Raw genomic sequence first — 72,089 nt, 5'->3', positions numbered from 1 at the left:
TTAAACTCGTAGGATTGGTCATCCCTAGCTTGCATAAAGAAAGGATTCGGAGCAAAGTTTCAAATGGTGCAAGCTCCCTAAAAATTGAACCTATCGATGAGACATCCTTATTATATGACTGGCACGAGCAGTTTTTATGTGAAGTTCAAGCTCGTTAAAAATTAAACCTAAGTAATGAGCAAACGTTCCCCCCAGAGTTTAAGCTCATTAAAAAATGAACCAACCTCCGGTAAATAACCATTGTGAATGCATTATCATCAGCTTTTTGAGCCCTGGTCGTGTTCTTACCATCACCTCCACTCTATTTTAGCCAATCATTCGCCTCCATTTGATTGTTTACCCTTTTGAGGAACAGCTGCGAAGAGTGATTCTGTTAGCCATCCTTGTGACACTGCCATGATTGGAAAATTCCAAACCTTACCTGGAATCAGCTGCTACCCGAAAATATCACTTGTTCCTCAAGAAACGAGTCTCCTTTAAGCTCTTTTCGTCTGACTCGTAAAATATGAAAAGATTGCCGAGCAGTTGGCCTCTCCAGCTCGTTAAAGCTACAGGGAGTGATATCCCTCCTCTAGATTTTAATCTTTTTGGACCTGAGGGATTATTACACAAAAAGATCGAGCGCTTGTCTTGTTCGGCTCGTTAAAACTATCAAAAATTCATCCCTTTCGTATTATTTTATACTTTTTCGGATTTAAGGGATTACATGACGAAAAAAGGATCACTGGAGTTTCCTTTCCGTCCCTTTTCAGACTCTCTAAAATTGAAAGAGGACCGAGTTGTCCTTGTCGTTAAACTCGTTAAAACCAATAGCAACAAACTTTTCCATGCAAACAAGAACGAGTTTCATTGTCACTAGGCTCGTTAAAACATAGCGACGGGTTTGCCCAAAGGGCAAATTATAGAACAAGCATATGTTATCCTCCTCAAGCTTGATAAAAATAAAGAGGTACTGGTCAGCAATGACTGGGGAAAAATTGGGAAGAAAACTTGAAGAAACTTTATTGGTAGCGAGTCGCTCTTGAACATGACACTTTCACTCCGTCACCATGATTGAGTTGGGTTGGGTTATTCCGTTCACCGGTCATATTACCATTGGTCCACCATACCATCCATCTTTGGGGTTAACGCTACCAATCCATTTCAATGTCGCCGACATGTTCAAGAGAAGTCGATCAGAGAATTCACCAACCCATCTTGTGTCTCATCCGCTGCAATACCTTTACGCTTCATTCCTTCATGGCCACCCTGAACCTTGTATCATCAGATCGTTTTCACCTCCAAAATTCATTTGCTCCGTTCCGTGTCGTAGGTGTGGGATTCATTAAGGCCCTCCTATGACGGGTCACTTCTTGTCGATATCATCTCATTATCCAAGAAGTCGACCTAGGAACACCCCTTTCAATACTTTGAAGTTTGCATGCCTCAATGGCAAGTTTCTCACTTTCGGCAACAGGTTTACATCAATGGCCTTCGACCGAGAGATTTTGTGTGGTGTTCAACGCCAAGTCCCATTTTCACACCACGCGAATTGTATTGTCATACCTTGAGGGTCATCATCATTATCGGTGATTCCTCTTGCGCCTGTTAACAGCTTACATCATTCGTTGGTAATCAGGCGATGTCTTTCCATGTTCGACTCCAGAACATTTTTTCACATGGATCGACTTGTACTTCGGGTGAAGATTGGACAAGTTTGAAGACCCCGGATCTAGTTTCATCCATCCGTGCTGCGATATATTCAGGAAAATAAAGACATCATTGTTGCACAGATGATCATCTGAATCAAAGTATGATGGCTCTATCAGAATCATCAGTCTGCCACATAGACAGTTGTCTGTCCTATGTACATGAAAATGAATTTATAAAGCTGAGCATGGGAATGCCCACCTCAGCTAGATCATGAAAATGTTATGAAGATAATGTATTGTATTGCATCTTATTACAGGTCGCCTTCCAGTTCGAAAAACCTCGGATCCTCATGATAAAGCATTTCACCTGACATCAAAAGATTAACGACCTCATGCTTTAGGGGGCAACTGTTATAGACATTTTTGGGCACTGCAACCCAATCATATATGTCCATAAACCAAGGGCTTATGAGTCCCTAAAAGTGTTGTTTCATGCCCTAAAGGAACAAGGTCAGCTGATTACATCATCTCCCATAAGTTCTCCACAGAAAACTGCTCAAAACTGGTCAAAACTAGACCATACAGGTTGCTCAGTGCTAAGGGTGCGATGCATCTCACCTACCCAGTGTAAAAGGTGCGATGCATACTGGAAAGCCCTTCTATAAGGTGCGATGGGCGAGAATGGACAAATGGCAAAGATAGTTTGCAAGGTGGATGATCATGGAATCTTCCAGAAACTTCTCCTGTGACACTTGCCTCTCTGAATTCACCCAGGGATGAGTAAGAGATCATCAATCTCTAAGTGGAATCAAGAACTATCAGAGAGAAGACACTAATTAAAATCCGAGAAGCTGACTCACCTCCCTGCAATCATCTATATATGGATCCCTCATCCCAGAGATCCAGGGGCTGGAATTTTGTATCTTGTAAGGAAGTGTTGTTGGTTTCCTAGTGGAATATCATAGTGTTGGGTGATCTAAGCTTTTCATGAGGTGAAGAAGGGCTTTCATGCTGGGAGGATGACGCTGGGTCAGATCAATGGGTTGTAATCCTCTCTTCTAATCTTCACATTAATAAAGATATTCAAGTTTTCCTCCACATTCTTGTATGTCTGATAGTATATGCATTTGTGTGGTCAATACATATCTGGTCCTATATTGCTTATGATTGTAGATCTTTGCACTTTGAAGATATTATGTTGCTTTGACTTTACAGGTACTCTTTGAAGCGGAGTGGTCAAGGGAGAAGCGGAAAAGACCTGTCGGTGAGGAGAAGGAACAAGCAAGGAACCGAGCGAAAAATCGAGGTTGGTATTCTTTGATGCTCTCCTATATACTTCTCATAAAGGAAAACGAAAGTAACTTTAATCTGTTTGTTTCTAAGATAGCTACCCGTCTTAGTGGGACTAGCAGCTCTGCATAGACACTAGATTTCCCGATAACACTCAGTTATTTCCTTAAGGTTGCAGATGCCCTAGTTACTAATCTTGGTATAAAGTCTGAATTTGATTTATTGTTTTTGTCTTAGTACAGAGACTGAGTAAAATTAATGAGCTAATATGTGTTTGTGCATGTAGAAATTTTGGTTTTAGAAATATTTTGTTGAGATGTTTATGTATTGGGTTTTGAGACATATGAATAATACGTAAAGTGAGACATATGTGAATTTGCAGTAGCGTGCTTGGCACATCAGTGAAAGGTAACTAGTATATTCTTTATATCTATTAATACACTAATAGTTGAGTGTATGTGGTAGCACATAGCGAGACTCAATGGTAACCCAAGGAAACATGTATTGTGGCATGGTGCAACAGGATATGGACCAATTCCATCGAGAATGAGAAAGATGCATATGCCTTCAAAGGAAGAGAACCTTTAAGAATTTGGAGGTTGAGCTCAAAGACTTGAAAGATGAGCTAAATATTTACAGGGCAGAACTTAGAAAAATCACCAGGATACAACAAGAACTAGTTGAGTGGAATGTTGTGTTGTAAAAGTAGTTGTGAGAGATGACATATCAAGTTGAATCCTCTAAAAGGAAAAATAGCATTGTTAGGAAGATTCCTTGTGAGGCTAAAATGGATAAGAGGATAATCTCATGTTGGTGTTATGGAGAAGAACATTGGAAAATGGATCGTCCCCACAAGAAGAAGAAGAAATGTAATAGACCATATTGGCCACAGGAAAACGAATAAACAATGCAGGACAACAAGAAGGAGGGGGAATTCCCTCAAGCTCCTTGACATACAGATATATGTGTGTGTTGGAAATATACCTTGTGAGTTTTTGGGGAATGCAATACTTCAAGGTTGTTGTGAGCAGTTTTAAGAAGTCTTAAATTTATTTTGATACATGAATAATGCATATGTACCTATGTGCATTGTATGATCGTTGAAAGTGCAATGAACGTTGAACTCAAGGGGATAAAATTTAATTCTAAAGATTTTTTTATGTTAATGACTATAAGTGGAGGTTTAATTTATCGTTTTCATGACTGACATCATTTTAATTTTATATTTGAACATGGCCATGTTGTAATGTGTGTGGTTTCCTCTATGATTGCAATCATGGATTTTATTATTTTGTGGTCTTACCTCCCATTTTGCCTCTTACTTTTCCTATCGATATTGTGACAGACCTTTGATTTGCATGCTCAATGATTAGGGTCTAAGTAAAATCGATTGAAGGTGGTAGGGAGGTCATGCATCTTGGAAAAAGAGAGCTAAATAGGGTTGCATGCAATGGACCTGAATAACGACCAACTAAGCAAGTTCCAGGAAATTAGGAGCTTCAAACTAGGGAGAGGGGTTGGAAGAAGGCAAATGTTGAAGCACAATGGGGAATTTCTCCTGGACATGACAACAATAGGATGGCCAAGTTGCTGGTTAGTCCATGGGAATAATGGACAATGGTATGGTATCCATGAAAATGGCACAAGGGAAGTTCTCCGACCTTAAATCGATATACATATAAATATGTGATATGCCCATGATAATGCCAATTTTTTTATGAAAATATGAACATGTTTTTTCTAACAAATTTTGGTCAGGGGCCTTTATTGTGGAAGAGTGGTTGGTTAAACTCATTTAATGTAGACGTGAATGACATGAAAAGGTTGTTGGTTAATGGGGAATCAAGTGGGAAAAGTAGCCCTGACTGATTTATAATTTTAATATCCTACGAACATGATCTATAAATGATGCTCATGTTGTATTATGGAAAGGTAATGTTAAAGGATATAACAGAAAAATGGAAGCAATATGAGCTGCAAGATCCAGAGGAAGACACTAGAGGCAGTGTTTCCTAGTGTTGTGGATGGAAACAGTGTAGTCTCTAGATCTATCAACAATGTTGTGTACATATTGTATTGTGTTATGTGTGTTTTGGATGTGTTGTGTTGAGTTGTGTTGTATCATGTGTATGCATGTGTTGTGGCACATCGTGTATACGTGCATGTGTTGTACAATGTTTTGGGGCAAGCAGGTATGTGATTGTCTGGGCCCTCAAGTTGCATAATGTGTATGGAACATGTCAGTATGGGACTGTCTGGGCCCTTGTGTTGTGTAATGTGTATGGAATAGGAAAATATGGGACTGCATGGACCTACAAAGGTGGGGATACACCTATATTCTTTTCAATAGAAGACTACTTGGTTTGGTAGTTCCCATAATCGTGGGATAGCGATTGGAATTATATATATTGATTTGTTACTAAGTGCTCACCTTGGGGCTGATATGCACTTAGTAAATTTGAAATTAAAGAGAAGAAGGGAGAAGGCACTAGGTTCGTTCTGAGAATGGAAAATAATATAGTTTGTGTACATGGTAAAGAGAAGAGAAGGCACTAGGTGCTTGTCAGGCTTGGCAACCAATCTAGTGCGTGTACATGGTCAAAGAAAAGAGAGGGCACTAGGTGTTTGTAAGGCTTGGAAACCAATATAGTGTGTGTGCATGGCCAAAGAGAAGAGAAGACACTAGGTGCTCGTTGGGCGTGGCAACCAATCTAGTGTGCATACATGGTCAAAGAGAAGAGATGGCACTAGATTCTTGTTGGGCGGGTAATCAATCCAGTGTGTATATGGGAAAAGGAAAGGGTTCTTGGATGCTTGTCGAGATAGGTAACTGATCCAACAAATGTAAGGAAAGTAGCAAGGAGAAAATTAACGCAAGTACCAATATTTAATCGATCTTGAACTTTAAATTATGAATCTAAATTTAGTATTTTGATTTATGATGGTGTGGATTATGAGCTAACCTGGTTTGCTATGATAGGAATTGAAGGAGAATTATGAGTTCACCTCATGAATACACTTTATGAGGTATGATTTAAATTTATTGCATTTCCTCATGATGAGTCTCATGAAATCCGTGTGCCCATGGTGTAGGAAATGATATGGGAATTCCATCAAAATAAATAAAATCAGCTGCAAGGTGGAATGACAATAGTATGTTAAAGTCATGAATTCATGTTCAAAGTCATTGTGGGACACCAATAATGAATGCTTCCCATTGATCACCATGAAGCATGCTATGACTTGTATGATATTTTTGGAGGAAGGGATGTGCCTTATATTTGAACTCCTTCCAATGCAATGAAGCCTTGAAAAGGGATGGATTACCCGAGGGACTGAGAAATAGAAAAGGGGATGCTTGAACTTGGGAGGTGAGTGACTACACATAGAGGAAGTAACTAGATGGATTGAGGGACTAAGAAGTAGAGAAGGGTAGATGGAAAATATTTGGGTTCTTAGTCTTAAGCATAACTGATTGGGGTTAGAAGCACATTGGGGGTGTGCCTAGAAACAATGAGCTCCAAATTATTCACTGAGAGAGGAAATGGCTCAACATGGTAACACTGGAGAAAGGAAGAATCCAACTTTGTCTAAACACATTTAAAGAATTCAAAAACCACAGGGAGAAAAATTGAAAGGTGACTGAATTCTAATATTAGGTTTATCATATTTTATTATTCGTGAAGCAAATGCATGTAACAAAGTAAATGTTGTAAAGAGATTAGTCTATAAAGCTCCCCGAAACAACATGTCTATTTTTTTAGTATTTTGATTGTATATGTGTCATTGATCACCAAGGATGGTGTTTCCCTAAGGGGGAGGGGTTTGTAACACCCCAATTGGTTATCCTTATGTATGCAATGCAAATACTTCTATAAATAAATAAAAAATACTAAGAGAGGGACACAAATTCTATCTCTTGAGGTAGGAGATTGCTTGAGGGAATTATTGTTTTAAATATTAGTCCTTGGTTGGCTAGGTAGTTTTAAATGGGGTTGACTATGCCATAAATGAACTGAAAAAGAAAGGACAAAGGTAGGTGTTCTTTATCTCCCATGACAAGCAAGAGAAGGTAAAAACATTAAGACGACATGGGATGTGTTATCCACGAGGAGGTTGCAACGAAACCGTGGAGAAGAAGAATAAATTATTCAAGGATGTATACATGTGCTCTAGAAGGGGATCAACAAAAGACAAAAGTAGAATATTCAGAGGCTAGAGTAGAGGCAGAGAAAGAATGATTTGGAGCTATGTTCTGAACTCTGAGGAGAGCACTAAAGCAACTAAAGGCCCTATTGAAATTTATACAGTGTAAGGGTTACAATGAGGGTTGTGGGATCCTTGGGAATGAAGGCAGGGCATATTTGTGTATTTTTTCAGTGATATATTTGTTGAATTATTCTCTCTGAAAGAAATCCACCTTAAACTTTGAATCTGGCTCAGGGTTGGCAGCTACAACTAATAGTGGCCATATCTTATCTATGGTTGGGTGGAGAGTTAGAGTCCCACTCTCAGTTGGAACATTCCTAAATTGCTTAAGATAAGTTCTCTTATGTTTTTTATTCATAATAAAACATGTTTTCATTCCTAGTTTAGATGATGTTATTGTTGCAAGAGGCATGTCTATATTATTATTATTATTATTTGTAGGAGTGAAAAATGTGTTGTGTTAATGCTTGAAGGTGTTGGAATAACATGTAAAGGAATATTGACTATTACAACAATGTTTAGCATGATTATTTTTATTTATTGTAATATGATGACTACAAGGTTTCAATCATTGGATGAAAATTTCTTATGTTGCAATGTGGTGAAATTGAGGATTCCTTCTCTTTTCTCCTCATTTACCTATTAACTTTCTCATTTCTATACGCATGTTTCTCTTGGTTTTTCCAATAGTGTTGACCCTCAATTTGCGTTAGTGTCTTCACTCTTTCCAAATCATAGAGTTGAGAGAGTCAAACTTAGTTTCCCCAACTCCAGTTTTCAATTTAATATAAGTCTCTGCACATGTAATTTGTGCCATTGAATGTATCTATATAAGTTCAATTTGTTAAATTAAATCTGCAGTAATCATTTGAACAGTGCATGGTTTGTTGTTGTGAACTGAAAGAGTGAGATTCTATTAGTAGTCCTTGTGACAGTGTTTTTACTCTAATGTCTTATATGCAGAGAGGCTTATATTTATCTTGGTGTCGTAGGCACTAAGGGTATATACTTATGCAGTTAATGCGAGTAACGATTGGTAAAGGCATCATAACCTTTGTTGTTTATTAAAACACTTAACTTCATCGTTGAGCTGAAATACTGAAGATTATGAGATCAATGGGTTCATGGAGGAGAAACTAGTATTAAACATGCTAAACTAGTCCTTGTGTAATTGTCATATATATATATATATATATATATATATATATATATATATATATATATATATATGTATATGTATATATGTATATATATATGTATATATATATATATCTATATGTATATATATATATATGTATATATATGTATATGTATATGTATATGTATATGTATATACATATACATATACATATATACATATATATATATATATATATATATATATATATATATATATCAATGGGTTCATGGAGGAGAAACTAGTATTAAACATGCTAAACTAGTCCTTGTGTAATTGTCACTCTACTCAAGAGCATATATGTATATGTATATGTATATGTATATGTATATAGATATATATATAGATATATATACATATATATATATATATATATATATATATATATATATATATATATATATATATATATATATATGTTACAGTGACGGGGTCGGGATGAGATTTCTCAGAGGTTTGCACCCAGAATCCCAAGAGGTATAAGCTAGAAGAGCATTGGGGTGATAGGACTAGGATGGCGTGTTTCAAAGTTCCCCACCCTGGACGTGCAAGAGGAGTGGAATATGAGATTGGTTGGGGTGAACAGACCAGTATGACATGTCCCAGAGGTCCCACCTCGAAGGTACAAAGGAGAGAAGGTGTGGGAAGCACCAGGATGACATGGTGGTCTGGTACCCGGGGTGGGGGGTCAGATGAATGCCCCATGTTGTCATCATGCACACATCAACATAACCCATAGGGGATTTTGGAAAACCCAATACCACCTTCTCCGACACCACCTATAGTGGTTTAGAGAAGGTGATGGAGGGTGTTAGAATGAATGTGGTTCGTCGATACGGAAATTGATGGTTTCTTCTTTCACCCCATTCCAAGGGGTGACCTCTTGGTAAAAATCATGCACTTTACCCTGTCAGAGTTGCTTTTGATAACTTCATTGTCCAAACGTGTGGGGATCTACCCACAAACAACATGTCTTTTATGTGTCGATGGGAACTGCCATAGAGGGGAGGCATGGTGAATTATTAGTAGTCCCAGGGATTAATATATGTTTAGGTGAGACCCATCGAATATGGGTGCGTGGCATATATATAATGTTCGTGTATTTTTATTATGTCCACTAATAAATATGTATATAATTATATATAAATATTAAAAAGGCTTGGTTCGCATATGGTTATATATATATATATATATATATATATGTATGTATGTATGTTTCAGAACTATTTATAAATAAATAAAATGAAGCTATTAAAATATGAGTCATTTGCTTAAGTGTGAAAAGGAGAATGTATATAAGAGACAAAATAAAATTTCAATCCCATTCTTCTAATAGTACAAGAGCAATTGGATTTGTTAGTGACCACCTCAATGTGTGAAGTGGTGGGGTGTGTTATAATTGTACAAGTTGGAGATTGGTTTGTAATTGAAGATTGGAGTCTTCATCTAGTGTTGAATCCCTAGAAGAGTTATAAGTTTTTATTGTAGAAATTGGAAATTGAGTTCTTATCAGAGAATTGGAGCCCTCATCACTTTATTAATAGAATTTTCTTTTGTCGTACATCTTGTGTTCTGGTTTAATGATCTCAATTGTTATAATTTAACAATTGAAAATGAATATCGATTCACCCCCTCTCTCAATATTTGTAACATGATTGTGACCCTTCGAGCTTTAGAACTATGTAGAAACAATGTACCAATGAGGCTTCAACATTGTATATTAATGGTGACCCCTTCAGGCTTTGGCCATCACTATGAGCTCTCTCGGGCTCTCAATATGTACCATGACTATGAGCTTTTTGGGCTCTCAATCTATACCATCACTGTGAGCTCTCGGGATCTCAATCTATACCATCACTATGAGCTCTTGAGATGTTGACACCTAATCATGGGGATTGGGTGAACATTTGTAAATAATGCAAATAATAAATAATGGAAAAGGAAGATTCATCGGGAGGTGAAACCCAAGAGTCACTCCCTCATGTATATAATTATGGACAATATAAATGAATAAACACAATTCATTTGAGGAGTTACCTCTTGGCCTGACATGGTATTAGAGCCAGGTCCATTTTTGGCTTCCCTCTCTACCCTTGTAACTCCCTCTTGCCTATGTTCTTCCTATTTTGCAGAACTTACACCTCTGTCATACTCCTGAGACCTCTGCCATACTCTTGATGTCTGAACCCACCTTACCCGCATTATCATATGTGTTTTCTATTCCATTATTGGGTGTCGAAGGTCCGCGAAGACCACAAATCCGAAGTTGTGATCAGTCCCATTTTTTCGATCACGCATTATCACACTATCCACGACCTTGTCATAGCGCTTGAAGTAGTCCAAAAGGGTGTACTCCGTCATCCAACTCCACGCACAGTTCTTAGCCTCCAGCAGGCCTCCATACCATGGTGGAGGGTGGCACATCGAAATGGTATCGGAATGGTATTGCAGTGGAATGACCTGGCTTTGTTCAATAGAACACGATGTATTCCATTGGAGTGGCATGGGAAAGACGATAATATGTTGCGTTAAATATTTGTGAAGACTGTGTTTTTTTTATATATAAATTGTGGTAATGGTAATAGCGCTCTGCGTTAACACCATACCATTTTCACTCTTAAAAGCCGACCACCATACATTAAATGTTTTCATATCCATATAAGTAATGTTGTCTCATGTGATTTTAATATGTAACCTACCCCATATACACCCTCCCACAAATAACACCTCCCCTCCCATACTAAGTACCCCATATCCACCCTCCCTATATACACCCTCCCCCAAATAACACCTCCCTCAAATATACCTCTGCCATATATATATCAGAATTAGATTTTTACCATAAGGAGTGAAATTTTACAGCAAAAGTATTTTTTTTACAATACACAAATTTTACAATGCAATCATTGATATCTACTATGGGAGTGGTTCTCACCATGAAAGAGAACTATCCAAAATGGTTGCGGAATATCAAACACACTCTCATTTTTAATGAGATGTGGAAAGGAGTTTGTGTTGGAGAAGGAGACAATGAACCATCAAAGCCTGCCTCAGGCAAGGAATTCACCATTTGGGAAAACAAGAACAACAAGGCCTATGCCTTGATTGCAACATCTATAAATGAAGAGGTGAGTCGCCATATTTCACCATTTTTGAATGCTTTTGAAGCCTTACAAAAATTGAAGGAACTCTATGACTCACACTCTACGCTTGAATTTGTCCAACTCGTGATTAAATTGTTCAGCCTTGAATTACAAAATGATGATCCTTTTGCTCTTGCATCAGAAGTAAAATCTTTTATGCATGATATCAAATTCACTAATGTTAAACTAGACATTCCTCTGATAGCCTTTGTCAAGGCACTTTATCCCACTTATTGAAATTATCTTGAGTCATTGCAAGCAAATGGAAACCTCAAAGAAATTACATTTGACTCCCTTATGAATAAATTTGCTGAGAGAATTTGCTGAGAGAGAGAAAGCTTTTGGGAAGAAAACAACTCCTCGATCTTCTAAAGAGGTTGTGTGTCTTGCACATAGAGAGAAGAATCTTTCTCAAGATTCTTCCAGAGGAAGAGGTGGTCGAAGAGGAAGAGGAAGAAGAAATTTCAAAGGCAGGGGGCAAACACTCTCAAGGAGAAAAGTCTGATTTTCATTTCATACATTTCAATAGAGATGGATCACATGATGCATCCACATGCAAGTTGCCTTGGGACAGAATTGAGCAGGAAATAAATCAACCCAAAGGTAAAACCAATGACAAAGAGAATGGTAAAGCACTTGAATCTGCTCACTATGTTGTGGAACATTGTAATATTGGAGTAAATGAAGACTTGTTTAATGCTTCACTTGCTTCTTGGAAAAATGATTGGTTGCTTGATTCAAGAGCAACTTGCCACATGACTTTCAGAAGAGATTTTTTTGAAGAATTTACTGACAATGTTGATGGAGACGTATACTTTGCAGAAAAATCAAAACTCAAGCCATTAGTGCTTGGCACAATCAGGCTCAAATTGCCTGGTCTTCCAGACTTTCTTCTGCATGATGTTTTATATCTCTCAAAGCTGAGGAGAAACTTGTTTTCCTTTGTCCACATCCGCCAGCAATGACACTCCATTCATATGTTTGATGGTAAGGTTGAGGTGAGAAAAGCATCAGATCACTCACTTGTCATGACAGGGATAGAAGAAGAAAGGCTTCTCAAGCTGTAAGGTACCTCTGCTTGTGCACAAAATTTCTCATACAATTCTCATTATGATGAATGTACATTCCCATCAAGTCTATTATGGCATGCTAGATTTGGAAACTTGAACTATGACAGCCTTCGCTTGTTGAAGAAAAACTGTGTTACTGGTTTGCCTACAATTCCTAGGAAACTTAAGCAATGTGATGCTTGCATTCTAGGAAAGCATAGCAAACAGTATTTTCGTGATAAACATTCCAGAGCACAGAGAAAACTTGAACTCATTCATTCAGATTTATGCAGTCCAGTGATTGTTCCTTCTGTAAATGGAAATAAATATATGATGACATTTATTGATGACTACACTAGAATGTGTTGGGTTTATTTATTGAAGAACAAATCTGATGCTTTTCAAACATTCAAGAACTTTCATACATGGATTGAAAATTATGCACAATCTCATATTGGCTCTATTCGCACTGATAATGGAAAAGAATAAACTTCAAATAAATTTGAAAACTATCTTCACCAGCATCGGATCAAACATCAAACGATTGTGCCTTATAATCCCCAACAAAACAGAGTAACTGAAAGAATGAATAGGACAATCTTAAATATGGTACTTTCCATGATGTTTTTCAAGAATGTAAAATTGATGTTTTGGGCTGATGCAGTTTCATGTGATGTATATGTAAAGAATAGATGTCCATATAATGCTATTATAAACAAGACTCCTTAATAAATGTGTAATGGCCACATTCCTTCGGTAAAGCATCTCAGGGTATTTGGTTCCACCTGCTATGACTTGATACCAAAAGTACATAAAAACAAACTTGGTGCAAGGAGTCGTATGTGTATCTTCTTTGGGTATTCAAACACATCCAAAGCATATCGTCTCTATGATGAAGTTAATAAAAAGTTTTTTGTATCTAGAGATGTAATCTTTCTTGAATCTTCCAAAGCTGACAATGTTGTTGAGCGGAAAGTTGATCACTTGGATAGATTCGCAAATGCAAAATAATTTCAAGAATTTGATAATGAGAGTCCACATCTTGAAGAGGGGATTCCTATACTAGATCAATATGTGGAATCTTCTTCTGAAGCACTCTCTCGCCACATGAAACTCCGAGCAATGATGATACTTTGAGTGATGTGATTGACAGAATTGGGAGAATCAATCTTGATTCAGTGCCAAATCAATCGAATGAGTAGCTTGGACCATCTCAAAAAGGTCCCCCAAAGTGGTTGATAAAGACACTTGAAAGTGTTCATCTTGATGAAGTTGGAAAGATAGGAACAAGAAATTCAACTAGGAAAAATGGAGGTGATGTAGATGATTGTGATTCACCTGTTGATATGGATGTTTCTTATGATTGTGAGCTATTTGCCTATAGATTTTGAACCAACTTCCTTCAAAGAATCTTCTTCTCATGATGAATGCAAAGAAGCAATGCAAAAGAAGTATGATGCCTTGATAAAGAATGGAACTTGGAAGCTGGTTGATTCTCCATTGGGAACTGAACTAATTGGCTGCAAGTGGGTCTACAAAAACAAGTATAAAGTTGATGGCTCACTTGACAAGCACAAAGCCAGGCTTGTGGAAAAAGGTTTTGCACAGAAGGAAGGAGTCGGTTATGAGGAACTTTTGCCCCCACAACAAAATGGGCTACCATCCAGACACTCTTTGCCCTAGCAGCTCAGAATGGTTGGAAAGTACATCAAATGGATCTAAAAACTAATTTCTTGAATGGAGATCTGAAAGAGAATGTTTTTATGTCCCAGCCAAAAGGATTTGTTGTGAAGGGACATGAACATAAAGTATGCAAACTTATGAAATCTGTATATGGCCTCAAGCAAGCACCGCGAGCCTGGTATGAAAAATTAACTGAGCATCTTCTGAAATTCCATTTCAAACATTATGATCTTGATGATACAACTTTGTTTGTCAAGAAAGTTTGGGAAAACGGTTGTATAGCTTGTGGTATATGTAGATGATATTTTGATGATAGGGAGCAATGAAAGCTACATTGCATCCATAAAGAAGGAATTGAGGAAATGTTTTGAAATCACTGATTCGGGCTATGTTCATTACTATCTTGGTATTGAAGTAACTCAGCGTCTGAAGTCTATATTCCTTTCTCAAAAGAAGTACATTGGATATCTGTTGAACATGTTTGGCATGGCTGAGTACAATCCTCTAACTACTCCAATGGAAAAAAATTTAAAGCTCACATCGCTGAAGGAAAAGAATTTGAGGATGTAACAAAGTATAGACATCTTGTAGGAAGTCTCATTTACTTGACTATTACCAGACCAGACATTTTGTTTGTTGTTGGAATCCTCTCCAGGTTTATGCAAAAGCCTTGTGAGGGACATTGGTCTCCTGCAAAAAGAGTTCTAAAGTACTTGAAGGGAACTCAAGACTTTGGACTCAAGTATACACAGGTGAGCAACTTTAGCTTGATTGGATACTCTGATTCAAATTTCGATGGAGACAAAGAAACTAGGGTATCTACTTCTGCTTATGCTATGAGTCTTGGATCAGAAGTTGTCTCCTGGAGATCACGCAAACAATCAATTCCAGCAAATTCCACAACAGAGGCAGAATATGTGGCAGCAGCTAAGGCAACAAAAGAAATTGTGTGGCTCAGGAAAATTTTGGAAGATTTGCAGGTTAAACAAGTACATTCAACTCCACTCATGATTGACAACACCTCTGTAATAAAGTTGTCCAAGAACCCAAAGTTCCATGATTGAACGAAGAACATCAATACAAAATACCATCTAATTTGACATCATGATGAGGCCAAGACAATCCATCTATGACATTGTTCCACTAATGAGTATATTGCAGACATCTTCACCAAAGTGCTTGGAAGAGAAAAGCTTGAAAGAATCATAACGATGCTTGAATTCACCAACATCCCTTAAGATTAAGGGGGGGAATGTTGACACCTAATCATGGGGATTGGGTGAACATTTGTAAATAATGTAAGTAATAAATAATGGAAAAGGAAGAATCATCGGGAGGTGAAAGCCAAGAGTGACTCCCTCATGTATATAAATATGACAATCTAAATGAATAAACACAGTTGAGTTGAGGAGTACCTCTTGGCCTGACACTATGAGCTCTCAATAAATCATTGTAATAACACACAATTATGTTATTGTGTCTGAAAACGAATCTCAAGCGAAATCAAACTAGAAAAGATGAATCAAACTCAATTTCAGAACTCCATATGCATTCTCGAACCAACTCCTTTATATCTTTGCTTTTGATTCTTGATTGTTTCAAGTTTTGAGCTCATGCATATCTGTAGTTGGTTATGTGGACCCATATCATTAGATCCAACCATAGGTTGATGGGTTTGTAGTGTTAAATCTCATGCCATGTAAGCTGACCAAGGGTTAATGGATTTTGATGTGTTAAAGATCATGCCATGTGGTGTTCCCATGATCATGCACACCTTTTAATAAGACTTTGACCATGCTCGAATCATATGTGATGGTTCCACAATACCATAACTTGGCCCATCACATGATGGTTCCATGTGTTGGTTCCATAAGCCCATAACCATGCATGTAATTTGAAATGCCTCCTCCCACAATTACCTAAATTCACAAGATCGCCAGGGTAAACATGAGATGAGTGTCATTGTGACATGACTCAACCTCCAAGTTCCAGTTATGGAAGTGGGGTCGACACACGAAGAACTTACAAACATCCTACAAGGACTACAAGTCACTCAGGAGCTTGACAACCACCCCACGTGATCAATCCTTGAGTTGGAACCCTTTTTCTCTGACCTAACATCCCAACCAGATGCACAACAAGGAAAGAATATGGTTATATGCTTTAAACCACACACATATGATTTCTTCCATGCCGTTATGGCCTAAGTCCTTTAGTTATGAGCATGCAGTTTTGGGATCTGTGCCACCTTTTCACGCCAGCTTCTAGACCATTGCCCAGAATTTCCTATAAATTTCCAGAATCATAATTTACCTAACAAAAATTCCAAACATTCAAAATTGAAGCAAGAAATTAACCTAGACTACCTAATCCATAACATACATTTCATCAAACATATGGAAAACATGTAAGCTACATGTCATGAATTCTTATCTAATCATAAATTGATAGTCTTCATCTAAAAATTAACAATAAGGCTCTAAGCCCTCTCTACCTAGTTACAATAGCACTTGTTAGCCCATGCTTCATTGACCAATCAATAACTTATCAAAACATGTCAAGAGCCATAGATAGATTAAATCATAAAACCAAAATATAGCCAACAAATAATTGGCATAGAAACCATGGATATTCAGCGATAATATCACCAACATAATCATTACAAGTATTCATAAATCATAATAGGAAAATAACTCTTATTAATATATGAAAATACCAACCAAGTTAGGTAATTCCACATACCACTTGACCATAGATTGGGCTAAACCAAATCTTTCTTTCAGTCAATCACTCCCATGCCATATTCCAAGCATGAATGTGGGATATCAATGAATAAACCAAAACAAAACCAACTAGGGCTTCCATAGGCAAAGCCACCTCAACCCTCAACCACAATGATTCCAGCTCTCCAGTCTGGAAATCACTAACGCCAACTACATCGATCTATACACAAGCTATCCAGGGTTCCAGGAACTAGTAACTCAATCCACAACCTTCTAGGGTTCCAAAGCGTTTGTTCCAACTGCAACTCTAGGGACTGTTAACTCAACCCACCAAGGAACCAGAGCTTTGTCCGAACCAACAACTCCAAGAAATATTAACTCAACCCAAGCTATCCATAGGCCAATGAACCACAACACCATGGTTATCCAGGAAATGGAAAGGCAAGGCTAAAATAATTGTCAATCCAAGAAAATTTCCATTCTAATGACAACACATAACAAGAGAATCACTTGCATATACCATGTGTCCAAAAAATCAGCAAGGAAAACACACATGCAACTTGTTACCTACAAAGCAATCCAGCTATAGGTGTTTGATCCAATTGTTTCCTTGCACTCCCTGCTTTCCTTTTCCACCTTTCTCCAAATCCAAGTGAATGCCAAAGTGCTCCAAGAATGCTTCAAGAATGATCTAAGTGTGCAAGAGTATGAGAGAATCAGAAAATGGATATGAGAGATCCAAAACTGGACTGACAAAGGCCATGAATTGTGTTGTGTAGGTAAATCCTCTCTGTAGACAGAGACGATCCCTCTAGCCCAATGAGTGGGTCTAGCAAAAAAGAGACAATCTACAAGACACTTTCCTAGACTACAATCGAAACTAAAGAAGAGGAAGGAGAACTACCTCATTCTGATGCTATGATGCATTCCTATGTTGAAGATCTTGATCACTTGCTCCCCCAGGCTCAATCCTCACTACTTAGGGCATTTCAATACCTGCACAAGAGACAAAAAACACAACAAAGCATAAAAGTGCAACCAACATAATTCAAATGTAATTCAATTAAGAAATCAAGGAGCATTAAGATAAATGAAGCATCAACACAAACATTTATGGAAAGTGAACCAACAATTGTATATATTAATAAGCAAAAGAGGAAACATACAACCCAAGCCTTAATGTAGGAAGCCCTCCTTGAGTGAATGTCCAAGTCCAAGCTCAAGCTCTCCAAGCACTCCTTCTCCAAACCTTAGATATAGGAAGGAAGAAGGAGTTAGGGATCCAAAGAAGAGGGAGGAAGGTCCACATCTCAAGGGGGAAGCCCATGATGATAAGATAAAGAGGCCCAAATGAGAGAGCTCAACCATATCAACAACAATCAATATCCAGCTCATTGTTCTCGAAGGTTCTATTGAGCGAAGCTTCTCCTCCAGTTTGTGAAAGCCTGCCAAAAGGAGTTCAGTGTGAGTTTTCCTATGAAAACCCGTGCTAGAAGCACGAGGGTCTAACTGAGAAACCTGCCATTAGCATGGTAAGGTAGTCGATAAAAATGCGTTGATGCCAGAAACTAGGTTTTTAAGGCAATTTTCTCCACAATGATTTCATGGCAGCTTTCCTTTGATTCTTCAGGGAGGTTTTGGTTTGTATATCATGATGGATATTCTGCACAATAGTCAATGTTTTGACACTCCATGATATGACACGAGAAGTGAACAGGAGATATGACAAAATATTGTGTAACAGATAACCCCTAAAGCATGACGAAAGAATAGGGAGTGATGGTTGAGATGATTTACAGGTCAGTGCAAGGATGAGAAAAACATTGTCAGGAGACCTGTAAATCAAGCATATACATAGACATATTTGAAAACTCGGATGATCATGCCTAACAATATATGAATATTCATCTAATAATACATGAATCTGTGGTATGGACACAACCATCTATATAAAAGGGATCATGTGAAAAGATCCTTTGTATGGTCACAACCATCCAAATAGAAAGGATCATGAATATGGACCCACGGTATGGTCACAACCATCTATCAAGAGGAAACATGTATACAATCATGAATGACTCATAACTCCATGCAACCTGGATTTTATCAAACAAAATCCAGGGTCTTGTGCTCCATCTTGACCCGATCATTGTATGAATTCTAACATGTGAATATATGTGTTGAAGTTGAACATGATAGAAAACCATCTAATTACGGTCAATGATGTAAACCGTTAACAGGCACGAGAGAAACCACCAATAATAACAACGGTTCTCAAGGTACAATCAGCACAATCAACGAATGTGAATAATGGAAATGAAGTCGAACATTGGTGAAATCATCCGATCGAAGGTCAGTGATGTAAATCGATGATCGAATGTAAAGAACTTGTCATATAGGCATGCAATCTCTAAGGTACTCGAAGGGAGTTTCTAGATCATCTTCCTGGAAAATGAGCTTAGGTTGACAGGAAGTGATCCGTCAAAGGAGGGCCATAATGAATCCAACATCATCGACATGAAACAAAAGGATGTAGTAGAGTGAACAAGTACGATTTAGGACTGTGGTAGAAAGTCAGATAGTGTACATGCAGTAAATAAATTGCAGATAGGACTTCTCTTGAACATATCGGCGACACAACTCCGAATTTTGGTAGCATTGGAATCAACATAGGATCAAAGGTCATGATGACGGAATGGTATGATCATATTAGAGGCAAGATGGATTTCCCAAACCCATGAAGGCAATTGATGAAGTGAGGATGTCCCAAACCCGACACGAGTAACAGATGAGTGTCATTTTCAAAAGTGACATGCTTCCTTTCTAGGATACAAGAGATGGACACTTTAACTTTTTCCCCCACCATTTCTGGTGAGTACCCCAGATATTTTTTATCTCAAGCTTGAAGTGGATATCATATGCTTTTCATATAAGTTCACCCTTCGGGATGAATCCATCCTAGTAATTTTTATGAGCCCTAGGAAGGAGAAACTCAGTCTCGTCATGGTGACAATTCCTACGTCATTTAAGTTTTATAAGTCCAACAGAGGTGAAACTTGACATATCTTTCATATTTAGAGAGGTTGAAAAAGAGGCAAAAAAAAAAAAAAACTCCAAATGTCCCTTTTCATAAATCGTTTCTTAAACCCGAAAAGATAGAAAACAATGTCCAAGAGAACCTCTTAGCCATGTTCGACTAAGGTATTCATTTGTCATACAATAGTCTATCTTAGCCTGGAAAAGGGGAAAGTTTACACTGAGTAGACATCATTTCATTTACTTTTGCAAGTTCAAAAAAACAAATACTCAATGACATTTTCATTTTTTGAAAGTCAGAAAAGAGCTTAAAGATGACTCCGCCTGGAAAAATGAGTGGTATAAAAGGATAACAACTGGTTCCGGTCATGATGGAGCTGCTCAATACACGTAAAGGTCAAGAGGCTGGCTAGTAAGACCACTTATCGCAGATGTTCCCCAGGTAAGGCTAAAACAACCAAGTGAAACCATATGATTAGCCAAAGAGATGATGACGATGGAATGAAGAAAAAAAAAGGCTCATCTAGCAAAAAAAGGCTGATAAAACGATAATCACGAGAGGTAAAAAGTGAAATGGTTTCATTTTTACACAAGCTTGAAACATGCGAAACTATGCTTGAGTATACTTAATGTTAAAATTGGCAACTAGGGCAAAACTTCATGTGGGTCATTTTATTCATGACTGATAATATTTTTATTAGATTCCTCTTGTCGAGAGGTGTAGGATTGATATAAAGATCATCCGATTCCGATAAGTATTCATGGAGATATGAATTTATTTTGATTATGGAATTATTATCAAGCCGACCTACAACTCATGTAGGCTCAGAAGCCCAACAGTTGCATCTATTCAAACATCAAAAGTTGTGTATAAATAAAGGAGGACTTTTCCTCATTTGCACTCACTCATCTCATCACATCTCTCTCTCTCTACTGCACAGAAAAGAGTCTCTTCTCTACTGCACAGAAAAGGGTCTCTCCCTCACACATGTGAAGCTGGAAGCTGCTAAAACTGAAGTTGCAACTGCAGAAGTAAAGATTGACCTGCGTGGACTACAAATCTCCTCATCTGAACTACGTTGTAAGTTCATTTAAACCTTCTTTGAAAGCCACAACTTTTGGTGGTGGAATCATGTCAATCCGACGGACGGTTTGCAAGATATCGACTGCCCTAGTTTGAAGCCAGAAGCTGTCGAAACTAAAATTGCAACTACAGAAGTAAAGTTTGACCTACATGGACTAGAAGATCTCCTCATTTGAACTGCGTTGTAGGTTCATATGAACCTCCTATGGAAGCCGCAACTTTTGGTGGTGTAATCAAGTCAATTCGACGGACAGTTTGCAAGATATCGACTACCCTAGTTTGAAGTCGAACGCTGCCGAAACTGAAATTGCAACTGCAGAAGTAAAGTTTGACCTGCGTGGACTAGAAGATATCTCATCTGAACTAAGTTGTAGGTTCATCTGAACCTCCTCTGGAAGCCGCAAATTTTGGTGGTGGAATCAAGCCGATCCGACGGTCGGTTTGTGAGATATCGTCTACCCTAGTTTGATGATGAAGCCGCTAATGTTGATGTTGTTGATCTAGGGTTTGCTACTGCTGATATGAATCAGATTTATTGTACTATTTCTCTCTGCTGAATTATTGAAGATCAAAGAAGATTCGATCAAAGGGTTTCCCCACACATTGTGGGGTTTGCCCCTGGCTAGCCACCACATCTTATGTCTCTTGTCTTGGCTTGTTTTCTGTCGATCGTTTAATGTTTTATCTGCACTTTACTTTATGTACATGTGATTGCTAATCTATGGAATATAATAAGGAAAAGAAGTAAACTGTTATAAGCATAGAACATACCATAACTTAACATGGAATCGGAGCTGAGGTGAAGACAAAGCCCGAGCAAGAGCAAGAGCAATCACCGAAGAGAAGATTGGCAAGGCTATCCTAAAAGAACTATGGGGTCTTCAACACTCTTTCCTACCGAAAACAAGCTCCGTGAGAAACCTGATTATCACGGATGGAAGATGTCTATCGATCTAACCCTAGAAGACCAAGGAGTGCTAGACCATGTAAGAGGCAATATCGTTGAGCCTCCATCAAATGCATTCGCTGCTGCCTGGAACAAACGGAAAACCGGAGAAGTCAAAACAAAAGATCATTCGGGACTCTATTGACAAGCACTTGGTGGCCTACATCTCTGACCTGAACACCTCCAAGGAAATCTACGATAGACTGGTGAGTTTATTTAAAGGAAATGAAGCAAATCAATTTTTGTTTCTTAGAAATAAGCTTAAGGAAATTAAGAAGGGTAAAGATGAGAGTATGCAAGCATACTTCTTAAGGATCACCAAAATCAGGAACGATATCCTATCTATTGGGAGGCTATTACTGACAGGGAAATGGCACTCGCGACTCTTGGAGGATTACCATCCGAATGGTACGTGTTCAGGACTACTCTTCTGAATAATAATGTAATTCCTGGTTTCGAGGAATTAATGGCTAGATGCATTCAAGAAGAAACAAGGGTAGAAGAGAAAGAAATGCCCATGCCTAAAGGTCCTCCTGCTACCTTTTCTTCTCATGCTAAGAAAAGAAATAATTCTGGGAATAAATCAAAAAGAAAGGATGGACCTAAGGGTGGAAGAAAAGGATGATGTTACATTTGCAATAAAGAAGGTCATTATGCAAGAGAATGCCATGATAGAAAGGACTCTCGCCGTGACGATGATCAAAATCCCTCTTGTGGTAATTGAAGCGATGACAAATTCAATAGCAAAGGTAAGAGGAGAGCTAGGAATCAAGGAAGAGGACAACCATTCAAGAAGGCTAGAAATTTTAGGATGTATTAAATGCATCTGAACTCCGAAAGAAACTGGTGTCCATCTCGGAAATGGAAGACAAAGGCTACAAGGTAACCTTCAACAATGGCAAGGTACGTATATGGAAAAATAATGTTAAAGATGCCTTTACTCTTGGGTTTCGTGTTGATTTATTATATCAGGTCGATGGAAGTCCGCTAGGTGTCATGTTTTATGACACATCTCTTTAGTCCAAACTTTGGCATCGGAGGTTTGCCCCCCTTCATTATAAAGCTCTACTCGGTGTAAAACAAATGCTGACAGGGATGCCCGAATTTCGAGTAGAGAAAGAAGGTGTATGTCCAGTATGTGCCGAAGGAAAGCTCAAAATGGGACCATTCCCCTCAAGCCAAAGCAAGACCTCTGATATATTACAGTTGGTTCACTCAGGCATATCTAAGGTTGGCATTAAGAGGGAGACTATTACACCACATACTCCTAAGCAGAATGGTGTGGCGAAAAGGAAGAACCGTACGATTGTGGAAGTTGTCTCTATCGGTAGATGATGTAACAATGCCTGATGTGGAGGAACCCATGGATCCTTTTTATCCACCTGAGTCTTCCTCTTCTATGAAGAGGCATTCATGGCTTAGGGGGATACTTGATGATGCTAAAGGACATGCTGCACCCCGTGGAACCTTCCGTGAAAGTAAGAAACCTAACAGGTATCAGGGATACCTAACCATCATGAGCACGATCATAAAAAATGAGCCTTCATCATTCTCAAATGTCGTCAAGCATCAAGTATGGAACGATGCTATGACCATTATGGAGAATGATGTCTAGGAAGTAGTTCCTAGACCCATGGACAAGACAATTGTTACTTCAAAATGGCTTTACAAGATAAGGCTGCAGCAGATGGAAGTACGGAATAGTATAAGGCTCATTTTGTTGCTCGTGGTTTCTCGCAGAAGGAAGGCATAGACTATGATGTGATATTTGCACCTGTTGCCAGATATACAACCATCCGCTTGATCATATCCCTTGTGGCTTCACAAGGATGGAACCTACATCAGATGGATGTCAAGACCGCATTCTTGCATAATTCGATCAAAGAAGAGGTCTATGTGGAGCAACTTGAAGGATTTGAGATTTATGATTGAAAATCTCATGTATGCAGGTTGAAGAAAGCTCTCTATGGGTTGAAGAAAGCACCCCAAGCATGGTATGAGAGGATCGATAGCTACTTGATGAAGCTGGGATTCACCGGGAGTGAAGCCGATCCTAACCTTTAGTTTAAGGTTGAAGATGACAAGCCTCTCATACTGGTGTTGTATGTGATGACCTCTTTCGAATAGGTGCATACCCTCTCATTCAGAAATGTAAGAGGGAGTGGGCTTCTGAATTTGAAATGAAGAACCAAGGAATTGAAGTGTGGCAGAAGCCAAGGGAAATTTTCCTATCTCAAGGAAAATATGTGGTGAAGTTTTTGAAAAGATTTGGTATAGTGGACTGCAAGCCTGTGACTACCTCGAGGATCTTAACTTTTAGAAGTTATATGGTAGTGATGTCGGACCAGATTTGGGAAATGCCTCTGAGTTTCAAAAATTCATTTGCGTTGATGTTCTTGGTGAACCTCCGTCCGAACATATGTTTTGCAGTTAGCATTGTGAGCTCATATTTGGTTGAGCCTCACTAGATTGGTACCAAGAATCTTATGAGATGTCTTCAGGACACAATCTCTCATGGATTGAGATACACTATCGAAAATATGAAACTGCATGATTATTCGAATGTTGATTAGGTAGGTAGTGTGGAGGATTACTGGAGTACTTTTTAGCGTTGTTTCTCTTTCGATTCTGCTTCGATATAATGGATGAGCAGGAAGCAGAAGTCGGTTTCCATAAGCACCACTGAGACCGAATACATATCTACGAGTATGATCTCGTATGAAGCTGCCTAGTTGGGGAAGCTCTTCAGTGAGTTGTTTGAACACATACAACTATGATTCTCTGTAACAACCAAAGGTGGGATTCGATTATTGAGGAATCTCGTATTCGTCGATTGCTCCAGCAGATAGACATCATCTGGGATATGGTAAGTCGATGAGCAAGGAGGCTCCATCGCATTAAGATGATGTACAAGTTGATACACCTTGTCAAAGCCCCAAGGAAAGATCTAATCTGTGATTTTCCCAAACGACTTGGAGTCGTCAAGAAGCCCTTGTACAAGAGTCCTGCATGTTGCATACATTGAGCTCTAGGAGCTCTGAGGGCTTGCGGTTCTTACTGGAGCAACATACGACCACAGGGTGACTCACCCTCCCTTGGTGGTGCGCACTGAAATAAGATGATTCGCTCTCTTATGGGACAAGATGATTCGCTCTCTTGTGGAGCAGGATGATTCGCTCTCCTGTGTAGCAGGATGATTAGTTCTCCTATGAGGCCTGGATTGATTTGTTTTCCATGGCGATTGTAGCAGGATTGATGTGTTCTCCGGTGAGGCCTAGATTGATGTGTTCTCCATGGCGATTGTAGCAAGATTGATGTGTTCTCCTATGAGGACAGGATTGATTAGTTCTCCTGTCAAGGCATCCTACCCATGCAGTCTGGGACTCATGGGAAGTACCTCTCATCTGATCAATGAGCAAGGAAATGAAGTTAGGGACCATAGTAGTACTGATGGACACATCGTTGCATCTACCGTACTCCCTACGCTAGGATGACCTCCATTGATCTGGGATCAATGATACTGGTCTGGGACCAGTGGTAGGAGTTTTACCATAATATGACACTGACTTCGGGTCAATCAAGACTAGTCTGGGACCAGTGTACATACTCTGAGACTGACTTTGTGTCAGTGCAGTACTGGTCTGGGACCAGTGAGAGTGGTACATACTATGACGCTGACTTCAGGTCGGTTAAGACTGGTCTGGGACCAGTGGTACACTCTCTGAGACTGCGATACTGGTCTAGGACCAGTGGTAGGAGTGGTACCTACTATGAAGCTGACTTCAGGTCGATTGGGACTGGTCTGGGACCAGTGGTATGCACTCTGAGACTGACTTTGAGTTAGTGGAGGATGATACCAGTCTGGGACCAGTGGAGTTGTACTCACTATGACGCTGACTTTGGGTTGGTTGAGACTAGTCTGGGACCAGTGGTACATACTCTGAGACTAACTTTGAGTCAGTATGATACATCCTCGATCATTTCTTCTTCTTCATAATTCGAACAAAAGCAGAGAAGAACAGAACAAAGCAGAGCAACGCATAACAAAGTAGAGCCATACAGATCAGTATAGGGCAGAACAAGACAGAGCAGAACAAGCAGAATAAAGCAGAGCAGGGCAAGGGTCAGGCTATACAGGGCAGTGCATTTGATGGATGAATAGAAACGACCGATAGACAGATTGCAGATGAAGTTCTCCCTAGTTGAGAGGGAGTGTTAAAATTGGCAACTAGAGCAAAACTTCAAGTGGGTCATCTTATTTATGACTAATAATATTTTTATTAGATTCATCTTTTCGAGAGGTGTAAGATTGATATAAATATCATCTGATTCTGATAAGTATTCATGAAGATATGAATTTATTTTGATTATGGAATTATTATCAAGCTGACCTACAACTCATGCAGTCGCATCTATTCAAACATCAAAAGTTGTGTATAAATACAGGAGGACTTTTCCTCATTTTCACTCACTCATATCATCACATCTCTCTCTCTCTACTGCGTAGAAAAGAGCCACTTCTCTACTGCATAGAAAAGGGTCTCTCCCTCACACGTGAAGCCGGAAGTTGTTGAAACTGAAGTTGCAACTACAGAAGTAAATATTGACCTGTGTGGACTAGAAGATCTCCTCATCTGAACTACATTGTAGGTTCATCTAAACCTCCTCTAAAAGCCACAACTTTTGGTGGTGGAATCAAGTCAATCCGACGGACGATTTGCAAGATATCGACTACCCTAGTTTGAAGCCGGAAGCTGCCAAAACTGAAATTGCAACTGCAAAAGTAAAGTTTGACTTGCGTGGACTAGAAGATATCCTCATCTAAACTTCGTTGTAGGTTCATCTGAACCTCCTCTAGAAGCTGCAACTTTTGGTGGTGGAATCAAGTCAATCCGACGGACGATTTGTAAGATATCGACTACCCTAGTTTGAAGCAAGAAGCTGCCAAAACTGAAATTGCAACTGCAGAAGTAAAGTTTGACCTGCGTGGACTAGAAGATCTCCTCATCTGAACTGCGCTGTAGGTTCATATGAACCTCCTCTGGAAGCCACAACTATTGGTGGTGGAATCAAGCCAATCTGATGGTCGGTTTGTGAGATATCGTCTGCCCTAGTTTGATGATGAAGCCGCTAATGTTGATGTTGCTGATCTAGGGTTTGCTACTGCTGATATGAATCAGATTTATTGTACCATTTCCCTTTGCTGAATTATTGAAGATAAAATAATATTTGATCAAAGGGTTTCCCCACACATTGTGGGGTTTGTCCCTGGCTAGCCGCCACATCTTGTGTCTCTTGTCTTGGCTTGTTTTCTGTTGATCGTTTAATGTTCTATCTGCACTTTACTTTATGTGCATGTGATTACTAATCTGTGAAATATAATAAGGAAAAGAATTAAACTGTTATAAGCATAGAACATATCATAACTTAACACTTAAGGATGGTTTCATTTTTTCACAAGCTTGAAACATGAGAAAAAAATATGCTTGGATTTGGTTTCATCTTTACACAAGATTGAAACATAAACAAACTATGCTTGGGTTTGGTTTCATTTTTACATAAGCTTGAAACAAAGATAAACTATGCTTGAGATGAGTTTGAATGCCCCTATCATAATGACTCAATTCGAGGTACATGCCCCCAAGCTTCATTTCATTCACTTGAGTAGACTACTGGTTACTAACAGGTGGATGGAATGAAGGTTCAATTACGAGATCAAGTGAAAGACTCGACTGGGATTTTATGAGATCTAATCAAAAACTCGAATTGGAAGGGATTTGTTTCATTTTTTAATGAGCTTGACATAGGAAAAAAACCATGCTCATGACACCTTGTTTCATTTTTTAACGAGGTTGACATAATAAAATAACTCTGCTCATGGAGACCTATTTCATTTTTTAACGAGGTTGACATAGTAAAAGAATTGTCCTCATAGCCCTTGTTTCATTTTTCAATGAGCTTGAAACAAGACAATGAAATCTTCTCGAAACCCTTGATCACAGACCAAAAGAGGCCATGGATTCCAAGAGGTTCTCATTAGATGGGAAAACAACACTCTGGATGTAGCAACCCAAAATAAACATGTAATTAATCAAGTAATTTATATTCAACATGCAATTCAACTAATTAACTTCAAGTTCAAAATTATGATTAGAGCACTTATCTGTGATTTCGGTTGAAGTCTGCTATCTGCAACAAGGTTTTGGGGACGACTCTCCACCCAACCATAGGCTCAATTATGCAACGTCTTGCTACAACTGGCCACCCCCGAGCCCTCAATCAACGTACTACTACCAGTGCTCCTAAGTCTTAGTATACCATTCTCCCAAGAGAATGAAAGATAGAATCTCGGAATGATAGAATGCAGGAATGCCTCCCATCTTCCTCACCATCTATTAAATAGAACAACATTGGAAGGGGAACCACATGCACACACTCCATGTGTCTACATGCAACTTTCTTTTGATTTTTAGCTTTCTTGTTTTATTTCTTTACTTTTCTTTTGATTTTTAGCTTTCTTGTTTTATTTCTTTCTTTTTGATAGTTTTCTTGTTTTATTTCTATTTATTCTTATTTAGAGTTTTAGTATAGTTATTACTATTTTTATTTTTATTATTTTTATTTATTTTCTTGTATATTTTTAAATTCATTTATTATTTATGATTTATTATTTTTATTATTTATTATTTGTTATTAAGTGATTTATTATTTATTATTTATTATTATTATTTATTTGTATTTTTTTATTATTTTTATTATTTATTATTATATTATTATATTATTATTTATTATGTATTATTAAGGGAAGGGATATTACACTGGAAGGGATACATGTCCAGGGATCCAAGTAAAAAATTAGGCTCCAATGCCCCCAATACATGGCGTACTACATCACCTGCTAGATCATCAGTAGATGTGGACATGGAATAGGTGGCCACATAATTAACCTATGGCGCGGGTGATACCGCTTTCACATAAGAACCATTTAGGGATGATGGTTGATTGGGAGTATATTCAGGACCAATGAATGTAATCTTATCAATGATCACAATTCTTCCTTCGTGCAGGGAACACATCACTCGAAAGAGGGAAGAGACAACAACTCCCATGACGTAAACATAGTCATGGAAAAGGAGTAGATTAAAATTTAAAGGGCCTTAGACAACCATCACGTCTATATAGACAGTCTATCCTCGCAAAGTAATAGGTAACTTAGGAAGGATCCCTAACAGTTAATTGGTTCCTCTGTTTAAAGCTAACAGATTCTAAGTGATGGGGACAAGCCGAGGAGAACCTAAAGCTTGCTAAGCAGTTGAGGATAGGATGCTAACAGATGTGCCCTTGTCTATGACTGTTCTAGGTATGAACATATGGTAAGTTTGTACTGTAATTTGGAAAGGCACATAAGACGGAAGAAGATATCATGTCACTCGACTCCAATCAAAAGAAGTGACTAAAATACTTGGAGGGGGTTTTGTGTGAACATGAGAGCTTCCCTCTTGCTCTATGGGAATAAGATAACTACTCTCATGCACCTCAAGAACGGGAGGATTTCCATCCAGTTCATTTGAAACTGAAGAAACCATAAGAACTTGAGAAGTATGAGGTTCACTCTCTACCGGAAAGGTATGATTAACTGAAGGTGGAGCTAGGTCTATCGGTTTCTCAACCAATGGTTGGTCGAGAACTGACTCACAAGACTCACTTTTAGAAAGAGTGGGCTTGACCAAAGATGACTTTTGATCAATCACTGGAACAACTAGTGAAGGATCAATGGAAAGCTTCTGATAACCAAGCAGAAGACAAGATTGGGAAGTAGTAAGGTTTCCCAACTCTTTGGAAGCTTCATCCATAAGAGGACAAAGGTGAATGGGATGATTATCTTCACAGAACTTGCAAGGAAATTTGACTTTTCCCTTTTTCCCATGGGCTTTACTAGTTGAAGGTTTATCACCAACATGATCTCCAAAGGCTGACGATAAAGGTCAATGTGAACCTGTAGACCACACTTCTAAGACCTTAGGAATACCATCACAATTTCCAATAAGGTGGTCACCCTTACATAACATGCAAAGGAAATTTACTTTTTGGGGTTGGTTGGAAGATTTTTCTACATTAGCTACATCCATGGCAATGGATGCTTGGTTGACCCCTTGCTTATTTTTCTTCTTCTTATTTGTCCTCTTCTTCTTCTTATTAGCTTCTTGATTACTAGAATCCAGACTTTCACCAGGCAAAGAGGAAGAACAAGGTGAAGAAATAGGTGAAGAAGGTGAGGGATCAAAATTAGGATTAACATGAGGCTGATGTTGTTTAGGTGGAGGAGAACTCGGTTGAAAATAAGTTTGGACACTCGAAATCACCAAGATTGAAAATAACCAAACTGGCAGACAAATGGTCAATCCAGGAAGGGAAAACATTGCCATATAGGGAGCACCAGCATTTCCAAAAGAAGGAAAAGGAATAGGATTCCCGTCAGACGGGTTTCCTTGAATGGTGAACTCAGGAAATGTTTCCATCAGTATCAACCTAAATCTACTAAGGAGTATTTCCACAAGAAGGAAGTTTTTCCGCGGTCAGTTAATTGATTTTAGAAATTAACAAAACAAAATAAAAGAGGGGTAATCTAGGCAAGAGGGTTTACCGAGTATCTATGAACCACAATGTACACCTTAGCTGAAACCAAGGACTTAATGTACGGTGACCAATCTCGCCGAATGTTGTGTTTGGTGTATCACGTTTACAAAGCGGCTAACCTGGTTACCTGTGTCTAAAGGATATAAACTTAACGGATTCTCCCAATATCTACTCAACGGTATGGGGAGCACAAGTCCATGTTATCGATGTCTAATGCATAACCATTTGGTGAGAGCGTTCCCATATACTTGCCATACTGGAGTGCCTCCAATATACCCAAGAGTACTGGAGAACCTCCTATATACTTTCGTACCAGAATAGGATTTCACCCCCGGGATACAATGCAAGTAGTTAATGATGGTTGCTAGGTTTATTGACATCGAAACACGTCTCTAGCCTAGACCTCTAAATTTTTCATTAATTTCCAAATTATCCTTAGGTTATTTGAGGTAAATTTTAATGTTTATCTTCAATTATGTTTCAGTTTTGGGCTCAAAACAATGTCACTGAATGCCTAAGATGCAACTATATGAGAAAAGGAAAACTTTTCATTTCAATGAAATCTAGACTAATCAAGGGAAGAAATTTCAATCAATAATGCATCAAACAAAATGCGTCAAGCAAAATTCCTTTCACTAACTTTCATTTTCATCTTCCAAATGCAATGCCAAAAGTAAAAATGATTTTCACTTTTCACTATCCTAAATGCAAATTTTTTGAAAGAAAAATGATTTTACTTTACTAAGATGCACTTATATGAATTATGCTTTTCATTTTTAATGATTTGATGCACCTAATATAGTTTATAGCTTTCAATCACTGAAAAATGTGATCTATTTTAAATGATGAATCTCAAAAAATAACTTTTCAATGCAACTAATCTAATGCATTTTCACGAAAAGTAAATTTTGAAATATGAGCTAAAACACATGTAAAACGATGTTTTTAATGATTTCCATAGAAAACAACACTCAATCAATCATCAAAACCATCATCTCAATGACACCAAAACGCAGCAAGTGATGACCAATTGAGTAGAAACCCTAGAAATCAATCATATTTCAATTCAAAGACATTGAGACAAATTTTGCAAATTAATCAAGGCAATCAATCAAAAACACTGACAAATCCAAGCATACAGTATGGGAAAAGACCTCAGGGGCCAAGACACACTGGATTCTAAGGCAGAAAACTTACAAAATATCACATTCATGGATCAACACTACTTTAGATAGAAAAACCCACGCTGACAAGGTCATTGATCTGAAATCACTCGTAAATGACCTCAGAGAAATAATGAAGATATTACAGACTTAAATGTTGGGGTGTGCCTATGTTATTTTATGCAACGAATCGATAAGATTGTGAGACACACGGACACTGAAACAGTAAGAGAACACAGTAAGCAAACACAGAAACACAACAAATTTAATAAGGAGTTCACCCAATCTTCCTGGGCTACGTCTCCTGGTCCAACCTTCAGTGGTGGCCTTTCTATTGTGTCTTAAAGCAGAGTTTTTACAATAAGGAGCTCAATTTGAGTCTCACTTAACAGATGATGATCATTAGGATTGTAACTAGATTCCCCAAGTCTCTAGAGTACACAGACTCCCCTTACTGAATCTCAACCTCAACTGATCTCAGTAGTATGAGTCCAATTTGGTACTCAATACCTGACAGGTATACACAGAATAGTTGCTTGAACCTCTCAAGCCTTTTATGGAGTTCACAGACTCTCGGAATCTCTCTGTCTCTATCTGTCCGATGCTCCCTTTGTTCTGCAGGTCAGCTCGGCTTCTCTATTCTCTGCAGTTTACTTCTTTCTTGACTTTCGGCTTTCTACTTCCCTTTCTCTACCTCTTTTCCTACCTTTTTTACTCTCTATTTGTTCATGGCTTAAAGCGAATCTGCTCCCTGACTATTCGTTTCCGCTTCCCGGCTCTCTAGATCTCCTGCCTCTGTCCGCTTGAATTCCCCTGCTCCGCGTCATCATCACTATGTAACGCTTCACAGAGAGGTGACCACTTGTTTTCTCACGAACTGAGTGTCAATTCTCTTTGAGCGGTCATTATTTCTGTTGCTCCAAGATTACCTGCGAAACTAATTCCTCTGCCAACTCATCGGTCATGTCGGACCTCAAATATTATATGACTCAGCCTATTTCCCCGTCGAATCTAGTCATCCATTGGATCATTTCTCCATCGTTGATTTGGAGCCTCCAAATCCTACGGTCTCCATCCATATCGCGCAATTAAGTAGCATGACCTTTACCCGCGCAATGTGAGCGGTTTTCTCTCTCATCCGTTGGACGCGTGTCACCCAGTGTATGGCATCGGGCGGGACTCGGTTGAACTCGCTTACCTCTTGAAGCCCTTCCGATATCCTGTCTGTTTTAGCGTGGGACCTGCCTTCTGACGGAATTAGCGATTTCCATACCATTTTATGCTTCTCCTCGCGACCGAGCGCTCGGGGCTTTCCTTCACTTAGGGGGATGCCCTACTAAGCGCTAATCGCGTATCAGAAATTGGCTCTGTTTTTGGATTTGACCTCCTGTTTGTCAATTTGTGCCAGTGCACGGTCACCATGGGCCAACGGCCTGCGTGCTTCGACTGAGGGTCCTCGTTGTTTCGTGCTAACCACAAATTGCCATTGTTCAAAGGTAATTTCTAATAAGCTTCGACATCCATAATACTTTTAAACCTTGGTATGAGTTTTACAGAGTTCAGGGAACTTTATGAGTGTTCAAAGATCCAATTCGAATCACGGTCTTCCCACTGAAAAAGCTTTTGGACCACCAAAAGTTGGTTTTCAAGCATCGACTAAGTGAGGGTATAGTTGTCTCACTTGTCCCATCTCTATCCACTTTGCACTGCTTGGCTTTGAACCTTGGAGTCCAATCCTGAGGTACTCAACATCTCCCCTATGTGTCGTCCTTACCTTTCTGTCCAGAACTGTATCTTCCTGCAATTCATTGAGATATTCAGGTAACAGATCATCAATAGAAGGCAATTGACTCTGCTCTTCGGGATCTTCAATTAATGAAGGTTCAAATAGTCTCAAGCTGTCTTCATTAACGACTAAGTAGATGTGCATGTAAGCTCGTAAATCAAGGCGAAAAGCATTCTCACCAATTTTCTCAAGTATCTTGAAAGGTCCATACCTTATTGGCTTTAGCTTTTTACCTTCACCTTGCATTTTGTCTTTGCTGATATATAGCCAGACTTGATCACCAACTTGGAAACTATGCTCCATCCGATGCTTATCATGCCTTGCCTTGTATTTGGCTTGGCTCTTTTCTAACTGTTCCTGTACTGTCCGGTGAATCTCTTGGATTTGTTCAATGAACTTGGTTGCCTTGTCCACATCACTGTGTCCCTCAACTGCTATGTCTTTACCAAAGACAAAATCCAAGGAAGACCTTGGTGTGAAACCAAAACAGGTTTCAAAAGGAGATCTTAGTTTAGAAGAATGTTTTGCTCAATTGTAAGCATGTTGCGCATAACACAAATGTTCATCCCAAAGTTTGGGATGCTTGTTGCAATAGCCTCTGAGCAACTGGATCACTGTCCTGTTGACCAATTCTGTCTGGTCATCTGTCTATGGATGAAAGGTTGTGTTTTTCTTCAGTTTGTTGTCCATCAGTTCCCACAGACTCGACCAAAACTTCCCAACAAATCGAGTGTCTCGATCAGATATAATGTAAATGGGTAATCCAAAATGTACCCATACATGTTGAAAGAACAATTTTGTAGTTTGTTCAGCTGTAATATGTTTGTTACAAGGTATCAAAATACACATTTTGCTAAACCTATCCACAACAACATATAAATAGTCATGACCTTTCCTAGATTTAGGCAGTCCTCCAACAAATTCCATGGAAACACTTTCCCAAGGATGAGAAGGAACTGGTAGTGGAGTGTATAAGCCTAGTTTTTTATTGTTGGGCTTGCTTTTAGCACAAATGGTACACCCTCTTACATATCTCGAAATTCTCATTTATTTTTTGCCAATAACAAAATCTTTGCAGCTATGCAACCGTTTTACTTACCCCAAATTGACCTGATATTAGAGAAGTGTGTGCTTCTCGAATTATCTTTACTCTTTCAGTTTGTGGAATGCATAGATTCCCACAATGATATAAGAGTTGGTCCTTAATATGATAATCCAATTCTTCTACTCGTTTGCCTTGACTTAAAGTTGCATATACATCTTTAAAATCTATATTTTGAGCATATTGTTCAATGTAGCTCTCATGCAATATTCAATTATGCTTAAGTATAGTGGATGCATTTATAATTGGTCTAGATAACATATCTGCAACTTTATTTTGTATGCCCATTTTATATCTGATGACTAAATGAAACTGTTGTAGAAAACCCATCCATCTATATTGTCTTGATTGCTACAACTTAGTTTGGGAGTGTAGATATTAAAGTGGTTGATGATCAGTATGTATAACTGTCTCTTTTCCCATTCAGTAATGTTTCCACTTTTTCACACTCTGTACTAATGCATACAATTATTTATCATATGTGGGATAGTTAACTACTGCATAATTAAATGTCTCAGAATGATAACATATGGGTTTACCGTGCTGTGTCAACACTGCTCTCATGGCATAGTCACTGGGATCCGTTTGGATCTCAAATGGTCTTTGAAGATTGGGAAGTGCTAGTACTAGTGTTGTACTAATCTTTTCTTTCAAGGTGTCGAAGGCTTTCTGCTATTTGCCTCCCCACTGAAACACCTTGTTCAATCCTGTTAAAGCATGTAAGGGAGCTGCAATTAAGGAAAAGTTAGAAATGAACTTTCTCCAATAGTCTGTTGCTCCTAAGAAGCTTCTAACTTCTGTAGTAGATTTGGGTTTAGGCCAGTTTACAATGACCATCACCTTAGAGGGATCTATCTTCAATTCACCACCCCCTACTATATGTCCCAAATAATTCAAAGATGTTTTGCCAAATTCACATTTTGAGAGTTGAACATAAAGTTTTTCTCTTTTCAAAACATCTAGTATCTGCTTAACATGCTTTAAATGTTCTTCCCATGTTTTGTTAAATATAAGAATGTCATCTAGATACACAATAACAAAATCATCAAGAAAAGGTCTGAGTACATCATTCATTATTCTCATGAAAGTAGCAGGAGCATTAGTTAAACCAAAAGGCATAACCAACCACTCATACAATCCCTGCTTTGTTTTGAAAGCAGTCTTCCATGTATCTTGTTCTGCAACTCTGACCTGATGATATCCACTATGCAAGTCTAACTTGGAAAAATAAACAGCTTCCTTAATTGATTTAATAGATCATCTATGCAAAGAAGGGGATAACAATTTTTTATTGTTATCTTATTTAGTGCTCGGTAATCAATGCACATTCTCCACGAGCCATCTTTCTTTTTCACCAGAACGATTGGACACCCACATGTTGATGTGCTAAGTCTGATGAAACCCTTCTCGAGCAACTCCTGCACCTGCTTCTTGATTTCTACACTCTCTAAAGCGGACAACCTGTACATTCCGATGTTAGGCAATGGAGCATCCTGCTGCAAATTAATATCATGCACTATTTCCTTTCGGGTGGCAGACCTTTAGGTTCTTGAAACAAGATATCATATTCTGAAACAACTTTTTCTAAATCAGCTTGTTGTTTAGCATCACAACCCTCAAATATATTGGTTTTATCAAGTTTCTTTTCCTTTACAACCATCGGTAAATATTGTTTGCATGAATTTACAATTCGTTTCATCTGCGCTGAGTTTATGAGAGTATAATTATTCTTGAGCTTATGAGCTCTTACAATATATTCGATTTCATCTTTAACGAGGAGATACTTATTCTCAGCTCTATAGAAAATAGCTTTTCTATCATACAAGTACGGACTTCCTAAAACAATTCCACATATATCCAAAGGAACTATATCTAACTCAACCTCATCTACAAATGCTGACCCAAAAGAAAACTTAAGTTTATATTGTCTAGTCACTTGTAGTTGTGCTTTATCACTTAACCAACCTAATGGGTATGGTTTATTGTGAGGTGTAGTCAATAATCCCAACTTATTTAGAATTGCTTAAGAAATTAAATTTACTTGTGATCCACTATCAAACAAAGCATCAATCTTTTAATGCTTGGAAATAACTCGAATATGGAAAAGCTCATGTCTTTTTCTCTCATTTTCTTCATTATTAGTGGATTGTGCAGAATTACTAGTAGATGCTTTAGAACTTTTACCTTTTATACCTGTGGCTGCAATTGTTGTTTCAGCTCCTGAGTCTGACCCCAAATCTTTCTGAATAGCTACAACAATCTTCTTCTTCTTGCCCTCGAACTTCTTAGGTCTCAGCTCCGAATGCAGAATCCAACAATGCCCATCATCGTGCCCATCCTTCTTACAGTGAGTGCATGAAGACTTGCTTTTCTGTGCAGTGTTGGCCTTCCTCTCTTTCCATTTATGTTTTCTTTTCTCCTTATTCTTACTTGCAATGGGCTTGGATGATCCCCCAACTTCTGCGTTTCCATTCTTTCCTCTGGCTTCTAGATGTGTAGCTTGAACAGATACCTCATCTATACTAGTGGGATTAAACATGAGGATAGTGTGCCTCATGTAGCTGTGTAGACCACCTATGTACTTCAACAGAGTCTCAGGTGAGTCTAATGAAATTCCTAGAATCAAAGCTCTATTCCTAAATTCTTGGGTGTAACCTTATACACTTTGCCCTTTCAATTGGCGAAGAATTTTCCAGCTCATCATGGCTTGCTGCATGTAAGCTAGAGGATAGAACTACTTTTTTATTGTAGAAATAAATTCACTCCAAACGGAAAGAATCTTACCATGTTTCTTCATGTCAGCTTGTGTCTTGCCTTCCCACCATACCAAGGCAGTGCCTCTGAGGCGTAGGTTGGCCATTTTAATCTTACTCTTGTCTGAGTCGATACTCTGCACTCTGCAATAAACATCAATCTGCCTGATCCAATTATCCAGCTTATCTGCATTCAACTTTCCATCATATATTGGTAAATCAAATTTAACATCTAATTTAATCAAAGATGTTTTCTTTTTATGTTCAGGGCTATTAGGAGGTGTGAGAAAGTTTTCTTCTTTCCCTTTGCCTTTTGAGTGGTCATGGAGAAGAGACTCTTCTTCTCCTTTATCTTGTTTGGAGCCTAATGAATCTTCATCTTTATGTTTCCTAAAGTCCCTCTACATTTTCTCTACCATGGACCTCATGGCCAGGGAACTATCTATAAATTGGAGGTCTGGTCCCAAGGGACTTTCTTCTGACATTTTCTTCTAAGGATAGACTCTTTCAATTTCCGGGTTAGTTTCAACCAACTCTCCTTCTCCTAATTTAAGCTTTGATCTAGTTAGCATTCAACAACAAAATCCAGCTCAAGCTTATCTAACTTTAACAACCTAGTTTCTCTGATACCACTTGATCTGAAATCACCTGTAAATGACCTCAGAGAAATAATGAAGGTATTACAGACTCAAGTGCTGGGGTGTGCCTATGTTATTTTATGCAACGGATCGATAAGATTGTGAAATACACAGACACTGAAATAGTAAGAGAACACAGTGAGCAAATGAAGAAACACAAAAAATTTAATAAGGAGTTCACCCAGTCCTCCTAGGCTACGTCTCCCAATCCAGCCTTCATTGGTGGCCTTTCTATTGTGTCTTAAAGCAGATTTTTTACAATAAGGAGCTCAATTTGAGTCTCACTTAACAGATGATGATCAGTAGGATTGTAACTGGATTCCCCAAGTCTCTAGAGTACACAGACTCCCCTTACTGAATCTCGACCTCAATTGGTCTCAGTGGTATGATTCCAATTTGGTACTCAATACCTGACAGGTATACACAAAAGAGTTGCTTGAACCTCTCAAGCCTTCTCTGGAGTTCACAAACTCTCAGACTCTCTCTGTTTCTGTCTGCCCAATGTTGCCTTTGCTCTGCAGGTCAGCTCGGCTTCTCTGTTCTCTGCAATTTACTTCTTTCTTTCCTTTCGGATTTTTGCTTCCCTTTCTCTACCTCTTTTCCTGCCTTTTTTTACTCTCTGTCTGTTCGTGGCTTAAAGCCAATCTGCTCCCTGAATGTTCGTTTCGGCTTCTCGACTCTCTAGATCTCCTGCCTCTGTCTGCTTGAATTCCCCTGCTCCGCGTCATCATCACTGTGTAACGCTTCGCAGAGAGGTGGCCACTTGTTTTCTCACGAACCGAGTGTTAGTTCTCTTTGAGCAGTCGTTATTTTCGTTGCTCCAAGATTGCCCGCGAAACTGATTCCTCTGCCAACTCATCGATCATGCCGGACCTCAAATCTTATATGACTCAGCCTATTTCCCAATTAAATCTGGTCATCCATCGGATCATTTCTCCGTCGTTGATCTGGAGCCTCCAGATCCTACGGTCTTCGTCCATATCGCGCGATTAAGTAGCATGACCTTTACCCGCGCAATGTGAGCGGTTTTCTCTCTCATCCGCTGGACGCGTGTCACCCAGTGTATGGCATCGGGCAGGACTTGATCGAACCCACTTACCTCTTGAAGCCCTTCCGATATCCTACCGGTCTTAGCGCAGGACCCGCCTTCTGACGGAATCAGCAATTTCCATACCGTTTTATGCTTCTCCTCGAACCGAGTGCTCGGGGCTTTCCTTCACTGAGGGGGACGCCCTGCGATACGCTAGCGCTAATCGCATATCAGAAACTGCCTTTGTTTTTGGATTTGACCTCCCGTATGTCAATTGGTGCCAATGCATGGTCACCATGGGCCAACGGCCTGCGCGCTTTGACCAAGGGTCCTCATTGTTCCGTGCTAACCGCGAATTGCCATTGTTCAGAGGTCATTTTTGATAAGCTTCGACATCCATAATACTTTGAAACTTCGGTATGAGTTTTACAGAGTTCAGGGAACTTTAAGAATGTTCAAGGATCCAATTCGGATCAATCATCAACGCTACATTTCATACCAAAACCCATGCTGTCAGCACTAATTTTTATAGCAAAAACATGTCGGTCTTCAGCGTGGGTAAACAATGGAGAAAAATAATTTTAGCATGAGTGTAAAGGTAAAAACAAGCGCTGCCAGTGCAACTGTCACTGATAAAACTCGCACTGAGTGAAGAATATGGGAAGAAACAAAAAAAGTTTCAAGAATCACTCCAGATTTAGCACTCTAAGACAACAACCAGTGATTGTGCTTACCTACACAAACCTAAACTAACTGATAACACGATGGTCAATCAAACTGATCGAGAGATCAGCTGAGAAAGGAGGATGAATAGACTATATATTCCCAAGTGGAATCGCCATTTCATTATGTAGGTAAATCCTCTCTGCAGACAGAGACAATCCCTCTAGCCCAATGAGTGGGTTTAGAAACAAACGAGACAATCTAGAAGACATTTTCCTAGACTACAATCCAAATTAAAGAAGAGGAAGGAGACCTACCTCGTTCTAATGCTATGATGCATTCCTTTGTTGAAGATCTTGATCGCTTTCTCCCCTAGGCTCAATCCTCGCTGCTCAGAGCATTTGAAAACCTACAAAAGAGACCAAAAACACAACAAATCATAAAATTGCAACCAACATAACTCAAATGTAATCCACTTAACAAATCAAGGAGCATTAAGATAGATAAAGCATCAACGCAAACATTTATGGAAAGTGAACGAACAATTATATATATTAATAAACAAAAGAGGAAACATACAACCCAAGCCTTGATGTTGGAAGCCCTCTTTGAGTGAATGTCCAAGTCCAAGCTTAAGCACTCCTTCTGCAAGCTAAAATGAATAGCATGTAAGCATTATCTCAACATAAGGGTGAAAATAATCAGAGAACAACCATTTGGGAATGGAAGGGGGTGAATTTATAGGAAGGGAGAGGAAGTTAGGGATCCACAAAAGAGGGAGGAAGGTCCACATATCAAGGGGAAATCCCATGATGATAAGATAAAGAGGCCCAAATGAGATATCTCGACCCTATCAACAACAACTAAAATCCAGCTCGATGTTCCTGAAGGTTCTAGTGAGTGAAGCTTCTCCTCTAGTTTGGGAAAACCTACCAGAAGGAGTTTAACGCAAGTTTTCCTATGAAAAATCGCACTGGCAACACGAGTGTCTGATTGGGCAACTTTCCATCAACACGGGCAGGCAGTGGAGCAAAACGTGTTGATGCCAAAAATTAGGTTTTAAGGTAACTTTCTTCAAAATGATTTCATGGTAGCTTTCTTTTGATTCTTCAAGAAGGTTTTGCACTATATATCATGATGGATATTCTACACAGTAATCAAGTTTTTGACACTCTGGGATATGGCACAAGAAGTGAACAGGAGATATGACAAAATACTATGTAACAAACTAATCCTTAGAAGCCTTTTCATTGAGGCCTCCATTTTCTTCATTTTCCTTCATTTTTCCTCTAATTTCCCTTGCATGCAAATTTGTGTCTCTTGACCTTCCTTTTCTCCTATTCTCCTTTATTTTCATAAATAAATGTCATTTACTATCTCTTTTCCTTTTCCAATATTCATAGCCATTAATTAATCACAATTGATGCCCACTAAAGTGTTTTTCGCAACATTCAACTCGAAATACATGTCCCATGACCTTGGTCTTATTTTATTTACATGGAAAATGAACCACGGGTTGTTACACAAAGGTTCCATGTGTCGATTCCATAATCATATAACCATGATGTGGTTCCATAAAATCATAATTATGCATGCTATTTAATAGGTACAATGACTAGGGTTTTTCCCCATATGTGGGTCCTTCATTGTTGATAATTTTCTTGAAGCCATCACTTTTCAATTGAGGGGTATTTTTCAACATATGATATACTGTCGGAAAGGTCTTGACTAGGCCTATCCAAACATTTTATCCATAAGCTTATTAGGGCATCATAATAGTATCAAAAACTCAAATAAATTTTAACTCCACCTGTAAGAGACCCATTTGTCATTGGATTGATAGAGGATATTTTTGCTTTCTTAGGTACTTCTTGGGCATATATAGGGTACTACTTCTCTCTTAGGTACCCCTTCGACATCAATGATGGTTTTTGTCATCAATGAAAATACTATGTGCAACATACTTTGCCTCTTAGGCCCTTGTAATTGAAGCATAGTAAAAAAATGATAATTTAATACAAGAACAAGCTTTCCATAATAGTGATATATGAAAAAGGATATGAGGTAACATATCAAGCCATATGTGTTTATGAAGTATGTGTTTATGAAGTTCTTAATCTAAAACCCCTACTTGACTCCTTATTTTAACTTTCTTTTATAGTTAGAGAGCATAATTCCAAAATTAATTACCTTGCATCTCATCATATCCATGAGGGAGTTGAGGAATTTACTCATTGTAGCTAATTGAAGGGACACCAAGTCCTCCTAAGGAGAATAATAAAATAAGAGATGAATTTTTTAGAAATTAAATAATAGATCAATGAAATACATAAAACATTGTGGAAACACAAACACATATATGCATAAAACAAGAGACAAATAGATATATGTGGCTAACCCAATTTGGGCTACGTCCACGGAGAAACAACTAGTCCTTCCCTTATATTATCTAGCAAAATGAAAAGATACAACATACAACAAATCCACTGTAATTTCCTCTTGACTCTCACATAATCTCTATTATCACTCGGAGTTTTCTCTAGAAGTTATTAGAAGAAAGAAAATGACCGAGGTAACCACAAACCAACTTTTAAGCATAGGCTCTAACCAACCTATGGCTCAGAGAGGGCTCTCTCTATATGATTTAACTTTGTTTGTTGGGATTTTAAGCTAGTTCTCAATGTTCAAGGGGTTTTTGATTTGTATTGTAGATTGGATGATGGAATCCTTAAAACAGATGGATAGAATGATGTCTTTAGACCATTGGGCTATGGAGTCAACAAAAGGGCAGCAAAACTGGAATTATCTCACTAAAGGGAATGTTCAAAGGGAAAGATAGAAGAGTAAAGTGTAGGTATTTGGGCCAGAGGGGTGAAATGGTTTGAATTAGGGTGAGAGAGAAATTAAGAATTCTCAAACCGGGACTTAAACAAGGAACATAGGGTAATCAGAAACAAAGGGCAATTAATAATCCTTTGCTATAGATTATAAAGAGACAACCTAAACTAAGGAGCAATTAAGAATTACTTAACTTAGATATCAGTTGAAAACATTTAAATGCCTAGCAGTTAAAACAGAGTGCAATTAAGCAAATTCTAAAATATCATTCCATGTTATAGCATTCAGATTCAGATGTACATTGTGGAAAAACTTTTAAGAAAGAAAATAATCAACGTGGGAAAATACTTATTTGCACTTCGCTCAACACATGAATCCTGTGAAATATCTTGTCTTTATTCATCAATCTAGCTTGCTAGTCCAGTCAGTGATACAATAGCTTTACAGTCTTTTGATCAAAAAGGTCTATAGAAATGTCTAAGAATCCACCCTACATACTTCAAATTGTGAAGTATTTATACAAGATTTTATTACAAAATATCTCAAACTAACTTGAGATTTAATCTAAGAAATACAAATATCTTCTTGCAAGAAGATAGAGACAACTATTGAACTGTTTTCATGTTGTCCCTTTTATTGTGGTGTTGCTGGGATATAGTTTGTTTTGTAGCCCTTTATGTTGGCTTGTTGTTGTGGTCTCTTACGCTGGAATCTTCTTTAACTTTTATCTTTCACCTGATACTATTTGGTACTGATACTCTTTAACCATGCTGACCTGTTTTCATCTGTTTACCTGGATGTTCTACTTTTACTGTACAATAACCTTTTTACTGTAAATTTCTTATAGTAAATCAGTCATCTTTTCCCACCATTCAGCATAAGGCAACTTGAAATTCATCATCCGCCTATATATCTCATCAACCTCGGTATACTTGGAAAAATTGGGCTTGGTGATGAACAAGTGTTTTACCTCATGCTGGAGGAAAAACAAGTTCTCAAACATATTATACAAAACTTTGTCTGTTGGCAGTTCTTTTATTGTTGAAGTGCTAGCTTGTTCTTTAGCTAACTGCCTGAGTCTCTTATCATAGTCCTGTTGTGTCATAAGTTTGTCATTAATGACCAATGGACTGGGCAATCCTTTCTCCCTCAAAATTTGGAACTTAGCCATGAATTTATCAATGGCTACCTGCATGTTCTCGGCACTTTTCTTCCAAGTTCAGCATTAGGTTTCTCTTGGAAAGGACCTTCCTTATTTCCAAAATAATTTCAGTTATGTCTTCTATATCCAGCTCATGAAGCTCATACCTGTTTTTGCTATTAAGGAAGTGGATGAGTCTATTGGCATCGTCAGGCATGTCTCCCAATTCCTCCTTGACTTTTTGGATAGCTTCTATAGTTATCTTTATCAATCTATCTACTCAAAAATAATTTGAATAGATGGTCAAATATCATTGATAGAGTCAATGATATTGGCCCATAACAGTTCCTTGGCTTGTCCAAGGGGTTTCTCCAATGTTAGGTCTTTCTCCATAGCTTTGACTCTCTCACTCATTCTACTGGCCTTTTGTGCCTCTTCCTTTTACATAATTTGGGCAAGTTTGTAGTCAATGTCTAAACTTGCCACCTTTTCTTTCAATTTGTTCATTTCTATAGCCTGAATAGACATTTCCTCCATGGCTCTAACCAACTCTGTTGTTTTTTCTCTTGATGCACCTGCTCTTGTAGACTCTGTTGTGACTGGCAATGATGTGGCAGGTGGAGCTGTGGGTGCTAGTGAAACTGCTAGTGTGGAAGAGACTGTTGTAGATATTGTTGGGATGACATTTGTCGATGTAGTGGCAATATCACTTTTCTTCAATTGAATTAAAGTGTCTAATTCATTTTCTGTCTCCCTTAATTGATCATTAAGATTTAAAACCAAGTCCATCAATTCTTCGTGTATGGTTTGGCTTTCTAAGACCTCCTATGTTTGAGGATGTTGTAGCGAGGGTATTTTTAATTGCTTCTTAAGTGCAACAATATCATTGTTTTTCTTCTTTATGAGCTGCTTTGTAGCTTTAATATCTTTGAGATCATGTCCCAACTCAATAACTAAGTATTCCAAAGACTTAATCCTGGTATCCTTGAGCTATGAGGAGGCCTTCTCCAACTGAAATTGTGCCGAGATATTATTCAATGAGTTTTGTAGTTGATGGGCAGCTATGGCTTTACCTGTAAGGGTGGAGTATATCATCTCTCCGGCCTGTTTATGCAATTCTATTTGATCTATGGGATGAATATCCCTTGCCAATACTTCAAAGTCAACCCTCTTGAAGTTTGAAGATGTCTTGGGCTACTGTGTTGTAGGTTTGATAAAGTACATTTGAAGCTTTCCCTCCTTGATGTCAAAAGCTGACATCAGCCTTGTTTGATTTGTGGGAGTGATTTTCAGATATTGAGCATATGTCTGAGCTTTGAGCTTCTCATTCCTCATTTTGATTTCTTTATATATGTCCTTTATGTCTTGGTCCTTGTCAGCAAACCTACTGAATGAAGACACTTCCACACTTAGTTTCCTTTGCAACATCTAAGTTTGTGATGTGGATGGTTCCTGTGTTTCCCTAGATGGGGTTGTGCCCTTGCTTCTGTCCAAATCAATGTTGGTCACCTGTGTTGATCCTTCTGTATCTTCCTGTTCAGAAACAGGATTGAGCCTTTGCCTTTTGTTGTGACTGGTTTCACACTATACATTAGATGTATCCATGCCTAAAGTGGAAGCTCCCTCTCTGTTTCTCTTGGGATTTCTTTCTTCATTTTAGGGATTCTGCATGATAGGAAGGGTACTCATGGCTGGTTCTTGTTGTTCAGGTACCTGCAAAAATGAGGTCTCATCAAACTATCTTTCTAAGTCACATAAGGCATTCTCTACATCTACCTTTGTATTGTCTCTGTCTACAAGAGTGTTTTCCACCCACTCAAATTGATTTGCATATCTTTCTATCTCTAGAATGGGGTGGTGGATATAAGGTCCCAACTTGGCCTTTTTCTCAATCTGGTCATGAATTCTTGAGGGTCATACCTCCACATGAAACTTTGTTGGAACTTCATTTGCTACAAAATTTGGCCTGCTTCCTTCCCTGCCTCTCTAAAATTGCAGATGAAGGGGCCAAACTAGTTTTTTACTTTGAATTATGATCTTTTCTTGGCCGAGATAAAATTTATCTCACCATAGTTCATTATTTGCCTATAGTACTCTAAAGAAAATAACCTCATGGGGAGGTATTTGGGTAGTTTATATGGTGCAAGTTGGCAACCATAAATCCTTATCTCTATGTGGTTTTGGTAAAGGTACCAATCTCCCACTTTGCTTTGTTTGGACAACTGAAGGACCATTTTGATATATGGACTTATCCTGGGAGGAAGGATTCCTTTCAGCATAGTCATGACTGGATGAACAAAAGAATCTATGAAATCTGAATAGGTATATGGTGAGTCATACTTATGGAACAGTGGGGTCCAAAAAATGACAGACCTGGGCTGGCCTTTGGTATCCAGCTTCTAGAGGGGAAAAGGAAATCTGTCTGGCTAATAATATAGGAACATATGGTAGAGGACAAATGAGTATTTGAACACTCTTTCATTGTTCATCCTGGTGAACTATTCATGCATTCTCTCAGCTATGAACTCAGCATAATTGTACACAACAGTAGGAGGTTGTCCTGGGGTATAGATTGACATGACAACCAGGACAAGTTCATCAACAAATTCATCAGCGGAGCAGCCTAGGACACATGATATCATGGTGATGATTTGTTTTCCCCTTTCAGAGAACATGGCATAAAGATATGGGGGGGGATTTTTAGGAATGTATTGCTCCTCAACAATGAAATCTTGGAACAATTGGGCCAGTCTAGAGGGACTTAATTTGGAATATTGGTTTAAAAAATCTCCAATTGAGAGTGGAGTTAGGTTTGGTCCTAGTTGGAGTTGTAACATTTCATTAATGGATTCAGCTGTGATAGTAAACAACACCTTTTGGTCATGAGACATTATGGTTCTATGACTAGGGATGTAGCATGCATGGCACATATGGACAATTTCTAGGAAGATATGTACTTGGGGGAACTGATATTTTGGCAAATTTGACTCCTAAAGGCCAATATCATCAACATGGTCGAGGTATTTGTCCCTACTTAAACAATGGATCCAGGGTAGATGTATCTTTGATTTGGAAATCCCTATCAGCCAAGAGAAGGTGATCAAGGTCCAAATGGGGAGTTGTGATAGGTCTAACGTCCAAGGAAACAAGGGCAGCCATTATTCAGTTCTTGTGGATTTGAATTAGGTGTTGGGGGTATATTCAAAGACTTAAAATGGAAATTGGGAACTTATCAGAGGGTTTGCCCGCAGGGTTTTTAAATTTAAGCTATTTTTCAATTAATTTTACTTCATTAAAATACTTGACAGGCTGAACATTTCCAATTTTGAATGGGAAGTGGTATTCTATGGTGAAATACCTAGAATTGGGCAAATTGGCTTCAAGTTGATGGTTTACGGCAGCTGCAAAGGTTTGTACGGTTCTGGTACAGACTGAGAGGTCAGTTAGGTTGTTTGCAGCGTCTTCTAGAGCAAATTTGGAGGTCTGTGGCAAGTTCGGTGTTTGCAGGAGTCGCAAAGGTTTTTAGAGTTTACAGAGAAAAATGAGTGAAAAGGGCAAAAAGAGGGCTTCATGGCCTTTTATAGAAAAACAATTATTTTTGGCGGGTTCATTTATGAATGAACAGTTGGCGGTTTTTTCGGTTAAGCGGGGAAGCGGTTTTGCTTGGCCATCACACCGCTTTTGTGGCGAGGGTGGTTTTTAGGAGGGGTCACCTGATCTACCTTAGAGCGCGACACGTAACATTCAGGGGGTAGGGAAAACCGCCTTATCGGGTGAGTAAAGGTCGGCGATCGGATTCGGCTAATATGGCCGTAGGCCGTTAGATTTGGGCACTTGTGATATGACAGTAGTCGGGCGGAGAAGATGCGCAGAGGAAATGTATGGGAGTTGAAGGGGGACTAGGGGTTCTAATCATAGTGGTTTGGAATTAATTTAGGAAGTAATCCTAAGTTAGCAGATTGGGCGCTACTTAATGACAGGATTAGGCGATCGGGCGCGGTTAAATGCTAGGATTAATTAATTTTGTCGGGATATGGGGTAAAGTGTATAGTTTATAACCAAACTAGGGGTTGGGTTATTTATATAAAGAAATTAAGTAATACGGGATAATGGAACTTTGGGAATTATATAATAAAAATTTAAAATTAATATGAAGTGAATGAGGGGAGTGAGTAATATCCTTTAAGCATAATGTAACATGTAATATTTGTGCGCTTTACTCAATACTTAGGATAAAAGGTTTTTTGTGGGTTTTTTGGGTGAAAAGGGATTTACACGGAGTTGTTTTTGCTTTTCCTAGGCAAAAGAGTTTAACCATAGGAAAAGGGGGTTTTATTAGGGAAATGAGGGGAAATGAAGGGAGATGAATTTTCATGAAGGGGATTCTAGCACTTGTGTCCATAAGTCATTAAGCCGAGGGTCCGGTCCCTCCAAAAGTCAGAGAAATGCTCTAAGCCTCTTTGACTTAAAGGATTTAAGTACTTAGAACTTATTTATGGGAAATTAGTAAGTAGAGGGTTGAAATGACTGAGGGGATGTTAAATAAACCAAGTTATAAACCATTGTCCTTGCTTTTTTTTACTGCTTATGCACATTTAAAAGATGTATTTAAACATGACATAAGTGCTTTTGTGTAATCACTTGATATTTTTTCAACCTTTCTTCTACTTACCCATTTACTTACCCTACCATTTTTTCTTCATTTTATTTGGGTGCATTTAGGTTAGCAAACCTTTATCAATCATTTTCTTTTACAAAGTAGACTGTCTAATTTTAACCTTATATCATCCAAGGGCTCAGACTAAACTGATGAGCTCATTTTATTTTCTCTACCTATCTAATGATCTGCCAAGATTAAACTGTTTGGTTAGATTTTATTCTCTAACTATAAACATAAAATTCCAAGCATGAAATAACCAAGTTTAAACAAATTTGATTACCATGGATTGTGGCATGAACAACAAGCTGCACACAATCATTATTATGCATAAAAGTAAATAGCAGTGGCATTTTGACTTGCACACTTTCATGATCTCTTTTTGTTTTTCGGGGTTCATATATCTTCCTTTATTGACATTTTTTCATTCTTTTTGTCCTTTGATTTTTCTTTTAGGACATACCCTCTTTACATTTTTTAATTTTTTTAATATGGAAACATTTGCAGAAAGCAAAGGTATGTATAATATTACAAGGTTTAACCTTAGTCATTCAAAATTATGACTCATATTGGTATAGGAACCTAACAGTGGCTCCACTTGGGGATGGCATTTTCTAGTGAAATGTCAAGAACTTTCAAGATCAGTGGCCTTTGAATTGTTGTTGATGTTACCTTTCAAAGTGTTCCTCTATGCATTTGTATTATTGATACTTATGATGGTAAATCTTTCAAAGCTTAGGGCCTTCTCTTCGGGGTTCAACTTCAATGATCCCTTGAACGGGCATCGGAGCTGGTGGAGATCGAAGTAGTGCGGGAATAGTGGTGAACGGACTCGACAATATTATAGTCGTGGTTCTATAGAATTTGAAATCTGATGTATCGGTTCAGAGAGGAATTTCCTTTGTATTCCCAAATATTAATATTTTCGATAGTTTATATGGCACAGGCTAATAAAGCAAAAACATGTGTTATCGCCCCAATATCGGAGATCGGAGTCGGAGAAAGGTGATGCCCATATGTATATTACCATTGGAGATTGTCGATAGCGATTGTGATAAGATTCTAACCTCAAAGTCTGTGCTAAGGCTGTAACCACAGCAGAAAGTATGTGTATTGTGTGTTAATCCTTTATATAAGGATTAAAATGGAATAAAAGCGCTGATATATGGGATTTCATATATAGTCCCGAGAGGAAGTATTGGCGGGGTAATTGGGTTCCATTACACACGAACTGATGAATGGGTCGTGACCATTTAAGGTTTGAAGATTTGACTTCATTGTAGAGTCAAATGACCTGGGACAGTGTAGATGCATTATTGATAAATGCATATTGTAGATATATGTGCAGGTGTTACCCTGGCATCTATTTGTTATGTATGGTTTATGCCGAGAGCCTGTACCATTAGTGGTATCAAAGCAAATTTATAATCTGTAAAAGGAGAACTTTTGACATTCTTAGAAGGTTGTAGCAGTCCCAACAGAGGTTTGGAATAGCAAGAACAGAAGATTCTTGAAGGAAGGAGAAAGCAAGATTGCTTAATGAAAGTTCTGAAGGAAAGAGGACTTGAAAACCAACCAAAGGACAATCCATTCAAAGTGCAGAAGAATGGGTGAAACAAGATCATGCTGAGATCTTGAAGGAGAGGTAATATGTTATGTTATGTTTTAAATTAAGAATGTATGTTTTTTATACTAATGCACAGGTGACAGCAAGAGAAGCTATGTGAGAAGAATAAATGAGTTCTTGAAGGCAGAGTAAGGAGAATACTCTGAAGAAGAAGTGGCAATGAACCTGAAGAATCCAACAAGAGATTGGATAGAGATGACAGCTGAAGTGTTCTCAAGAGGAATTGAGAGATTGCAGAAGCCTAAAAGGAGCAAAGGTGTTGCTCAAGAGAAGGTTCCACAGAAAGGACCATGTTTACCAAAAGACTAAGTGAGGAGAGCTTACTAAGGTAAGATTGCAGCCAGAAGGACTAGTTGTTGCAGAGACTTGTTGCAAAAGAGCTCATGAAGAAAGAAGAGAAAAAGATGACTATTGATAGTCATAGTAGAGGTTCAGAGAGAAGCCACAACAGAAGATATGAGAAGAAGGATGCTAAGGCAAATGGCAAGAAGATGAGTCAAGAGGAAATTGACAAAGAGGTTGCTGAATTAAAAGAACAACTCAATGCATTAAGGAGAATGCTTGAGGAAAGCCAGAGACTAGGTTGGGTCTTGAGGAAGAAGCCAATAGAATGGCATGAGATGCAGAGAAGGCTGCAGCAAAAGGAAGTGAAGTGGTTGAAGGGAAAACTCAAGGAAGTTGAGTTAGAAATGGAAGAATCCATTTGTGAACCAGAACAAGGAGAATTTTTGGGAGATAGTGAAGATGAAGACTTGAAGACTGAAATTTCAAGTAAGGCCGAAGGGTCACATGGTTTTAACTCTGACAATTTGTGTATGTTTGCAGGTGAAGGACAATTGGATAATATTGTCATGAAGAAGGAAAAAGACCAGCAGAATCAAAATTTTGTTCTGAAAGAAGATGAGATAGATAGGTCTCATATACAGTTGGAGAAAGATGTCAACAACAAAGTGAAGGGATTGAGGACATTGAATAAGAGACTATCAAAGAATTTTTGAATCATATGAATGATTTAGAACAGCAAGGAGATATGATGGCTGAACCATCAAGTGATACCATAGGGTCTTATATTTTTAAAACTGATAGTTTGTGTATGATTGCAGATATTGCAAGAGAAAAGCAACCATTTGAAGATATCTTCAGAGAAGATAAGCAGCAAGGGACTGAAGGAAAACTTGAGGAAGAGACTATGTTAGCTGAAAACATAGTAAAGGATCATCAATTCACTATGATGATAGGCACAATGGAGATAGCCATGGAAACTGTTGAGACAGACAGTACAGAAGAAGAACATCTATTGAAAGATGTTAAGGAAGAGGAAGTCTATGGGAAAGACTTAGCAAAGAGAAAAGGAACACTAACAAAAGAGTGTTTTGAAGAGGATGGACAGTCTTTTGAAGATGTCGAAAGTCTGGAGGAGTACTCTAGGAGAATAGAGTATGATGGAAAAGACCTCTTGAAGGAGGGAAGTAGTGATCTGCTACAGCAGAAAGACCTTGAGATTACAAGGGTCAAAGGAAGACAGTATTTTAATACTATAACACAACATGTGAAGGATGAAGTTGGAAGAAGAGAGCATTGCGATGAAGTGCTTGCTAAGTGTGAAGAGGAAATTAAACTGCTGGAGAAACTGATGAGAGAACCTGACGGTAGAACAGAAGCTGCAGTTATAGTTTTTGAAGAAGAAGATGTGTCTCAAGTAGCCATGGAGACAGGAAGGTGCAATAATTTGTTTGCAGGTTCATTAAACAGCATGAATGAGTATGAGTATGAGTATGTGATCAAAGAGATTGAGCAGAGGTTGTTTCAAGATGATAAAGAGGCAGTAGGAATCAAACAATTTCGAAGTGAAGATAATCAGCAGTAGGTTAAGGGAGAAGAAGTTCACTACTATGAACCCAAGCAGGAAGACATCATTAGAATAGATGATGTAGAAGAGAGATTAACTGACAGTCTCATGAATTCTGCTAAGAATTCGAATCAGCATACTGATGTGTTGACAGAGGAGAAGGAGAAAATAGAGCAGCAAACTAAATTGTTGCCAAAGGAAGATAAGGCACAACAGCCTTTTGTTTTTAATTTTAACAATTGTTTTGAGTGTGCAGATTTTGTTGAAAATGCTGGAGGATATTTGGCACAAGTGAACAACCAAATAAAGGTGAAAGAAAAGAATTCTATGGAAGCACTGAATCCATGGAATAGAGAAATTAATTTGCTGGAAAGAATGTTGAATAATCATGATTCAGTCATGAGAGAGGGTAAGGATGATAGGGAGGCAGCAAACAAAGCAAGTAAACCAAAGAATGAAGCAAGTAAAAGAAAAGTTAGCATAGAAGACAACAACAGTAACCTGAAACAAAGAGAAACAGAAGTAAAAAGCAAAAGATGGACCAACCCAAAGATATGCTGGACATAGAAATTGAAGAAATATGACAGTAGATGATGAAGCAATTCAAATGGAGGAAAATGGTAATAGCAGTGAGCAAGATCAATTAGAAGTTCAACCTGATTGACAGGAAGAAGAAAATGGAGCAAAAGACAGCAGAAGTGCAGCGGCAGCAAAGGAATAAAGCATCTGGACAGTTACAGAACAAAGTGTGGGATCCAGGAAGACCAAGACCAAAAGACACATGATCAAGAGATCATGAATATTTTCTACTTTGGGAGTCTAATGCAGGAGCATTGTGCAAGGAAAATCGTTGTAAATAGTAGACATAGGGGGTCATGCATTTTAGGAATTAGTTTCGTAAGTTCCAAGTCAACGCAATATTTAGGCCTTTAAGTGTGATTTTATTAGAAATGGGAGAATATGTAAATGCTCTCAAAACAAATAAATGAGAACATGAATAGTTCCATTATCCTAGGGGCAAGGGAGAGCTTTTAGGCATAAAAGGGAGAATAGATGTGGATCATTGAGCAAAAAAGGGGGCTTTTCTATTTTAAAACAGAGAAAAGATGGAGTGGATAAAGTCTGCCATATATGTACATATGTAGCGAGCTTTAGGGCTTTAGTGAGAGATTTAAAGAAAGGATGTGATCGATTCGATCCAATGGTTCCATATAAATATGTAAGCCTATGGGCAGAAAAGAAGAGGCCACCAATAATAGGAAATCAGGCCTGTGTATGTGTGTGAGTGAGACCGAGGAGTCTCGAATGTAATCCTGCTTTTACATTAATATATATTCTGAGTTATTTCCTATCTGTGTCAGTATATTTAAGAAGTATTTCGTGAATGAATTACTATGAATTCGTAGGCTCTGCAGGTTGCAGGCATAATGATTTAGAAGAATCACAATGGATTCCAAATCCAAGTGAAGAATAAGCAGAGGAAGAGTTGCACGATTCAAAAGAATCGAAGTGGATCATTGAATCCATTAGAGCTCTGCAAGAAGGGCAGAGATCAAAGGAAGAGCGAGCTACGAATGAGCAGAAGGCCAGAACCTTTAAAGAAGCCAAATTACCAAGAAATTGAAGAAACAACGTAACTTTCTAAGTGAAAGGAATTGCAGAGAAGTGAAGTATTAACACTCAACAGCCGTTGGATCAGTTAGATCAACGGCTGAGAATTAATCACATCAGCGGGAGTCCCTTTTTATGTTATCGGAATGAGCCTAGGAGATTTGCGTGGAGCAATTAGTGATTAATCATGGACCGTTGGATCGTGGCCAGATCAACGGTCACGATTAAATCACATATCGGCGATCAGAGCTGCCAAGGGTAAGCGGCATATGACTATTGCGATATCGCCGATAGCGATATATCGGCGATCAACGTCGAGGCTTATCGGCGAGCGAGCATCGGAGCTGGCAGAGATCGGAGAAGTAGTGCGGGAACAGTGGTGAACGGACCCGACGATATTATAGTCGTGGTTCTATAGAATTTGAAATCTGGCGTATCGGTTCGGAGGGGAATTTCCTTTGTATTCCCAAATATTAATATTTTCGATAGTTTATATGGCGCAAGCTAATAAAGCAAAAACATGTGTTATCACCCCAATATTGGAGATCGGAGTTGGAGAAAGGTGACGCCCATATGTGTATTACCATTGGAGATTGCCGATAGTGATTGCGATGAGGTTCTAACCTCGAAGTCTGTGCTAAGGCTGTAACCACAGCGGAAAGTATGTGTATTGTGTGTTAATCCTTTATAAAAGGATTAAAACGGAATAAAAGCGTAGATATATGGGATTTCATATATAGTCCCGAGAGAAAGTATTGGCGGCATAATTGGGTTCCATTACACAAGAACTAATGAATGGGTCGTGACCATTTAAGGTCTGAAGATTTGACTTCATTGTAGAGTCAAATGACCTAGGACAGTGTAGATGCATTATTGATAAATGCATACTGTGGATATATGTGCGGGTGTTACCCTGGCATCTGTTTGCTAAGTATGGTTTATGCCAGGAGCCTACACCATCTTCCCTCCTTGAATCCCACTTGAGCACCTTGTCACCAAGGTAGAAATATTCAGCCCTGGTTCTCTTATCAAAAAAAATTTAACCCTTTCCTGCACAACTTGAGACCTGATATAGATCTCTTCTCTGGTTTGTTGTAGATGAATAGTTTGATTGATTCTTCTTTGGATACTATTTGGTTCAACCTGCAATTCTTGAAGTATCTTCATTACTGGTACTCCCAAAGAGGATGGAAAGACAACTTCCATTCCATAAACTAGTTGATAGGGAGAAGTACCAATTGATTTCTTAGTAGTCAATCTGTCTGCCCATAAGGCATTGACTAGCTTCTTATTCCAAGTTTTCTTATTGTCCTCTAGTAACTTCTTGATGATGTTTACCAGGCTTTTGTTTGAGGATTCTACCAGTCCATTTCCTTGAGGGTAATAGGCTGTAGAATGACCCAGGGTGATATGATATTTATTGCATAAATCTATCATTCTTTTGGATTTAAAGGCTGTTGCATTATCAGTAATGAGCTTAGTTGGACATCCAAATCTTGATAGAATATTGGTTTCAAGGAAGGTTATGATAACAGTATGTGTGGCTTGCCTTGAAGGTATGGCCTCTATCCATTTTTTGAAGTAGTCTATGGTTGTGAGGATCCATTTGTGCCAGGCAGAGGAGGGTGGGTGAATTTCACCAATGAAGCCTAAACCCCATTGTTGAAAAGGTACTTCAGAAGAGATTGGCTTGAAGGGTAAAGATAAAAGCATTTTCTTCCCCTCAAAAATTTGACATTTGTGAGAGGAGGTCACATATTTTTTGACATAAGCAAACAAGGTAGGCTAGTAGAAACCAGCTCCTGCAATGGTCTTCTAGTAAAGGTGTCTTCCACAGTGCCCTGCATGAAACTCTTGCAAAACCTTGTCAGATTCATCTTTTAATAAGAAATTGAGAAGAATACCTTCATGATCTCTCCAAAAAAATAGCATTGTCTAATATACAAAATTTCAAGGATTGCATCTTTAAAAACCTGCTTTTAGTCCTAAATAATTCAAGAGGAGCTTGTAAGTTCTATAAAACATAAATAATATCAGCATACCAAGGTGATCCAATAAAGGCCTGGCTGATTAGTGGAGTCGCCATCTCCTCTTCATTATCTATCTTTGCAATAAGGTTTATATCCAAGGCCTCACAGTTCGATTCAACCATGAGCTTGGCTAAACCTTGGCCCTTGATTAACTTAGTAGGTTTGATTTTTATATCATACTCTAAAATAGTAGCAATCCACTTTCCCCTCTTTCCATCAAGCCATCCTGAGTTAGGATGCCTTTAACTACTGAATTAGGAACGTAGGCTACTATATGAGAATATAAGATGTACACCCTAAAGTCCTTAATGGCTTTGACTAAAGCCAATGCTTGTTTTTCCATTATATTGTATTTCAAGGGGGCATCTCTCAGGGCTTTGCTAAAGAAAGCAATGGGTTGTTCATAGCCCTGGTCATTTTTATGCAATAGAACTGCAGCTATTGTGTTCTCGGAAGCAAAGGAAAACAAGATGAAATCTCTGTCAAATTTAGTACCGATTAACACAGGTGTTTTAGTTAAGGCCAATTTAATGTCTTCAAAGGATTTTTTAGCCTCAATAATCCATTTTATGGTCGAATCTTTTTTCAACATATTGTTTAGTGATCTAATTAATTTTGCCAAATTAGATATAAATCTTCTAAGAAATTAATTTTTCCTAAAAAATCTTGTAATTCTCTGATGTTCCTCGGGTGTTGTATTTGCAAGATGGCTTCTATTCTCGCAGGGTCTATTCTTATACCATCTTTTGAAATTATATGACCTAACAACTTTCCTTCTTCTAACCCAAACAAAGACTTCTTGGGGTTCAAGGAGATTCCAAATTTCCTGCATTTAATAAAAACTTGTCTTAGATGATCCAAATGTTGATTGTCAGATTTTGAAAATACAGTAATATCATCTAGATATATCACAAGGAAATCATGAATTTCTTTTGCAAAGGCTATATCCATAGCCCTATGGAAAGTGGCTCCTGCATTCATTAGCCCGAAAGGCATTTTCACATACATAAATGTGCCCCAAGGAGTAGTAAAGGCAGTTTTGGGTTGGTCATCAAGATGAACCAAGATTTGATTATAACCAGAGAACCCATCCAACAATGAGATTCTGGTTGATCCAACTACTTTCTATAAAATGTGGTCCATTTTGGGGAGAGGGTAATTGTCTTTTAATGACACTTTGTTGAGGTTTCTGAGATCCACACAGAGTCTGATCTCACTAGTTTTCTTTCTAGTTGGCACCAAGTTTGAGACCCAATCAGAAAATCTGATTGGTGCAATTATTTTGGCATCATACATTCTCTAAATTTCTTTTTCAATTGAAGGTAATAAGACAGGATTAATCCTTCTAAGTTTTTGTCTAAAAGGCTTTTGATTTTCTTTAATGGGAATTGTGTGTTGGATGATGTTGGTGTCATAGGATTTGAGGTCCTCATAACTCTAAGCAAAGACATCTTGAAACTCTTTCAACAACTCAATGTATTTCACTTTTTCAGTTGGGGGTAATGATTTTGAAAGTTTGACCAATTTAGGATATTCATCGGTGCCTATATTGCATTCCTCTATATCAGACTTCAAAGGTTCCATTTTAAGTTTCCTAGGAACATCATTTGAATCAAATAAATCTTCCAGAGGGGTTAATCCCTTAGGTAAATAATTATCTTTGAGATTAATTACTTCGGTTTCTTCACTGGTTATTTCATCAATCTCAACGTGCTTTAAGTTATCTACATTTATCTTGGTAAATTTGGTAGGGTTAAATCTATCTATTTCTTCGCCTTCTATCTCATTTATTTTTATTTCATTCTTAGTGTCAAGATCTATTGACGTACCAGTATCTATATTGTTATTTACAAACTCTTCTTATGAAATTAAAAAGTTATTTATCTATTTGTCATTAGAAAATATTTGTCAGTTCTTCAAATTATCTGGAATTGCAGGTCTGTGCCTAACTTCAGCAGTGTACTAATGGTTAGGTCAGAAGGGTAATTTGCAGGTGCTGGCAAACATCGCTAAACTATGAGCTTGCATATTGTGTTTTCTAGGGATTACTGCAAGCTTTGTTTCTAGGAAAGTATTAAGTATTTCTACGATAGTTCCTATATAACAACTCAATCTAGGGTCCTTTTTCATATACACAACATCAATTTGTTTTATAATTAGTTCAGAATCTCCCATGACAGAAATTCTTTTTGCTCCTAGATTCCTAACTAACTTAAGACCTAAAATTAATACTTCATACTTGGCCATATTATTAGTACATTTAAAATTCAATATATATGCATGGCCCTCTGAGTGGTTATTTTCCAAATTATATATCCCCACTCCTGCTCCTGCTCCAAACTTATTGACTGACCCATCAAATTCAAGATGCCATTATATCTCATGCTCATAATTTTCACTATCTGGTGCAACAAACTTTTCATCATTTATAGCAGTTTGACCCTCTTGTTTATTGGAAAGTTCTGAAGTTTGGTTAGTTCATTTTGTGCAAAAACTGCAATTTCTTTTGGTTTTGTATTAGTATTGTCTAAAAAAAATTCTTGTGTTTGATCAGCATTATACAGGATAAAAGAATCAATATCTAAGTGTATGGAGTAGATGGGAAAGTTTTGAGGCTGATCCTGGCTACTTACCATATATTTCATTAAGGTTTCTCGATATAGTTTCTTAGGTTGTCCAAAAATAGAGATTGTTGCATATGATATATCTAGTTGTAAAGATCCATGAAGTTTGGCTCCCCATGATCTGGATAACAGCATGCCATACTCTGGTGGGATGTCAACAACTATTGGACTAAAGTGACACACATGTCTTTAATCAATCCTAGACACTTTACTTGACTGGAATCAAATGAGAATAAGTCTTTATAAGGCCTTGTAATGTCTAGGTTTAATTTTTCCATCAGTGGTTTGGGCATTAAGTTGTGGAAGGCCCCAGAATCCAACATTGCATTGTGTAGAATGTTATCATAGATACTAAGGCTGATGTAGAAAGGTGGAACTTCTCCTTCCAATGGTTTGCCATTAACATCTGGACCAAATATGAGTTCTAGTTGGTCATCAAACAGGTTGATTGAATCCTCATTTTTAGCAATGTTTAAGGTCTGGTTTATCTATGATTTTTAAGTTTCATTCTTGATTAGTTCTGTTAAGGGAACTGAAATCTTTAGCTTTTTTATCTCTGCTCCCAAATTGAATGGCAAAGAGGCTTTTTTTGTTTGAAGGTTTTGAATTTTTGCTGCGGGGATTTGAGTAGACTTGTCTTCTTTTCCTTTATTGGGATCTCCTTATGTGGATTTTCAGATCTGGTGTTTTGAGCTTTGTCCACTGGTTCCTTAGGTGGAATTGAAGCGGATGGTGGATCAACATAAGGTTGATCAGAGGTTATATCTACAATTGTGGGCCAGAAGGATTTGGGTTCTGCCTTGGGGGAACTTGGAGGATCTTTGAAACAGGGGCTTCTTTTATTTTCTTGGGTTGACTTTGCATTGTTTTCTTGGTTTGGTCAAGGACATCAGCATTCTTTTTGCTTCTTAGATTATATTGTTATGTACTCAAAAATGGCAGAATTATATCCCTGTTTGTAATCAAATGAATCTCCAGACTGGATTTGTAATTGTTGCAGCATATGCAGTTCCTGCTCATCTTGGGTTAGAAAAACAGTGTCCTCATCATTTATTCCCATTAGGTTAATTTGTGTGTCTTGTTCTGGATCTTCAGGATGGGATGTTTCTGCATAATTTTCTTGAAAAGGAGGCCTAATGTTCTGATCTGGTCCATTTTTCCCAATGTTTTGATTTTGGTTCTTTATAAAATTCGGGTTTCTAACTGGAGGTGCTTGTTGGTTATCCCATTAGGGTTTCCTTTCTATGTTATCTATTCAATCCATTAATCTTTCCATACTTTTGGCTAAACTATCATTTTTAATGTCAGATGGTGAAGTTTCAGCCTTATCAGTTCCTCTTTTTTCATTTCTAACTCTAGCCCTTTTAGCTAACAAATTAGCTTCAACACTAACAGCTACACTTTGCATCTCTTCTAATGTTGGGGGGTTTCTTTCCCTAAGTTGTTTTGCCATATCTGTGTCAAAACCATCAGAGAACTTTATTAATGCTAAGTCAGGTGGGGGTTTAAGATTAACTAGGATGGAGTTATATATACTATTGAATTTGGAGTAGTAATCTTGAACCATTTCATTGGGTCCTCTTCGGATATTCTCATATTCTGAAAGGATTTGTAGGGGATTCTTTTTCTTTTCCCATTTGTTCGAAAATTGCTGGTGAAATGCTTCTAAACTATCAATACTATTAACAAGAATTGCTCTAAACCATTTCCTAACATCACCAACCAAAGTCTGTGCAAATAGTCTCATTTGAACATTAACTGTGTCAATCTCATGCAACTCAAAGTAATTTGTTATCTTGTTGACATGTTGTTGTGCATTGTAATGTCATGTGACATCAAATTGAACAATTTTACTTTAGTAGTTTGTTGGCATAGCACCAAGTTGGGCAGGTAAAACAAGAAAATCATATCTATTTGCCATGGTTGTAAGCTGGGAGGGGCTAAGATGTGGGGTTGAGGTACTCGGAGTTGATGCAGTAGTGGATGAAGAACCAGGACTAGTAGGTGATGAATGGATGATGATGGGTTGGTTATGGAGTGTAAGTATAAATGGTGGTGAAGAATGGACTTCAGAAGGTATTATTGATGAAGTTGAAGGGAACTATGGTGAACTCAAAGTAATGGACACTTGTTCAGAAAACTAAGAGGTTGTGGCAGTATTAATGGATGATTGTGGAGATTTCAAAATGTATGCATCAATTGATTTGTTGGTTTGTTGAACTTCAAGGTCTGTAATGAATTCAGAATCTAGAACAATTTCACTGAGTGCACTTTTAGATTTAGTTCTAAATAACGAAAGATCAAATTACACATCACCGGGAAGTTCTTCTAAATATAACCACTCATCAAGACATGAACTAGCTTTAACTAATGGTATCTGGCTAACTGAACTTTCTTCTTTTTTGGATTTTCTTGAAATTAGGTTAGGCTTATCAACTACTTGGGAAGGGCTTGGATCTGGGTTAGCCCTAGTAAAATGAGTCTTCCTAGAAGCCAGAATTTCAAATTTTTTAATTGTTTTTGTGGAATTTTTCAAGATAACTTCTAACAAATGACTTTAAGAGGCTTAGAATGTAGATTAAGAATTTTCTTAAAGCTTTATTAGGACTGAGGATTTGAATTCCCCAGTATGGTCGCTAATATGTTATCACTCAGAATTTTCTCTAGAAGTTATTAGAAAAAAGAAAATGACTGAGGTAACCACAAACCAACTTTTAAGCATAGGCTCTAACCAACCTATGGCTCAGAGAGGACTCTCTCTATATGATTTAGTTGTGTTTGCTGGGATTTTAGGCTAGTTCTGAATATTCAAGGGGTTTTTTATTTGTATTGTAGATTGGATGGTGGAATTCTTAAAACAGATGGATAGAATGATGTCTTTAGACCATTGGGCTATGGAGTCAACAGAAGGGCAGCATAACTAGAATTAACTCATGAAATGGAATGTTCAAAGGGCAAGATAGCATAATAGAGTGTAGGTATTTGGGCTAGTGGGGTGAAATGGTTTGAATCAGGGTAAGAGAGAAATTAAGAATTCTCAGACCGGGACTTAAACGATGAACAGAGGGTAATCAAAAACAAAGGGTAATTAAGAATCATTTACTATAGATTATAAAGAGACAACCTAAACTAAGGAGCAATTAAGAATTCCTTAACTTAGATATCAGTTGAAAAAATTTAAATGCCTAACAGTTAAAACAGAGTGCAACTAAGCAAATTCTGAAATATCATTCCATCTTATAGCATTCAGATTCAGAGGTACATTGTGGAAAAACTTTTAAGAAAGAAAACAATCAACGTGGGAAAATACTTATTTGCACTTCACTCAACACATGAATCCTGTGAAATATCTTGTCTTTTTTCATCAATCCAGCTTGCTAGTCCAGTTAGTGATACAATAGCTTTACATTCTTTTGATCAAAAAGGTCTATAGAAATATCTAAGAATCCACCCCACATACTTCGAATTGTAAAGTATTTATACAAAAGTTTATTACAAAAGATCTCAAACTAACTTGAGATTTAATCTAGGAAATACAAATATCTTCTTGCAAAGATAGAGACAGCTATTGAACTGTTTTCATGTTGTCCCTTTTATTGTGGTGCTGTTGGCATATAGTTTTTTTTGTAGCCCTTTATGCTGGCTTGCTATTGTGATCTTTTATGCTAGAATATTCTTTAACTTTTATCTTTCACCTGATAGTCTTTGGTACTGATACTCTTTAACCATGTTGATCTGTTTTCATCTGTTTACCTGGTTGTTCTACTTTTACCGTACAGTGACCTTTTTACTGTAAATTTCTTACAGTAAATAAATCATCTTTTCCCACCATTCAACATCACGTAACTTGACATTCATCATCCGCCTATATATCTCATCAGCCTTGGTATACTTGGAAAAAATGGGCTTGGTGATGAACAAGTGTTTTACCTCATGCTGGAAGAAAAACAAGTTCTCAAATGTATTATACAAAACTTTTCCTGTTGGTAGTGCTTTTATTACTGAAGTGCTAGCTTGTTCTTTAGCTAACTACCTGAGTCTCTTATCATAGTCCTGTTGTGTCATAAGTTTGTCATTAATGACTAATGGATTGGGAGATCCTTTCTCCCTCAAAATTTGGAACTTAGCCATGAATCTATCAATGGATACCTGCATGTTTTGGCACTTTTCTTCCAAGTTCAGCATTAAGTTTCTCTTGGAAAGGACCTTCCTTATTTCCAAACTGGTTTTAGTTCTATCTTCTATATCCATCTCATGAAGCTCATACCTGTTTTTGCTGTTAAGGAAGTGGATGAGTCTATTGGAATCCTCGGGCATGTCTCCCAATTCCTCCTTGACTTTTTGGATAGCTTCTGTAGCTATCTTTATCAATTCTATTTGCTCAAAAATAACTTGGATAGATGGCCAAATATCATTGACAGAGTCAATGATATTGGCCCATAACAGTTCCTTGGCTTGTCAAGGGGTTTCTCCAATGTTAGGTCTTTCTCCATAGCTTTGACTCTCTCACTCATTCTACTGGCCTATTGTGCCTCTTCCTTTTGCATAATTTGGGCAAGTTTGTAGTCAGCTTCTAAACTTGCCACCTTTTTTTTACTTTGTTCATTTATGTAGCCTGAATAGACATTTCCTCCATGGCTCTAACTAAATCTGCTACTTTTTCTCCTGATGCACCTGCTATTGTAGACTCTGTTGTGACTGGAAATGATGTGGCAGGTGGAGTTGTAGGTGTTAGTGAAGCTGCTAGTGTGGAAGGGATTGTTGTAGATACTTTTGGGATGACATTTGCCGATGTAGTGGCAATATCACTTTGCTTCAATTGAATTGAAGTGTCTAATTCCTTTTCTGTCTCCCTTAACTGATCATTAAGCTTTAAGACCAAGTCCATCAATTCTTCGTGTCTGGTTTAGCTTTCTACGACCTCCTGTGTTTGAGGATGTTGCAGCGAGGGTATTTTTAGTTGCTTCTTAAGTGCAACAATATCATCGTTTTTCTTCTTTATGAGCTGCTCTATAGCTTTAATATCTTTGGGATCATGTCCCAACTCAATAACTAAGTCTTCCAAAGACTTAATCTTGGTATACTTGGCCTGTGAAGAGGCCTTCTCCAAATCAAATTGTGCCGAGATATTATTCAATGAGTTTTGTAGCTGATGGGCAGCTATGCCTTTACCTGTAAGGGTGGAGTATATCATCTCTCCAGCCTATTTATGTTGTTCTATTTGGTCTATGGAATGAATATCCCTTGCCAATACTTCAAAGTCAACCCTCTTGAAGTCTGAAGATGTGTTGGGCTGCTATGTTGTAGGTTTGATAAAGGACATTTGAAGCTTTCCCTCCTTGATGTCAAAAGCTGACATCAGCGTTGTTTGATTTGTGGGAGTGATTTTTAGATATTGAGCATATGTCTGAGCCTTGAGCTTCTCATTCCTCATTTTGATTTCTTTACACTTGTCCTTTATGTCTTGGTCCTTGTCAGCGGACCTACTGAATGAAGACACTTCCACACTTAGCTGCCTTTTCAACATCTGAGTTTGTGATGTGGATGGTTCCTGTGTTTCCCTAGATGGCGTTGTGCTCTTGCTTCTGTCCAAATCAATGTTAGTCACCTGTGTTGATCCTTCTGTATCTTCCTATTCAGAAACAGGATTGAGCCTTTGCCTTTTGTTGTTACTGGTTTTACACTGTAAAAGGTCGGCAATCAGGTTCGGCCGATATGGCTGTAGGCCGTTAGATTTGGACACTTATGATCTGACGGTAGTCGAGCGGAGAAGATGCACGGAGGAAATGAACGGGAGTTGGGGGGGGGGGGGAAAGTGTTCTAATCACAATGGTTTGGGATTAATTTAGGAATTAATCCTGGGTTAGCAGATCGGGCACTACTTAATGACAGGATTAGGCGATCAGGCGGGGTTAAATGTCGGGATTAATTAATTTTGTCGGGATATGGGGTAAAGTGTATAGTTTATAACCAAACTAGGGGTTGGGTTATTTATATAAAGGAATTAATTAATACGGGATAATGGAACTTTGGGGATTATATAATAAAAATTAAAAATTAATATGAAGTGAATGAGTGGAGTGAGTAATATCCTTTAAGCATAATGTAACATGTAATATTCACGCGCTTTACTCAATACTTAGGATAAAAGGTTTTTTGTGGGTTTTTGTGTGAAAAGTGATTTACACAGAGTTGTTTTTTCTTTTCCTAGGCAAAAGAGTTTAACCATAGGAAAAGGGGGTTTTATTAGGGAAATGAAGGGAGATGAATTTTCATGAAGGGGATTCTAGCACTTGTGTCCATAATTCATTAAGCCGAGGGTTCAGTCCCTCCAAAAGTCAAAGAAATGCTCTGAGTCTCTTTAACTTAAAGGATTTAAGTACTTAGAACTTATTTATGGGAAATTAGTAAGTAGAGGGATGAAATGACTGAAGGGATGTTAAATAAACCAAGTTGTAAACCATTGTCCTTTCTTTTTTTTACTGCTTATGCACATTTGAAAGATGTATTTGAACATGACATAAGTTCTTTTGTGTAATCACTTGATATTTCTGCAACCTTTCTTCTACTTACCTATTTACTTACCCTACCATTTTTTCTTCATTTTATTTAGGTGCATTTAGGCTAGCAAACCCTTATCAATCCTTTTCTTTTACAAAGTAGAGTATCTAATTCTAACCTTATATCATCCAAGGGCTCAGATTAAACTGATGAGCTCATTTTATTTTCTCTACCTATCTAATGATCTACCAAGATTAAACTGTTTCGTCAGCTTTTATTCTCTAACTATAAACATAAAATTCCAAACATGAAATAACCAAGTTTAAACAAATTTGATTACCATGGATTGTGGCATGAACAACAAGCTGCACACAATCATTATTATGCATAAAAGTAAATAGTAGTGGCATTTTGACTTGCGCACTTTCATGGTCTCTTTTTGTTTTTTGGGGTTCATATATCTTCCTTTTTTTACCTTTTTTCATTCTTTTTGTCCTTTGATTTTTCTTTTAGAACATACCATTTTTTAATTTTTTAATTTTTTAATATGGAAAACATTTGCAGAAAGCAAAGGTATGTACAATATTACAAGGCTTAACCTTAGTCATTCAAAATTGTGACTCCTATTGGTATAGGAACCTAACAGTCTCCTCTCTCTTTCTCACATAGAATAATAATCCATAGCCACAATATAATTCCCTGATATAAATTGAGGGTTTCCTTCCAAGGAAAAAACCCCTAAATTAATATAACTTCTACCATCAAATCTTTCGCCTAATGAATGACCCAGATTGACTATGAAATTACAATATTTTACAAGGCAATCTTTTATCTATTTTTTGTTTTATGGGTGCTTCCCCCGAACCCCCATAGGGGGGTGGCTCATAAAATCAATGTCACCCCCCATTGACCCCCCTAAAGGTGTGTCCACCCCACTACAAGAAAAAAGGACATTGGTGAGGAGCAAAAAATGTCACCATAAGCTCATTAATGACGGTCAAAAGAGCCTTCGTCACCAAAAACTGAACATCACCAAAGGTGGTGTCGCCAAAAGTATAGGTGTTTTAGTGACATTCAAATTCCATCACCAATAATTATTTATAATGACGGATAGCGACTGACACCATTTCATATTAGCAATGATGATGAACCATAGCCTCCATCACCAAAAAATGAACGTCACCAAAGGTGGCGTCGCCAAAAATATGTGTTGTAGTGACATTCAAAGTCCGTCACCAATAATGATTTATAATGATGGACAGCCACTGTCGCCATTTCATATGAGCAATAGTGATGGACCATAGCCTTCGTCACCAAAAACTGAACGTCGCAAAAAGTACAGGTGTCATGGTGACATTCAATGTCTGTCACGAATATTGATTATAATGACGGATAGTGACCATCACCATTTCATATAAACAACAACGATTTATTATGATGGATCTTTCATGACCGTCACTATTGGTGGATATATATGGTGGCGTTCATTGATCGTCACCAAAAACCGCATTCCTAGAAGTATAGGTGTTGTGGTAACATTCAAGGTCTGTCACGAATAATAACTATAATTACGGACAATGACCATCACCATTTCATATCAACAAAAACGATTTATAGTTACGGACCTTTGTGGTTCGTCACTATTGATGTTTATATATTGTGGCATTCGTTGACCGTCACCATTTCATATTTTTGTGAGGGTCGAAAAATGTCTCCAAAGCTCATTGGTGATGGTCAAAAGACCCTCCGTCACCAAAAATGTATCGTCGTCATTCCATATGGATGTCAAGGCACGATGGAATCGGACCACCAACCTCCTACTTGTAAAGCAGGTGCTCTTCCATTGAGCTAGCACCCTTTAAAGAATTAGACTTTTAAAAATTAGACCTTGAAACTTCATAAATTGTAAATTCTACAACTTTCAATAAATTAAAGTCTCGGCAATATTTTACTAAGCAAGCAAAGCAACATCGAAGTTGCAGGTCCCTACCTAATGGTTATGGAAGTTATGAAAATTGGATGGAGGGAAAAATAGTTATGTATAAGAGAATCAATATGTTCAATTGAATACTCAATTAAAGTGAAACTCTGAAGACATTTATAATATATAAATGACCTATAACTAGCAAATGCACCAAATATTGCAATGGAAATGTCATAAGTGGATAGCATATGGAAGAAGAACATTGATGAAGATAGATGCAATATGTTATAGGTTGAGTGAAAGAAAAATCTCAATATTGTTGTTGTTTGGTTTTTAGATATCTTAATGATATATAAACTTATGTGCAAATGTAGCACGGATCTCCAGAAACCATGAACAACATATGATAAAAAAAAAATTATATATATATATCCCCTTTACATAAACCAACATGCAATTTGGAATTTCACAAGTCCGTACTCAAAACATGATAGCAACCAACAAATAAAAGAAATTGACTTGGACATAAAGCAATAGCTTCACCTTCATTCTTGCTGCTTCTGTTTATTTGAATTTAACTCGTGACATTCTTTATCTGACAAGGAATCAAAATCATCACTTGTATTAAATTCGTCTAACACATACTTTGGATATCCCACTAACATCTGCGTTTTTGTTGCCATGCCTGAAAAACCATGGAGTTTCCTATCGATAGTAGAATAAGATGTGTGCCTGTTGCTCAAGACACATTCCTTATTAACCATTGTTACCTAACAGAAACCAAAGGGACAACACAATATCAACGTACACAAAATCCCCTACCGAAATATAATCATAACTTATCAAAGAAGTCTAAAATATGTTCTTAATTAATAAACTCTGTATTTAGAAATATTGTTTCTTTATATTTAAAAAATACTATGTTGTACAACACTTCTGTCTATTTATCTAGGCAATTATATCATAGCATATGTCACACAGTAACAATCTAAAGTACCTAAAGTAAAAAGACAAATTTGCTCAAGAAAATAGATTTAAAAAAGAAATTTGAAAACAATAAGTTTGTCATCAAACTTTAATTAATTTAACAACAAACTAGTTGGAGTTTGAAAATCAAAATCATTCATAGGAAACGAATAGGAAAATGGCCAAAGTCACTATTCATACAAATAAAGCTAGAGTCACTATTGCCATTGCAGATAACTAGAATTTGGGTAGTGGTCTAACAGTTAGAGCTTATTTTCTAGGAAGACTCATCAATACCATCATTTTTTTCCACGGTTTGTTGTGTCTCTAGATCTAGATCAGATAGCTTTCCATTCTCAAGTTCTACCTTTCAAGTACTAATTTTGGTTTGTTTTGTTTTGTTTTGTTTTGTCAAGAGAATTAGGTGTTTTGTTGCAAATATTCATGTAATAAGGTTTTCCTACATAAGAAGATGGTTCAATAAGATGAGGAACTAGATAGTGTAACTAAGGAGATCATTTTGGACTAAAGAAAATTTAAGTGAGAATTCATACCACTCCATGTTGGAAGAAAATAAGAGAATGTGTGACACATGTGGATGTATGGGAATATTGGCACCTCTAGTCATGTTAAATCAGGGCTCTCTTATTTAAGGCAAGAGGCCTACTATCCTCCACCAGCCATAATAAATTGCATAGGAAGCACAATTATCATTGTTTTGGGTGGAGGAAAAATATTGCTGCCTACCTCTATTTTCCTAGCCTATTTTGAAAAGAACAACAAAAGACATCTAAAATATGTATAGTGCAGTCATTGATCTAGTTTGAAACATAGTGCGTAGAGGAAACCACTTTCAGGAGTTTTTGAGACTCTTGCTAGACACAAAGGGGCTTGTAGTTCTACATGTCCATCAATGATACCCCAAGAAATTAAACAAGATGAAGCTTTGAATAGAAATTTGGTGCTAACACATTGGTTAAGGTGATGGTAGTTGAAGAAAGGGCCATTTGAAAGGAATCTATACATTTCATCTAGGAATGCTTGAAGCAAAGGCACCTAAGGATTAGATCTTGGCATGGCTAGTAAAGGATAAATACAATTTTTTGTATCATGGCCCTTTCCAGCAAGTCAGAGCCGCCTTATGGGGATGCACCCACCCTACTCCCTTAGGTTTTGACCTCGTGGCATAGCTCATGTGTCTAACTAGACTTTGCCAATCCGTCTACACCCTCAAGGAACTAATGGTTTGTGTTCAAATGGTTAGAATCTTTTAGGCAGTGGTCTTTGATAGGTAAACTAGTGATAATATGAAATAAAGGTCTTGGTAGAACCCTCTGCTGGGCACCAATGTAATTATGTGTAATTGTGATACAATTTTTTTTGTTTCCCCCCCTAAAAATGAACATGCTACAACATGAAATGAGTAGAAAAGGGAAAGAGGAAGATTACCCATTGAGAAGCTTGCAATTGCTGGGAGTTAAAATGTTGACATACTTTGTAGCCATGATGAACCAAAGGAAACACATCACAAATACCTTTGCAATGGGTAAGAATTCAAACTTTAGCATTTTAAAGATGGATTCTAAGTCGTTCCCAATTTTTTAGAATCATTGCTAGAAGAAATCCTTAAAATATAAAAATAAAATTTATGTGTTTTCATATTAGCTTTGCTCGTAACTCTTTACTTCATGTTAATCTCCTTCAGTCCAATCCAAACACTCCTTGTCTAATTTCCACTAGAAGCTAAGACAGATCCACAAAATGGTCTCAGCTTCCAATAGTCGCGATTACAAACAATCATCAACCATGCCAAAATGAAAATAAAATCTATTTTCTCAACAACAGACCAGAGCGGAGCCTGTAATCACCAAACTTATATAGAAGGATATTCATTTATTTAAGAGAAAAAATAGTAAGCAAAAAGCAGTGTAACTCATGTAGGACACAATCCAGTCCAAGTTAATATAGTTGAAAAGTTATCAAACTCATGCAACAACTATATCTTGAAATAGGTGCTAGAATTACAAGGGATCTACGTATCTTGAAAATTCAGTGCTTCAATAATCACAATTTTATCAATAAATTTGCATGCAAACTATTGATGCACAAAAATATATCCAAATGAAATTTGCTCCAAAAACCATTCAGTGTTAATAAATTTTACTATGCTTCAACTATCTGTCGAATATCTGAAATGAATGAAGAACATAGCACTCTATTTGATACAAATAGAAGCACAATTATGAATATTCTATAGGCAACCAATCTAATATGCTCTAGATTCTGATGTAGTCTCTAAACAATTTTTATACATTTTGAGAAGATACTGTCAAAGACAATGACTGGAAAACTTGGTCAGGGGCCCAACAATGTCTACTCATAATGCAACTAAGAGTTAAACTGCAAATGAAACCTGTCATGCAATGTAGCATTATTTTACAAAGTTTTTCATGATGGGCTACTCAAGAAGGAAAAATCACGAGATTGCTTGTCTGAAGAGCAACCATCTATTTGTAGATTTTGCATAATGCATGGAACTATGAAACAATGATATAAGTACACACATAATGGCTACAATTTTTATTCACTTTCTACACTTTTTATTTTCCTCTTCAATTACATAGATTATCAATTCCATAAGTTTAGAGACTTAGCATATGCAGATCAGAACTTTGCCTCTTCAAAGGGACAAGAAAAAAATTCTCACCAAATGTTATAATAGGCATACAAAAAGATAAGTAATAATCCATATGTGAAGTAGATTATCTTACCATTCAATCATATTTTGTAGTGTCACAGATCTTCCCAATTTTGTGAAAATCAGACATAGTAGAAATAAACTAAAAACAAAGTACAAAAAAAAACCACAAAGTTTGTCAAGAAAGAAAAGAAAATTAAAAATGGTCAAAATAGGAGCACATATAGACATGCATCCACAACTTGATACAATTTTCCACCAAACTAAACCCCTTACCTAGAGAGGTACCTCATGAGAGTTGGTTCATACTAAATCTTGATGGGGCAGTTAGGGTCCAAGCAGGAAGATCTGGGAATAATGAGGTAATAATGCAACACAATGATAGTATCATTTTTTCTTTCTCCATTGGCATATCAAACAAAAGCTGAATTTGAGGCTCCAATTCAGGGACTAACTTAAGTACTGAATAAGGAAATGATACACTCAATATTGAAAGAGACTTTACCCTCCAGTAGTTGGGTTTTAGATAAATGGGGTATCAGAGATTGGAGTATTCAAAATCTCTCAAAGGAAATTAGGTGTCTTGTTGCAAAGATTATTTTAATAAGGTTTTCCTATGTAACAAGATGGTACAATAAAATGAGGAACCAGATATGTAACTACTGAGATCATTTGGGACTAAAGAAAATTTAAGTGAGAATTCATACCACTCCATGTTGAAAGAAAATAAGGGAATGTGTGACACATGTGGATGTATGGGAATACTGGCACCTCTAGTCATGTTAAATATACAATTCCTTCAAACTTGTTAGCTCACCAAGCCATGGTGGCATCACATCCATGATACAGCCGCCAGGAAGAGACTGTATCATGTGAGGTGGCCTAAGGTTATAAAAGGTGGAGAAAACAACCAGAGAATGTAGGGGATTGACAATGAATGGAGTTGAACAAAGAGGATTGGCATAATGAAGCTAAGGTTTTTAAGAACATTGAGTTTAAATGGAAAATTCTACTGAAGCTCATAAAGGATAATGATGCAAAATTCACAGATGGAAAAATCACAGACCTGGAGGACAACATAACAAATGACAACCTGAATATTAATAATAGACTGAACCATTTCAATCTTGACCAAGGTATTGGTAGTTCAACTATCTAAGAGAGTCAAGGGGGTGTAGCAAACATCAGATCCAGACTCTTCAGTAATGATGGATGAGAGCCAAGGTTGCAGGCCATCGTATTCGCAACCAAAATATGAAGAGGTTTCTTCATTTTTAAATTTAATTACAGGATTATTGTTCTTTGAACTTTGATGAGTTTTGCCACATAAGTTTTAGAAATTACAGTAGAACCTAACTTCATACAAGGTGTTTTTCTTTTTCAAAATGGAACTCGATCCTTTATCTCCTTTTCATTTTTATTTTGGTTATTGGGTGCAATTTGACATTATGGTTTTCTGCGAATTATTAAGTGTTACAGTTAATTTTTAGGATTATCTATGAGTCTAGTCTAATGGACCATGTTTAGCACTGCCCAAAATAATTCCACAAAATTACTAAAAAGGAGGGGAGTGAAAGGAAAAAATTCGACTCTCTGTGTGCCCTAAAGACTAGGTAGCCCACACCATCCAAAAGCTCACCATTGTTGGAGACTCCAACAACACAATTCAGCACGTCCAGGTGCACTCTTCTCCCTCAAATGCCAATTTGAATTCAGTCTTCCAGCGAATTCATGCAGCTCTTCCATCATTTCCTCGATTCTCATTTTTTCATGTCCTTTAGATAAACAATAATAAAGTTGATTTCCAAGCCAATTTGGCTCTACAAGCAAAAGAAGGGGATTTAATTGTCAATGGATTTCGCTCCACCCTCTCGATCCCT

The sequence above is a fragment of the Pinus tabuliformis genome, chromosome 7, assembly GCF_031772625.1.
Source record: "Pinus tabuliformis cultivar Carrire ecotype Pingquan chromosome 7, CPIR1, whole genome shotgun sequence".
NCBI classification, from domain to species: Eukaryota; Viridiplantae; Streptophyta; class Pinopsida; order Pinales; family Pinaceae; genus Pinus; species Pinus tabuliformis.
The sequence above is the reverse complement of the archived record's forward strand: the minus strand, read 5'-3'. Positions refer to the sequence as shown.